The 65789-nt window shown below is 36.8% G+C and overlaps 2 protein-coding genes and 1 pseudogene across 2 annotated transcripts; 2 read left to right on the forward strand and 1 right to left on the reverse strand.

Moving 5' to 3' along the window:
• Positions 1 to 4376: 4376 nt before the first annotated feature.
• On the forward strand, positions 4377 to 7932 carry LOC119508713 (replication factor C subunit 1-like). The gene is given in 2 exon segments (XM_037802414.1): positions 4377 to 6105; positions 6108 to 7932. Coding segments are annotated over 2 exon segments (3333 nt in total). The 5' UTR covers positions 4377 to 4394; the 3' UTR covers positions 7730 to 7932.
• A 10946-nt stretch (positions 7933 to 18878) lies between these two features.
• Positions 18879 to 52669, reverse strand: VCPIP1 (valosin containing protein interacting protein 1). Its single transcript, XM_037802413.1, has 3 exons — positions 49700 to 52669; positions 39470 to 39556; positions 18879 to 21065 (listed from the first exon to the last, which is right to left on the reverse strand). Exons 1-3 carry the CDS (start codon positions 52401 to 52403, stop codon positions 20194 to 20196), a joined length of 3663 nt encoding a protein of 1220 aa, XP_037658341.1. The 5' UTR covers positions 52404 to 52669; the 3' UTR covers positions 18879 to 20193.
• Positions 21523 to 24420, forward strand: LOC119508714 (annotated as a pseudogene).
• Positions 52670 to 65789: the final 13120 nt, after the last annotated feature.

The following is a 65789-nucleotide window of genomic DNA, read 5'->3' on the forward strand; positions in this document are numbered from 1 at the left end:
CTGCGCACGCGGCCCGGAACCTCATTGGCTGTGGCTGCTGCACGCGGGGAGCGAGGGCGGGGCAGGGAGAGCGCGCGCGACTGAGGGCGGGGCTGGGGAGCTGGAAGCCGGGACTGGAACTCCAGAGCCAGGGAAGGAGCGGGGAGCCGGGGGGTGGGGCCGCGGGCGGGGCTCGCGGGCCTGGCTGTGACAGGACCGGGAGCGCGCCGAGCGCCGCTCCGCGAGGAGCGGGGTGCTGGAGGGGTCGCGCGGAGCCTGCTGGGAAAATGAGTTCCTGCCCTGCCCAAGGGGCGGGCCCGGAAGCGCCGGCGGGATGGTTCCCGCCGCCCCAAACTGCACGGCGAGTGGACGGCTTCCCCGGGAATTGGAAAGGGTGCGGACCGACCGAGACCTAGGGTAGGAACGCAGAACAGGCGGGCGGCGTCCCCAGGCGGTGTGAGGGCGGCTCTGCGGCCGGGCACGTCCTTGCTAACTTCTCTTAGCCACAGTTCTTCGCTACGGAATTTTAGATTTGAGACAAATCTTCTACTAAAACTTGCGGGGCCATTATTTTTGAAGCAAAAATTTGAGCTGTCTTTGCCTGTATATCATAGCTACGCGAGTGGCGAAGACTGTGGCAGGAAACAGAATAGCGCCTATTTTCTTCCAGAATAGACAGGAGTGGGACAGGTGGCAAACGTTTTTAGCAGGAGAGATGCTTGGGACGGGAAAGAGAAACAATCCGTGTCTGCGGGTGGTCCTCAAAGCGCTTAATCTCTTACTAGGTTCTATAGGTAATAACGGATGTGCATGGTGAAGGAGCCCTGGACCAGGAGGAAAATGCAGGAAGACGGGGAATTTCGATTAGTCAAAGTAGCTTTGCTTAATGAGAGTACGGTCAAGAGTAGAAAGTGACCTTCATTCCACAGGAGAGAAGGGGAGGGAGGGAAGAGAACTGCACTTGGAGGAGCTTCTAGCAGTTAACTACTAGAAGTTACTATAGACTGCTCAGTTCGAGTAGCATTAAAGTAGGTTAACTACAGTAACGATTAGAAATGATTACGGATTCAGATTTGCAAGGCAACATGCTCTGCTGCATAGAGCGCCGAGTTAATATGGTAACAAACTGACGTTTTGCTATTTTGAAATTTTATGCGTCACCTTTTTGCAAATCGGAGATGCAGGTGCACATGTGAATTAAAAGGAGTTTGCATGCACCATTTGTCAAAACTTAAAACACCTGCCTTTTTATATTTCCTTTTTCTCAAGTTGTAGCTTTTGGGAAAGTAAAGTTGCTTTTCTTTTAGCTGATTTCTTACTTTGTTGCTGGTCCAACTTAAAAATTCTAATTTAGAAAGTAATGTCATTTGTAGTCACTGTTTTCTTGTTTAAGCCTAGTCATACATTACAAGTATTTATATTTTAACAGGAAGCAGAGTTTCTGCTATATTTTAGGCTATAGTCAGTTTTATACAGAATACATTGTTAGAGCTTGAAGGCAGGTGTTTTAGATTTTGAAAATAAAATAAAGCCCCCGTATTTTAAAGGTGGCAAAATACATAAAAAGTCCTCAGAAAGATATAATAATGATGCAAAATCATTTAAATCAGTTACAAAACTGAAAGTGTGGAATTATAGTGGTATTAGTCATTTGAATACACATATTAAAAAATATCATAAACCAAGGGTTGATTTTGAATAGTCTGTTAATGCTTCTCACAGTTACCCACAAGTTCCAGAGGACTGAATACAAAGGGGAGGCAGGGATGGGGGCAAGTGTCTGGGAGCAAGTGTTGGAAATTTCTTTAAAACTTTTATTTTTAAAAACTTATGTAACACTTGTGTTCTATGACATGATAAATATATTTATGTTTTTATTATAAAAATAATAATAATTGCTTTACTAATTCACCTTCTTATTCCAATTCTTTATGTAAAATGCACCCCTAGGAAGCTCGTGCTCCATGTTTATCCTACACATGGCTGTATCTACTTCCTTCCACCCTCCCCCAATCAAAGGTCAAATACTTCCAAGGTTTGCTTATGCTAGTTTGAAAAGCCCTGGTTATCGTAATAACAAAGAACTTATAATTTTAACAGATCTATATCAACCATTCCCATTAGGGGATTTTTGTCTGTTTTATTTACTGCTAGATACCCAGTCCCTAGAATGGCAACACACCCAGATACCCAATAAATGGTATATCTGTAGAATGAATGAATGAAAGAGAAAAGGCAAATAATAAATAAGCACTTGAATATATATATATATATATATATATTTATGCTCACAAAGAAGCAAAGAAGTACAAATTAAAATAGATTTGAAATACCATTTTATAACTGCTAAACAAAATTCTTCTATACTCTGCCAACAAAGTTTGAATGAGTCCTTGATAGTGGTATTGAAAACTGATATAATCGTTTTGGAAAGCAAGAGTCAACAGAAGTCAGAAAGATGTACATAGACTTTGACAGACATTTTATCTTAAGAAAATAATTCAATAGAAGCGAAAAAAAAAAAAAAAAAAAGATGTGCTTGAAGGTGTATAGTATGTATAGTAGTGTATTCTGTTACAACTCCAATTTAGAAGCATTTCCATTTTGAGACCAGCTTATATGCTTCATCAGCACAAAGAATAATTATATAGCCAGTAAAAATAGTACAAAAATTGAGAAGATGCAATTAAATAGCTAATACACGGCTAGGCCCTTCTAGGTGCTTCACATGCATTTGACTTAAGTAATAGTACAATTTCTATGATCATGTTTTTGTTGAATTGTGTCCCTCCAAAAGATGAAGTCCTAACCTCCAGTACCTCATAATGTGGTGTTATTTAGAAATAGGGTTGTTGCAGATGTAATTAGTAGGTTAAGATGAGGTCATAATGGAGTAGGGTAGAACCTTAATCCAATATGACTAGTGTCTTATAAGAAGAGGAGAAAGGACACAGAGACAGAAACATACTGGGGAGAAGGCCACATGAAGACAGAGGCAGAGATGGTAGTTATGCCACTACAAGCTCTGAAACCCCAAGGATTGCTGGCCACCTCCAGAAACTAGAAGAGGCAAAGAAGGATTCTTTCCCTAAGGCCTTTCGAGAGAGCATGCTCTTCCTTGATTTTGGACTTCTAGCCTCCAGAACTGTGAGAGAATAAATTTCTGTTGTTTTTAGCCACCAGTTACAGCAACCTAGGAAACTAACACACCTAGCAAACTTATGAAGTAGGTATTCTTACTTTCCCCCACTTTATAAACAAGAAAAATTGCATATCAAAAGGTTAACTTGCCCAAGGGCAGGCAGTGGCAGAGCCAAGACTGGAATTAGAACCCAAGCTCTCAATCACTGTACTACATTAATATCTATGGGCACTCAACTATACAGTGTAGAGATAGTATAGAGATAATATAGTATATTACAAAGAGCTAGTAACAGAACTGATTAGTCTGATGCCATTTATGTAAATAGAAATGCAGGATGTGTGTGTGCATATGTGTGTGGTAGGGTGAATTATGTCCCCCCAAAAATATATGTTCTTAATATGCATTCCTGTGAGTGTGAACCCACTGTCAGTATGACCTCTTGAAGGTGCAATTTTTAGTTAAGGTGTGGCCCAACTGAATGAGGCTGGGTATTAATCCAGATTACTGGAGTCCTATTTAAGCAGAAGAAACTCTGACATAAGGGAAAAAGCTGTGGGGAGGAGCCATAGCTGGAAGTCAGCTAGAACCTGAAAGAGAAAGAAACAGACATTGCCATGTGTTGGGAAAACCAAGGAACCCTAAGGATTGCCAGATGGCCAGAATGCTACCAACCCCAGGAGAAAGAAAGCCTTCCAGACTCTGAAACCATGAGCCAATAAATTCCTTTTGTTAAGCCAACACATACTATGGCATTGTCATAGCAGCCAGGAAGCAAAGACAATGATGATGTGTCTAAATGGCAGATAGTGTTTTTACTAGGGAGAGAGGAATGAGATGGAGGCAGGGGAGGCTTTAGCTTTTTACCCTCTGTACTTATTATTTGACTTTTTTTTAGTATGAAATCCTTTGTTAATTTCATTTATATTTTCATTTAAAAAATGAGTCGGGTTGGCGCGAATGGCTCCCGAGCTCCGGTAATGGATTCGCAGTCGGCCGGTTCTTCTGCTGCCCGCCCCCGCCACAACCTTTGGGCTGCGATGGCTTGTTTTATGTCCCAGCTTATGGTCCCTTCTGGAGAAATATCCGTGATCCCTAGAGAGAAATGAGTGTCCTGGTGATTTGGGATGAAAGGATATTCGGAAATTCTTTGGAGTTATACCAAGTGGAAAGAAACCTGTAAGTGAAACAGTCAAGAAGAATGAGAAATTGCAGTCTGCTGAAGAAACTTTAAAAGCAAAGAAAGGAATAAAGGAAATCAAGCATTTTAAAGATGTTCCACTGTCATTGGACCTCAGATGTTTTGGTAAATAGTTCTTGTAAAGAAGGCAGCTCCAAGCAAAAGCAACCAAACAAGAAAAAGAGGATCATCTATGATTCAGATTCAGAATCAGAGGAGACAGCACAGGTAAAAAATGCGAAAAAGCAATCAGAAAAATTGATGTTGTCTTCTAAACCTGGTAAAATTCTACGGCAGGATCCTGTTACATACATTTCAGAAACAGATGAAGAAGATGACTTTATGTGTAAGAAGGCAGCCTTTAAATCAAAAGAGAACGGAGGATCGGCAAATAGTTATCTTGGAGGATCAAACATGAAAAAGAATGAAGAAAACACTAAGACCAAGAACAAGCCTTTATCACCAATAAAACTTACACCCACATCAGTGCTTGATTATTTTGGAACTGGAAGTGTTCAAAGATCAGATAAGAAGATGGTGGCAAGCAAAAGAAAAGAGCCTTCACAAAACACAGATGATTCCAGATTAAATGATGAAGCCATTGCCGAGCAGTTGCAGCTTGATGAAGATGCGGAGTTGGAGAGGCAACTGCATGAGGATGAGGAATTTGCCAGAACATTGGCCATGTTGGATGAAGAACCCAGGACTAAAAAGGCTCGAAAGAATCCAGAAGAGAGAGAAATGTTTTCATCTGTCCAAGCCAACTTAAGTAAAGCAGAAAAATGTAAATATCCTCATAAAGTAAAAACGGAACAATTTTCAGATGAAAGAAAGAACTGTAGTCCTAAGAAGCAAACTAAGTCTGAAAGTTCAAAAGAATCTCAGCAACATTCCAAGTCGTCACCTCACAAAATAGGAGAACACTGTTCTCTGAAAGCCGGTTCTAAGTTGGCACTTTTGAAAAAAAAAGACAGTTCTTTTAAGGAAACTGAGCCTATGGCCCCCAAAAGAAAAGAAAATTTTATTGAATTGAAAGGAGAGACAAAAATGCCTAAGAAAACCAAAAGTTCTCCTGTTAAAAAAGAGTCTGTAAGTCCTGAGGATTCTGAAAAGAAACGCACTAATTATCAAGCTTATTGAAGCTACCTAAATCGAGAGGGTCCCAAAGCTCTGGGCTCTAAGGAAATACCAAAGGGAGCTGAAAATTGCTTGGAAGGCCTTATATTTGTTATCACAGGAGTGCTGGAGTCTATTGAACGAGATGAGGCCAAGTCTCTAATTGAGCGTTATGGGGGAAAAGTAACTGGAAATGTCAGCAAGAGAACAAACTACCTTGTCATGGGTCGTGATAGTGGACAGTCCAAGAGTGCTAAGGCAGCAGCCTTGGGGACAAAAATTATTGATGAAGATGGCCTATTGAATATGATTCGAACTATGCCAGGCAAGAAGTCCAAGTATGAAATAGCAGTGGAAGCTGAGATGAAAGAAAAATCCAAATTGGAAAGAACACCTCAAAAAAATGACCAAAAAAAGAGGAAAACTAGACCGAATAAGAAGGAATCAGAATCTAAAAAGAGCAAGCTGACTCCCAAAAGGGATTGCTCTACAAAGGCAGTGAAAACAGAAAAGAGTGTGTTTCGGAAAGGTCTGGACTTTGAAGAGCAAGTGACCGAGGAGACAAATGGCGACAGCAGGGCGAGGAATTTAGCTGATGATAGCAGTGAAAACCATGTGGAAAGTTTGCTCTGGGTAGATAAATATAAGCCAGCCTCACTCAAGACCATAATTGGACAGCAAGGTGACCAAGCTGTGCCAACAAACTCCTACGCTGGCTCCAAAACTGGCACAAGAGTCCATCCGAAGATAAAAAACATGTAAAATTTGGTAAATTTGCTGGCAAGGATGACGGCTCTGGTTTTAAAGCAGCATTGCTGTCAGGCCCTCCAGGTGTTGGCAAAAAAAAAAAAACAGCCTCTCTGGTTTGTCAGGAATTGGGATACAGCTATGTGGAACTGAATGCAAGTGACACTCGGAGTAAGAACAGTTTGAAGGAGATTGTTGCTGAATCGCTGAATAATACCAGCATCAAAGGCTTTTGTTCAAGTGGAGCAGCTCACCCAGTGAGCATCAGACATGCTCTCATCATGGATGAAGTGGATGGCATGGCAGGCAGTGAAGACAGGGGAGGAATTCAGGAGTTAATTGGCCTGATAAAGCATACAAAAATTCCCATTATTTGTATGTGCAATGACAGAAATCATCCCAAGATCCGCTCTTTGGTTCATTATTGTTTTGATCTTCGTTTTCAAAGACCTCGAGTTGAACAGATAAAGGGTGCTATGATGTCTATTGCCTTTAAGGAGGGTTTGAAAACTCCCCCTCCAGCTATGAATGAAATAATTTTAGGAGCTAACCAAGATATCAGACAGGTTTTACATAATCTGAGTATGTGGTGCGCACAAAGTAAGGCATTAACCTATGACCAGGCCAAGGCTGACTCCAGTAGGGCCAAAAAACTGGGCCCATTTGATGTTGCCTGGAAAGTATTTGTAGCTGGGGAGGAGACTGCTCATATGTCCCTTGTGGACAAATCAGATCTCTTTTTTCATGATTATTCAATAGCACCCCTCTTTGTCCAGGAGAACTACATACACGTGAAGCCTGTAGCCGCAGGGGGTGACTTGAAGAAGCACTTGATGCTTTTAAGCAGAGCAGCAGATAGCATATGTGATGGTGACCTAGTGGACAGTCAGATTCGGAGTAAGCAAAACTGGAGTCTTCTCCCCACACAGGCCATTTATGCTAGTGTTCTTCCTGGAGAGTTAATGAGGGGGTACATGACCCAGTTTCCCACTTTCCCAAACTGGCTGGGGAAGCGTTCGTCTGCAGGCAAACACGATCGGACTGTTCATGACCTCGCATTGCATATGAGTCTCAGAACTTACTCCAGCAAAAGGACCATAAACATGGATTATCTGTCTCACATAAGAGATGTACTTGTACAACCTTTGACCTCACAAGGGGTCGAAGGAGTAAAGGATGTTGTTGCACTCATGGACACATATTATCTGATGAAAGAAGACTTTGAGAATATCATGGAAATTAGCAGCTGGGGAGGCAAACCTAGTCCTTTTGCCAAGCTGGATTCCAAGTTTAAAGCAGCCTTCACAAGAGTTTACAATAAGGAAGCCCACCTTACTCCATATTCACTTCAAGCAGTAAAGACATTTAGACGCAGCGCAGGCCCAGCACTGGATTCCGAATATAATGAAGAGCTAAATGAAGAGGAATCTCAATCTGATGAGAAAGACCAAGACTCTCTGGAAGCTGATGCTATGATCAAGAAAAAGACAAAATCTTCAAAGCCTTCAAAACCAGAAAAAGAAAAGGAGTCCAAAAAGGGAAAAGGAAAAAGTTCGAAGAAATGAAACCATTTTATTGACAGCCACTTTTTACATATCCCGCTGACCAGTCTGTCTGGTCTAGAGAAAGCCTTATTTTTTTCCCAGAGGAACCATGCTTTAGCAGTAATGGGATGACTTGGTGGTCCCATTATAAATAAACGGTGGTACAGCTAGAAGGATGTAACCAGTAGGCTAACATACACCTCTTATAGAGGTTGATAGGACTGCTTGGGTCTTCCAGTGTCCCTTGTCAATCTAATTAGATTGTTGTACTTCAAAATTACTGTGTGTAATTAAAACTAGAAACTAAAAAAAAAAAAAAAAAAAGAGTCGATGCTAAATTCCAAAAGTTGCTGAAAATCCTAGAAGGAAACCCAGCACAGAGTCTAGGCTTATATAAAGCTTGCTCCAATATTGATAATGCTAAAAATATATATGCTTTGGCAGAAATAATAAAAGCATGTATTATATATTCAATGTGAAAACAAAACTTAGATTTAGAACATTAGCCTCAATACAGAAATGTTTGCTCTCTTGTCAGCACCAATAAATTCTGCTAATCTGCAGTCTACATTTTGGGTACTATTTTAAATTTGATGGATATTGTAAATAGAAATCACACTATATAGCCTAAGCAGCTATAGAATTCTTAGTTTGGTGTTTAAAGTTAAAAATAGGAATGATAGAACTGTGGGAGAAAAAAAAAACTATAAGAGAAAAAATGGTTTGAAATGTCCCTGTTTCAACCCAATGCTTCTTGCTCTGTCCTTTTGTGGTAAGCAGACTAATGACCCCGCAAAGATGTCCATGTACTTACCCTAGAACCTGTGAATATGTTACCTTACATGGCAGAAGGGGCCTGGCAGATGTGATTAAGAATCTTGTCTTGGGGAGAGTATCCTAGATTATCCAGGTGGGCCCAATCACATGAGTAGTCACATGAGTCCTTAAAAGTGGAAGAGGGAAGCAGGAGAGTCAGAGAGAGATTTGAAGATGGAGGAAGGTGCCACAAGCCAAGGAATGTAGGTGGCCTCTAGAAGCTAGAAAAGGCAAGAAAATGGATACTCCCCTAGCGCCTCCAGGAGGAACACAGCCCTGTCAATACCTTGATTTTGGACTTCTGACCTCCAGAACCTGAAAATAATAAATTTGTGTTGTTTTAAGCCACCAAGTTTGTGGCAATTTATTTCAGCAGCAATAGGAAACTAGTACTTCTTTGAAATTTTCAACACTTTTGGCTTGTAATGACAAAAGTACCTTCTCTTCAAAAGTGATCTTTCAGTGTTCAAACTTTAGCCATTTACAGCAAATTAGTTTACTAACTGAAGATTCAAAATGAAGGATAGGAACCCAGTTAGGAGATAGGGTAATTAGGGTAATAAAAACGGAAATAATTTGCCAGCATACCACAAAAATCTTAAATAGGATTATCATGCATTTGTGGGAAACCTGACATCCACCAAGATGTGAAAGTGTTTTTCCTTTTAAATCTAAGCTTTCTACCTCTACTTTCAACATTTTATCACCTTCCATTTTACCAGGGACAATAATCTAATCTTGTCTTTCTTCAGCTTCTCCTTCTCTACTGGCTAGTGTGTCCAAGAATTGCCTATGGAAACAATGAACTTTGGAAATTTAAGGGGAATTTCTGGTTAATGAAAGTAGTTAACAACATATGCTGTGCTAGGGCTAGAAATGCTAGACTTTTGCAATGCTTGAAACAGTTCTGCACAAGAAGAATTGTCCTGAGTTTCATGCTACTTTCAACCAGTCATATAAGTGAAAAACCTGATTATAATATTTAAGCCTAGAGCCAAACTCCTTTTTACATATAAAGCAAAGGGTTTCTGTTTTTAAGACACTGAGTATTTCTGGAAATGCAAGTACCATGTAAACCAAGGAAAGATTATATTTTATTTTGTTCAAACTTAAGCAAGAGTCGTTCTCCATATTGGAAAATCACATTGACTTAAGGCAACACAGCCCAAGGTTTTAATAAACTAATACAGATCACTGATATTTGTCTGTATTTGTAGCTATTGCATTCATGGTAATTCTACATGTATATCAGTTGAATAAGTTGTGCCTCAGAGAAGTTTTATTATACATTTCTTGTTTTCCCTCTATATTATAACTAGAGCATTAAATTGATTTTTAAAAATTATGTGTAAGTTATTGATGGATTTCATTTTACTAAGTATAGGGAGTAGAAAATATTGGTATAAAAAGGGATGTTGGTTCCAATAGACTTCAAAAACATTGCTGTGAATATATTCAGCTCTCCTTTCCTCCCAACCTCCCTGTATCCAAACCATAACCCTGTACTATCTTACCTTCTTCCCTTTCAGTCAAAGTATTGTGATTTCACTACCCAATCAGTCTTCAGTCCTCTTTCAATCTGACTTTTACCTGCACTATGCCACTGGAAGTGTCGCAGAAGTCACCGAACTCTGTTAAATCCAAAGGACATTTGTAAAAAGAAATCAACCCTCATCTTACCTGACTTTTCTGCAGCATTTGACTTGAATATTTTCTTTAGTTTGAAACTTTCATTCCTTGATTTCTGGGACATCACCTCCATGATTTCCATTCCCAAAATTCCTTTGCAAGCCTCTGTTCTTCTGCCTGTGCTATAAATGTTGGCATACCCAAAATACAATGAACTCTTCTCTCTATACTCTCTTCTTAGGCAATCTCATCTAGCTTTATGATTTTGATCATAAAATATGATTCAAAAATCTTTACTTCTAGGCCCAACCTCTCTCCCAAACTCCTTCTCTTTTCACCTGGGAGCACTAAACACCAAAATTCAACCTGGCCCAAAATAGAACTTAACCTCCTCCCTACCAATCTGCAGTTGCTTGTGTATTCTAATCCAAGTTGGAGCACCATCATCCATCCAGCCTCTCAAGTAACAATCTACATTGAATTCTCATTGCCTATAGGATAAAGGCCCAAACTCTTAGTACAGCAATCAGGTAACTGGATTGGGCTCTATCATTCTAGCCTCATAATAGGCATAAACTGTGCACCCAGGTATGATTACTAGTAATAGCTAACAAAAAATGACTACTATGTGTTAGGCACTATGCTAAGTCTCAAACATGCATTATTTCATCTGTGTATTTGCTAGGAATTCCCATTATATGGATGAGGAAACTGAGGCTAACAGTGGCTTGGTATTACAACTGTCTAAAAGAGTTAGTAATAGGAGGTGAGATGCCTAATAGAAAGATCTGAATTCAAGATAAATAGGAGAACAGGCCTACCCTACCTCAGTGGTTGCTAACATCACCACAGACATAGGGGACTGGTGATTTGATGGGTTGAGCCCTCTACCACAGGATTTACCCTTGGGAAGACTGTTGCTGCTAAGGAGAGGCTAGGCCTCCCTATAATTGTGCCTAAGAGCCTCCTCCCGAATGCCTCTTTGTTGCTCAGATGTGGCCCTCTCTCTCTCTAGCTAAGTCAACTTGAAAGGTGAAATCACTGCCCTCCCCTCTACGTGGGATCAGACACCCAAGGGAGTGAATCTCCCTGGCAACGTGGAATATGACTCCCAGGGAGGAATGTAGACCCGGCATCGTGGGATGGAGAACATCTTCTTGACCAAAAGGGGGATGTGAAAGGAAATGAAATAAGCTCCAGTGGCAGAGAGATTCCAAAAGGAGCTGAGAGGTCACTCTGGTGGGCACTCTTATGCACAATTTAGACAACCCTTTTTAGGTTCTAAAGAATTGGGGTAGCTGGTGGTAGATACTTGAAACTATCAAACTACAACCCGGAACCCATGAATCTCAAAGACAATTGTATAAAAATATAGTTTATGAGGGGTGACAATGGGATTGGGAAAGCCATAAGGACCACACTCCCCTTTGTCTAGTTTATGGATGGATGAGTAGAAAAATAGGGGAAGGAAACAAACACACAAACAAACAGACCAAGGTACCCAGTGTTCTTTTTTACTTTAATTGCTCTTTTTCACTTTAATTATTATTATTGTTATTTTTGTGTGTGTGCTAATGAAGGTGTCAGGGATTGATTTAGGGGATGAATGTACAACTATGTAATGGTACTGTGAACAATCGAATGTACAATTTGTTTTGTATGACTGCGTGGTATGTGAATATATCTCAATAAAATGAAGATTTTACAAAAAAGATAAATGGGAGAACAGGAGAAATTTCTAGATTTATACAGTAGATGAAAGGATTTGCCATTTTAATATTGAGAATTAATTTACCTAGTTTTAGTTAATCTAAGATATAATACTTCATGGGCATTATTAAAATAATGACTATGTCACTTATTTTTATGTACACAATTTTTAAGTGCATTCATATATAAAATGCTTTTTTTAAAGTTGGTTCTGTCTCTCAATGTAGAGATCTTAAGTTGAAATCTGATTCTGCTGTTACTTTCTTAAGTTAACCTTCTCTTAGCTAGTCATACCCATAAAAATTAACTTATTTGAAAAATAGGATAGAAATTTAAAAGCTAAAATGCTTATTTTTACTGGTAACAGGTTGAGGTGCTACACTTGGGACTGCCTTTGAGAGTGACAAAAAGAATAAAAGGTGAAGTAACTTCAAATATTTATCAAAGAGTTTACAACTATATAATGCAGCAGAATAAACACTTAAGAATCAGGAGAACTGGAGTTTTCCATTTGCTCTCAGGCTATTCCTGTAATATACTTCAGTTTTCTGCTCTCTGCTTTTGCACATACTTATCCCTTCATCAAGTACGTTCTTATTTATGTGTGAAACTTTTATTCACCCATCAAAACCCAGCACAAATGTTATCCTTTCTAGAAAACCATCCTAAAACCTCCCTCTACCATTCCTTGAAGAGTTAATTATCTTCTAAGTCTCCTTGGAATTTATCTCTGCTAATGTACTGATCACATTTTAGTATAATCTGTTTATGTGTGTCTCTTTAGTCATAGAAATTACTATCAAGAGATTAAATAAGTTTACTCAAAAAGTTGTGTCCCTTCCTATTGATGTAAAATAGTTCTGTAATATGCTGAAATTAAAATTGTCCAGCTTGTAGCTCTCTTCTTTCTTTTTAAATAAGGGCTAATCATTTCTTGGCTATGGCCAAAAGGAAAAACATTTAGTACTTAAGAAAAATGTTACTCAATATTAATAGATAATATTGTCAATATTTATCCCTTGCTTTCTCTAAACTTAAGAAAGTATTAAGCATAAAGATATTATACAAGGGTGGCAAACTTACCGAAATAGCTCAGCCCAGGTTTTTCCAAGTTCATTGGTAATACTCACCCTAGAATAGCTTTGAGAGAATGTTTTAGATCAACATAAGGATAATCAATGAAAAGTTCCTAATATAGTGGATCTTAATCTTTAGTGTGCTTTTGGTATGGGGAAAATTAGCTTTTATAAAAGCAGGCTTGAATCCTCCCAATTCTGATTCCTTAGAAATAAGCTTTCTAGGTGATTAAGATGCATGCAGCTCAAGAACTATACTTTGAGAAACATCGCCTTTAAAGAACCTTCCCCCACAAAGCAACATACCCATTCAGTAAATAACAGTTATTCTAGGTTGTTAAAATGAGGGATGTGTACTTTTATCTAACCAACGATTCTCAAATTTACCCAGATTAGTCATCTAAGAAATTCTGAAACTCTTGCTTACAGCACTCCAAATTTGGAGGAGGCAGGAAAACAAACCCAAGGAAGAACTTGCGTAGACACGTTGGGTTCAGGAAGAGAATGAATAGAAAGTGAAATTAAAGCCAGGTGCTATATACTGAAGGCAGTTCAAAGCAGGTTAATGTACCTAGAAACAAGCTAGATTTAACAATAGATATTTGTAAAGACTTATGACCACCAAATTTTACTCCTTTGCTCTATTACACATGTACACTGAGATTAGGAGCACAGGCCATTGAGTCAGAAATATCTGGGTTTAAATCCCAGTTCTGCCATCTACTAAATCCAGATCCCTGGGCAAACTACCTAACCTATCTGAGCCTGTTTCCTGAAAGATGAAGACAATGATGATTCCCAACCACAAAGGGTTGTTTTGAGGGTTAAATTATTTATTGCATGTTAAGTGTTTAGCTCATTGCCTGGATATAGGGAACACAGCTGGTATGAATATATTTATTGCTTGTCTCCACCACTGGAATATAAGCTCTAAAAGCCCATGGACTTTGTCTCATTCACCCAATTCCTAGAACAATAGAAGCTTGGCCTTTGATTTGTGCTTAATAATTTTAAATGAATGAATTATTCAAGTATAATGTAATATGGTGATTCCAAAAATCAACTTTTAAGTCATTATTTTACAGTTAGACCTCATACTATGCACATTTTTCTTTATACAGAGAACTGACAAATAGGAATAACCCTCCCAAATTTTCACACAATTTATTATTTTGTAGATAAAGAATTATGTGAGGGAAAATATTTATAAGAAATATATTCATCATGATAAAAAATTGATAAAAAGAATTAGGTGGCATAACAAATGGGTCAAAGACAGGGTTAGTTCCAAAAATGAAAGAATACATGTTTGAAGAGCACTTAAGTTTTTTCATTTCAGTATACCAGATACAGTTTAGAAAATCAATTTTAGACTTACTTCAATTTTCCTATATACATTTTTAATGACTAGAAAAAATAATGCAGTCAGAATTGGGGTCTGAAAGAGCCAGTTAATAAAAATAAAATCCATACTGAACTGACATAGGCAGGAAGTTTTTGATTGCTCTATACTATCTTGATAGTATGTGACTAGTACTAGATAGCATGCATGTACAAGATCTCAAGTCCAAGTATGAGACAACTATAGCCAAAACTTAGAACAAAGCTAATTATGTTTAGTTTACTTGAGGGTTCAAGCCTATGGCACTTGTCTCATCTGCACTAAGTCCTCATCAGATGACATCACAATGACAGGGTCAGCAGAGTAAGTGAATAACAATAGTGGAACCACAATGTTATATTAAAAGGAACATCAGACATTACTGGATTCAAACCCACTATTTTCATGATTAAAAATGGAGGCCTTGAAAGGCTTCATGACTTACCTCAGGTCATGGGACAATTTAATCACACAGCACAGACTGTCAGTACTCCGATTTTCAGTGTTGCCTATGGTCATAAAGCCCTGGCATAAATCTTTGAACTTAATTATTGAGTTTTTAGTCCATTAATTATATACCATAATTAAAGCAAGTTTTAGATGTAATGAAATAAATTATTGAAATAAATGTATGCCCTGTGAGGAATTATCCCACTTCAAGGGTAACTGAATTCTATTGCTTTGATATGTAAGTAACAATAACAACAAACATTCAGTGTTTACTTTGTGTCAGGCATTCTGTTCTAATCACCTGATATGTATTAACTCATTTACTCCTCACAACCCTTTCAGTAAACGTCATTATCCTCCTCCCTAAGAGGAAACTGAAGCACAGGCCACACAGTAAGTGGTATGCAAGGATTTGAATTCAAGAAATCTGGTCTTTGAGGCTATGTTCTTACTACCAAGTTAAACCATCTACTCTAATAACAGGGATACAAGTTTACAAAAATTTAAAAGTAAAAGTCAAGTGTTGACTGCTAGGCTGTACAAATGCAATTTAGTATTGTTCTCTATATGTTGCTTTTCTCCTCACTGTCTCTAAACGGTATTTTTAAAAAGCATAAAAGCAAGTTCTATTAGAACATATCTTTGTTTCATTTGTTTTTAAATATTTACTAAGCATTATATGACCCAAATATGTATACATTTAAGAAATTTTGTTTACTCCTTTCTAATTGTGTCTATTAAATCTAATATTGAAATGTGCATTAGGGGAGATATTACTGTCCCTGTATGACACCCCAGTTAGGGAAATTTTTTAAATTCACTTTATTACACTAAGAATTCCTTTATAAACCTGGACTATACTTTCAAGCACTAAAATATTAAAATATAATTCCAGGGGAAGTAAAGAATAAAAAAAATTATAGTAAAAGTTAATGTGGAAAAGTTGGGAAGTAAATCAGTATGTATTAACTTACGGTTTTATTGTTGATATAAAAGAAAACTTCAAATACTGTACAGTTATGTGTGCTGTAGAACACTATACACTGTTATACACTATTACTGATTATTTATTATTATATATAATATATACAGCAATCACAAATCAGAAAATAATGGGTAACAGCCAGTGCTTCAGGGATATTACATCTATGCTGTTTTATTTTTATTGAGCAATTACAGCAATTGCTATTTAAATTTTTTCTAACTATTTCCACTATTACTGTTTATTTTTACATATTCTAAATAGCACTTCCCTCAGAAAGTACACTCTTCAGTTCTTGGCACTAATTCTTTAAGTCCAGTAAACCTGAAAATATTGATAACTTTTTTCATTCTTTTATTGCTCTACCACAGGCATAAAGGCTCAACAAGGGACTTCTGCATTCTAAAGAAAAGTAAGCAATACCTTAAAATGTAAAGTACTAATTGATACTCACAAGCAGATAACATCAACTAAAACTTTTTTTACTAGTTTTTCCTTTTCTTTTACAAGAGGATAATCATATTAATATACTACAAAAGCATGTAGACTCCATAATTTAAAAAAGTAAATGTCAGATATACAAGTAATGGCATTTTCTTCAATAATTCACAATTTTTACAATTTCTGCTATTTTGGAACAAACATTAAAATTCCCACGATTTAAGTATCATTAAATATGAAACACTTAGCATCTTGAAGAATTATCAAGAGTGGCAGAATTGCAATTAACTCTATAAATCGCACATTGGTAATATAGCTCCCCTTTGTTTATTTCCTTAGTGTACATTCTACTATGGCATGTTTTTAAATGAATAGTTCTGGTTTGAAAAAAATTGTGAACAATTAATTGTGAACAGCTTTGGGGTTGTACAATTTCGTTAACTTATGTAATAACCTTGACACGTAAGCTATATCTACCCATCTTAGGGTAAGTATCTCACTACTAATGTTATAAAAGGTCATTTTAAATTCATATTAAGATGAATGGAGTTTAATCCAATTTGCAAAGGTTTACACAAAAAGCTTAAAATTGAAACCTTGCTCTGAGAACAATGAAAATCTCGAAATCTTCTCTGTAGGATTTTAAGTGTAGGCCAATTAAAATTGTTGAAAAGTGAATAAACATTTTAAGATATTGTCAATATATTGACCAGTTGAAGCATAATTAATGCCAGAAGTTACTTTACACAAATTTATTCATACCTAAAAGTTAAGTTATTAGTGAGGTCTACATTTTTTAGAGAAATGTTCACTAGCAGCCAATATTAGTAGGTAACTATGTAAAATAATATCGTTATAAATTTTGCATCTATTAGCTAACATGTGATATGTCAGTACAATTCTCAGAAACCTGTCAATAATAGTATATGAGTTGCTAGTAGGTGATCTTCCCTGAGGTAAGAGACCATATGCAGAAATCACTGCTTATCTCCAATTAAACTGGGTACTCAAAATAATGACAATAAGGACCAGTGGCTGGGAATCACAGATGCATTTCACATTGATATCTTAATTGCAAGCAGTAGGCTTGATTGTAAAAACTAAACTAAAAATCATCAGGAGCTAGAAAGTGGTCAATACTATTTGCTAAATTTCACAGGTCTCTATTCTAACATTTTCTAATGAAATACCAGAAACATAGTGAAGGGGGAAGAAAATGGGCATTAGACCTGCTCTTTAACCAGTTCCGGAAAACGATTCCCTTGGAATTAATTATATTCTATCTCATAATATCTGACAGTGTCTTGCTTTCTTCAATTTCAACTAGTTTCTCAATACCAGTATTCTAGACATATGCTATCTTCAACTATACTTCAACTTTGGGTCACCAACTCAAACTTGGTCTGATCAACTATAAAATGGAGTACTGAAGAAAACAATTTACAATTTTATTTCAATTTTCAGAAATATAAGATAAGTAGAATTTAACTATAGGATTGGATTATAATTATTATGTTAACTGTGGTAAGATCAGCTGTATTCAAAGGTGTGGTGACATCACGAATGGTAGTACTAAAAAAGTCATTCTATAGCAATGTGTTTTATTGTGGTAACCATATGGTGGAACAAAGAATGATATTTAAAAATTTAAAGAAATTCTGTCCTAAAACTTCTTTGTAAAGGTGATACCTGATCTATTTCTCAACAACCATTAATTACCTCAACCAAATATAGAGCTGATTTAAAATAATTTCAAGAAATCTGAGCATTTCTCAGAATCAAGTCTTTTTGTTTCATTATTAAGGGAGAACCCAAACTGTCACTGTAATGTTCACACCTAAATGGCTTCTAAATAGCAATACCATGGCAAGAGAAATTAATAAAGCACTTAGAGATTGTCCATCTTCTAACTTTTGCCTGTGCATTCCAATTTACCCTAAATGCAAGTTTTAATATAATAGGGAGATAAGATTGGTTTCTGATATATTTACTTTAAGCTATGAAGGTATATTTGTCAGTTATTAACTAAATATACCAAGCCACAGGTGAAGAAATATTTGTTAAAGAAAAGGTGACTTGATCAATTACCTGGAAGCAGTGCATGAGCTTGTTAAAACATTTCTCTGTATTTACCCCCCCCCCCAAAAAAAAGAAAAGATATTTCAGTGGCTGGAAAAGCCAAAACTAGTTATAGTGGTTAGTGATATCTATAATTTTTAGTTTAATATGCAGAAGCCACCTTTACTAACTAAATGGGAAATATTATCCAGTAGCTGTATCTCTCACTAGTGCACAGTATAAAAGTTCTAAATTTTCTATAGAGAAAGATGCTTGAAAATAAATTTAGAAGAAGAATGGAGATCTAAGATGATAAAGAAAAATGTGATAAAATTAAATATATATTTTGCTCACATATCACTTGCACACTTGTCTAGATTCTCCATTATTTCCTTAATCAAAATGGAGTTTATTTAGTAAGTAGATTCAGTTAGAATAACTTTCATAGAAAGAAGACCAAAATCTCCCTTATTTGGAAACACAAGTTAAAGTATTGTCTATATTCCTTATGAATCAACAGGTAGAGATTTTGACCTCATAAAATCCTTTCTGTGTACATTTTCTCAGAATGCAAATACAGTTCTGCATCTGTTATATGTACAAACGGAGACAGCCAGGCTTTGAATGCTCTAAGTAAGAGTTTGTATTAACATACATTGTTTTTCATCCATTCAATTTCAACTTAATTTCAGTGAACAGAGGGAAAAGATGGATTGAAATGTACATTTCAGAATACAGATTTGCAGAACAGGATAAAATAGTGCAATACCAATCTCAGATAAACATTCTTTGTCTTTAAGGAATAAGCACGAGAGCTCCTTCTCAAGGAAGCTGGCACTAAAGATTTATGCAAAAGCTAAATTAATCAGAGTATGATGCAATAAAATTTGCATCCCTAATCCAAGTGAAGCCAACAAAAAAGAAAATCTTATGGATTCCAGGAAAGAAAGGAAACATTTTTGGTTCAAAGTGGCTCAAAGACACTTAGCATATATAAGCTTAAATACCATTGATCAAAATTGTAGAACAATTTAACTCATTCTTAAGGATAAATTCTTATTTATAAATTCTCCATGAATCTGACAAACTCTGAAAATTAGAGATCATTAACTATGGCTACCATTATTTTTGTATTTTCTACCACACTTTGCAATCAACTTTTCTGCAAGATTTAAAAAAAAAAAAAAATGAGGTGGTACTTATCCAGGTCAGGATTCAAAAAATAATGGCAACATATTATCAACAACAGAGCACACAACTCGCCATGTTGGCTCAGACAGCAACATAACTGAATCACAATGACTTTATCATTTTAGAATAGACTTTTTTCCCCTAACCTTGGTCAAACCATCAAAATGTTATATCATTACACTCTATTCTCAAGATATTTTCATCAAGAATATATATCTCTATCAATGTGTTTATGTTCATGGAACTGTCAGGATCCTAGTGTCTAATAAATCATTTCATGAATTTTAAGATACAATTTAGTTCAGTTATCCTTCAAATTTACATAAATCTTTGACACTTAGGAATATGTGGGATGGTTACCTTAATGACAACAATATGAGCAAAATCTCATTTCCTGCTCCGTTCTAGCCTTTTCAGAAATCAAACATATTTAGCAAGAGAATTTTCCTGTTTAAAACATTAAGACTTTCAGGGAATTAAAATTACAAAGAACTTCCAATGACTACATATATGGAAGAAACTCATTTCAGCAGATCTACTAACTAATTTATAGGTAAGTCAGAGCCAGCCTGGGCAGCAGTATATTAAAAGCAATTGCCAGTCACACACTTGCTATCATGCACTGAATAACAAGATATAATCTTTGAAATATACGTACAAGATTTTTAATGACTAATCAAGTTATGTGGCCCAGCCAACAAATATTACATATTCACAATAAACATTCTGCCCTTATTAGCCTCTAATTAAATCAAGAGTGATCCATTGGCTCAGTTGTGTTAGTCATCTCTGCATCTTGACTATCCATCTCTTCAGGCTCCTCCACAGAATTTCCCTTTTGTGCTTTTGACCTTGTGGCAAATGCTGCTCCCAGTGCATCTGCCACACTGCTATCAGTTGTTTCTATATTCAAATTTTCAGTGCCACCAGTAAAAGAAAAAGATTCAGACAAGCCAGTCTGAAGACTCCCAGACTTTGCAGAAGAACTCCCAACTTCTCCTTTCCTTTGAGGAAGATCCGATGGTGACTGCTCTGTACTTTGATCCCGGAAATGTTTGTCCATTGAAGCCTGAATAGAAGAAACCATTTCCTGCAATTTTTTTCGCTGGGCCTCAACCAAATCAGGATCAAGCTGCCTGCTGTCTCTCATTGTTACTACTCCAGGAGCTATTCGAATTAGCTCACTGTTACTAGGAGCAGCTGTGAATACAGAAGGCTCTGTTTTAGTGGAACTATTACTAAAGTCTGTGCCTGTATTATGCTTTCTTACAACTGGAGTTTCCTTAGCTCTTGGATCAAGATGTGTGTTACTGGATGCAGTTCCTAGGGAATGCCCCTTCCCCTGAAAGGCCGTTACATTATGAAGTTGCTCAGACTTCTTTTTCACTACTCCACCACTACCTAGTTTTAACAGCCCATGTGAAGGACTTGATTCCCTACTCCTTGTGGTAGCCTCTGCTCGAACCTGACTTACAGCCTCTTTAACTAACTCTTCAACATCAGGACCGATGGGGAAATGTCCTGCGGCATCCACACACAATTCCAGTCTATCTTCAGAAGCATTATAGACAAAGGTTTTGCCAGGTAGATGTGGAAAAGTACAATGCTTGCCATCAGCCATACCTAAAGAAGGGGAAAAGAAATTTAATATTTAATATTTTTAAATCTTACTTATGGTATTAGCAAAAATGTAATGGAGACAATTATAGTTGAAATAATAAAATAAAAGTTATTTTCACAGTGTGCCATAGATAATGTATTTTTCGAGAAATATAATAAATATGAGCTTTCAAAGTATTCCATAAAGTAATAGTTATGGGAACCTATTTTGGAATATGCTGTGACTTTGGTGTAACTCCAAGAAATCACATTTGGTCACAGACATTTAAAATACCTTATTCCGTTCAATTCCTTTGAAATAGCTGCATTTCATGTTAGTACTCATTCCTTTCTGCTAGACCAGAACCACCAAATAAGTCTGAGTTATGGATCCTTCTTAAATGGCCACTGCTATTTATTTCCCATGGCCAACTAATGCAGCAGTGAAGGATACGAACTTTTAAAACAGGCCTCAGTATAGAGTATTCCAAATTTAACACTTGTTCATTCTTGGGTATAAAAAAATTATTTGTGTTTTAAACTATCCAATAGCCTTTCAATTTAAATTTGTTACTTGAAACATACTCCAAGTATATGAAGTCATAGACACTCTATGTTAAAAAAAAAAAAGATGAAGTAGGGAACTTTTAATAATATATATGATATGGTGCATATGGATATGTTTACAGCAAGATATAAAGGCAAAAACAAACCAGATAAAAATGAGTAAAACTGTTACAGAAATTCAGAGATGGGGAGGCTGAATGAACTCTGGAATGATTTGGGGCACTTAGGCAGTTCTTAGTTTTGGGTTAAGAATAGTGTGCCCAGTTCTGGCATCTGCAACCTCCAACCCAGTTCATTTCTCTGCCGGTGGCACTGGCAGAGAAGAGGATAGTGGTTTGTAGATGCCAGCTCCTGCCTCAGAGAAGATACCTCATTGAATGAACAAAGATTGAACTTCTTATAGATGCCTTTGTAAAGTATGTGGAAAAGTGCAACAGTATGAAGCACAAAGGATTTCACATTATGAGGTGAATGGGAGTGGAGTATTGGACAAAAATAGATTCTGTGATCTATGCATCATGATTTTTGGGTCCCCAAGTTGTGGCACAGTCTCACTATATGGGGAAAGTTCAGGCTAAAACACGGAACCACTTAATGGGTGAATATGATCAGATTTCTCCACCAAATTCTCAGCCCAAAAAGGAAAATCCCTTGTTGTTAGCCTAATGAAGCATTCAAAGAAAACATCTGACTCTTTTCAAGATGAACTTGTAGATTATATCAAAGTGCAGAAAGCCAGAGGCTTAGAGCCAAAGACTTGTTTCAGAAAGATGAAACAGGACTATTTAGAAACCTGTGGGTACAAAGAGATTGACTCCAGACCCAGATAAAGAATGTTTGAGCAAATACTCCCATTTGAAACTGTCAAGACTTACCCAAGATCATACAGTGTTTCACAAACAGTGGAAAACCCATTACCTCTGTGGCTACCAACTCATGACAGCAGACTGAAACCAGATTCTCCAAGCTACTGTCAGCTCCCCAAGGACTAAGAAAAACCGGTACCCCTGAACATTGATCAGCAAGAATATAACTGTGACTCACACAGCGTAGATTCTGGAGTTTACAAGCATTTCTCCTTAGAAAACAGTGCCAGTCCATCAAGTCAATCATAAACAGACACATCAGGAGAGAAAAAAGCACCAGCAAGAAGACAGAAAAGTCAGAGAAGGAGCAGCCCAAGCGTAAGAAGAAAAAGTTATGAGGAAATAGATTTAGGCAAACACAAGAACATACAGAGAAAGAAAGCAGAGGTGGAACAGTCAGTGTCAGTATAGAAAAGCTTAAGAATTGAAAGGAGAAAAAAGGCCGAGATGCAGCCTCTACGAAAAAGGAACATAAGCCTAGAAAAGAGAATAAGGAAAAAGACCAGGAAAGGACAGAGAAAGAAATGCTTTGGACCAGTCTATCCTTGGATTTTGAAGCTATTTATTTGGTTCTCCCAAAGCTGAACTGAAAAAAGTAGTTGAGGGAGTTGGTTTCATGAAGTTCATTTTCATTATCACTTTTCTTATTTGAACAGGTAATTCAAACTCTTAACATAGGCTGACTGAACAGACAGTATTTAGTATGCTTGCTCCCCAACACAGAAATCACTTTTCCTCATTTTCTAGAAGCACTGTTACATTTTTTAACATATAATGTAATTTCCCTTAATGGGAGTGGCTCGGCTTTTATTGATCAAATTACTGTGATAGTGGAATTGTTTTCCCTTGAGAGGTAATTTATTATAAGTTGGAGGATAAATTAATAATAGGCTTCACAAAATCTATTTCTTGATTGGATTTGTTTTCATTTGGGTGGGGCATTTTTATGTTTCTTGGTTTTCTCTATGAAGCAATTTAGACTGATTTTTTTTCTTCTTTGTTAGCTCTAATCTGCAGTTATTCTCTAGGTGGGAAAGTGGAAAATTAGATATAGATTACATATAGTTTTAAAAGTTATCAAAGAGACCTGATACAAAGTTTATATTCTAGAAACACTTATAATAAAGTTCTAATTTCTACAAAAAAAAAAGAATATTCCCCTCCCACCCCAAAGCTACAGAGTAGTTCACGTGTACCTCATTGAGAATATTCCAAATAAACAGAGAAGATAATTGAACTGAAAATGAATAAATAGCATACAGTAATTTCAAACAATATTAATTTCAATGGTAGGTAAATTATCAATGAATAAAAATCTAACTAGAATTTCCTCTTGGCACATCAGTTTCAGCTGAGATAACCAACAAAAATAGACAAAAAAAAAAAAAAAGTCAGAGATGTGGTCTAAACAGTACCTTTCAGTGTTCATCTTGGAATCAATGTACTTCCTACTAATCCCCTACCTCAGAGATCTGTAAACCATGTTTCAAGAATCAACAGTAGCAATGGGGATAGTTTTCAAGTGTAAGGCAGGGTTGCCCCTAGGCAAAGCTTTTAAACATTCATTTCAAAAGATAATACCTGCTGAGCCTTGCTATGTGCCTGAAGCTAAAACAGACTCTGAGGATAAATAAAATATCATAATTCCTCACCTCACAGGACTATCTGAGGATTAACTGAGAAAGCATATTGCAAAGCACATACCACAGTGCTTAATACAAAGCAGGCAGTAAATAAATTTTAATTTTTCTATTAGGTCAAAAAGGTTATTCAATTGTTTCTAGGCTGCTACTGTAATGCTTTCCCTTGGCTATTTGTGGAATGAGTCATATTTCCACACATGTTCATCACACTACTATTTATAATGAAACTCTGAAAACAAAATAAACTTCCAAAAAGAAGAGAATGTTAAGTATTTGGCCTATCTATTTGAAATGGAACTACTACACAGCTACTAAAATTGATATTAATAAGAAACTTATGAAGCTTCATGTATTCACATACGCAGTAAAATGTGCATGCTAAAATAGCAGGAACAAATCTAGTAAGTATTATAATTACAAGCATGCCTATAACATACATGTATAAGACAAATGAAATATTTACAAATTTTAGTTGGTATTTCCCATTTCTATACTTTCTAGAGTTTTTACATTGTCCTTAAAATATACATAAAAATATGAATACAAATACTTTAAGTGTTGTAATCCTTTTAAGCAGTCATTTAGGTTCTATGTAGTAACATATAATTCTTTGAATTTTAAGAATCAAGCTGCATTTAAATTTCTGTCACATATAAACAATTCCATTACTAAGTAGATATATGCTCAAGAAATTCTTATACATATGCACTAAAAGACATGTATTTGTAGCTATATTTTTCCTTATATGAATAAATGAGAAAACTACTCAAAAGTCCATCAGCAGAACAATGGATGAATTGGTATAAAAATAATACAATAGAATGCTATGCTGCAATGGAAATGAATGAACTATAGTTATAGTTATACTCACCAACACGGATGAATCTAAAAGTGTTACATAAAAGACCCAAGTCACAGAAGAATGTATACAGCATAATTTCATTTTTATAAAGTTCAAATGCAAGAAAAACTGAGAGTATAAGGGATTAAGGGATAGATACGTGTTAAAAACTAACTTTGCTATTCATCTCTGGCATTTACACCCTGTACAAAGACCTGTAAGGAAACTGACTACATTTTAAGCCAATTATTAAAAAATAACTTTCCAAAGATAAAGAATAAGGATAGTAATAACGCAGTTTAGTTCTATTGCATCATATTTCTGTTCAAATGTAGATGTAACCATCTACCTGTTAGGGTGGAACTGAACAAAGTAAGAGAGATGGGATTCTTTTCCTATTTTTGGAGGGGTGTGGGTATGTGTGGTGGGGGTGAGGAGGGATTGATATGCTTTGATTCTCTGACCAAAGAATAATAATAATAATTTGCCACATGAATTTGTCCTAAAATAGAGATAAAATTTTACTACTACAAATATTAGAAGAAATTCCATCTTGGAAGATAATAAGACAATTTTATGGGGACAACCCATTTCAAAAGGCTGTGTAAGAGTCAACAGAATTGTAATAATTCTGCAAATAACAGCTGGAATTCTAATAATAAATAACCAATATTTCTAAATATTTATTTGGTACCACGCCCTTTAATTAAATGTTTTAGGTGCATTATCTCATCTGCTATTATCTCATTTGTTCCTCACAACAATCTTGAGATTATATCATACCCACTATACTAATAAAGATACTAAGACTTAGAAGTCATACAGGAGTAAGTGGTAGAATGAGAATGTGATCTCAGATGGTCAGACTCCAGAGCTCTACCTACATAAGACTGCCTCCCAATATGAACAAATACCACAGCTAACTTTTTTTTTTTAATATAATAGTGTTTTGGAGACACAATCCATATACAATTCACCCATTTAAAGTGTGCAATTCATGGCTTTCAGTATATATTCAACAAGTTATGCAAACATTACCACACTTTTAGAATATTTTCATCACCCCAAAAAGAAACCTGAACCCATTAGAGATCACTACCAATTTACCCCCCCCTCAACACCAACCCCAGCCCTGGGCAAACACTGATGTACTCTCTCTCTCTCTGTTTGCTCTTTCTGGATATTTCATATAAATAGAATCATATAGTATGTGGTCTTTGGTGACTGGCTTCTTTTACTTAGCATAAGGTTTTCAAGCTTTATCCATGTTGTTTTTATTGCCAAATAATATTCAATTGTATGGATACCACTTGTTATTTATGCATTCAACCACTGATGGACATTTGGGTTGTTTCCACTTTTTGGCTATTATGAATAATGCTACTATAAACATTTGTGTACAAGTTTTGTGTGGACAAACGTTTTCATTTCTCTTGGGTATATACTTAAGAGTGGAACTGCTGGGTCAAATAGGGTGACCCTATGTTTAATCCTTTGAGGAACTGCCAGATTTTTTTCCAAAGCGGCTGTACCATTTTAAATTCCCACCAGGAGTGTATAAGGGTTCTAATGTCTCTATGCCAACATGTTTTTGTATTTTTTATTAAAACCATCATAAAAGGTATGAAGTAGTATCTCATTGTAGTTTTGATTTGTATTTCCCTGATGGCTAATGATGTTTAGCTTCTTTGCATGTTCTTATTGGCCATTTGAAAATTTCTCTGGAGAAATGTCTATTTAGATCCTTTGTCCATTTTTAAATTGGGTGTATTTTTATTTTATTTTATTTCAAAAAATTTTTTATTATTGAGATTGTTCACATACTATACATTATTGAAAGACCCAAAGTGTACAATCAACTGCTCCAGTACCATCATACAGCTGTGCATCCATCACCACAAATTGTTTTTCAATTTTTAGAACACTTTCATTACTCCAGAAAAAAAAATAAAGACAAAAAAAGGAAGAAACTCAAATCCTCCCATTGCCCTAACCACCACACCCTCCATTACTGACTCACAGTATTGTATAGTACATTTTGTTACTGTTGATGAAAAGAACATTAAAATACTACTAACTGTAGTATACAGTTTGTAATAGGTATATCTTTTTCCCTATATGCTCCTCTATTATTAACTTCTAGTTATAGTGTCATACATTTGTTCTGGTTCATGAAAGAGATTTCTAATATTTGTACAGTTAATCACGGACATTGCCCACCACAAGGTTCACTGTTTTATATATTCCCATCTTTTACATCTCCAACTTTCCTTCTGATGACATAACTGACTCTGAGCTTCCCCTTTCCATCACATTCATGCACCATTCAGCACTGTTAGTTATCTCACAACATGCTACTATCATCTCTGTCCATCCTCCAAATATTAATTCAACCTAGTTGAACATTCTGCTCATAATCAGCAACTGCTCCCCATTCTTAGCCTCATTCTATATCCTGGTACTTATATTTCATGTCTATGAGTTTACATATTATAATTAGTTCATTCAGTGAGACCCTGCAATATTTGTCCTTATGTGCCTATTTATCAATATAGTGTCCTCAAGGTTTCTTCGTCATCCATTTTTTTAAGACGGTTTTGTTCACACACCATACATTCTGTCCTAAGTAAACACTTGATGGTTCCCTGTATAGTCACATATTTATGTATTCACCACCATCACCACTATCTATATAAGGACATCTTCCATTTCTTCCACAAAGCAGGAGAAGAGTGAAAGAAGGCAGAGAGACAAAAAGAAAAAGAAAAAAGAAAGAGAAAAACAAACAAACTTGACAGCTAGGAAGCAACAAAGGAACGATAGCATTAAACTAAAGTAGAATAAAGAGTCAGACGACATCACCAATGCCAAGAGTCCCATACCACTCCCTTATGTCCCACTTTATATGCATTTAGTCTTTGTCTATTGCCTTTGCTACATTAAAGGAAGCATAATACAATGTTCTGTTAATTATAGTCTCTAGTTTGCATTGATTGTAATTTTTCACTCCAGTACCTCCCTATTTTTAATACCTGGCAAGGTTGACATTCATTTGTTCTCCCTCATGAGAAGACATATTTTTACATTTTATGACAATTGTTGAGCACTCTAGGTTTCACTGAGTTATACAGTCCCAGTCTTTATCTTTCCTCTTTCCTTCTGGTGTCTCACATGCTCCTAACCTTCCTCTTTCAACCATACTCACAGTCATCTTTGTTTAGTCTATTACACTGCTGTGCACCATCACCCAAATTGTGTTCCAAACCTCTCATTCCTGTCTCTTCCTGTCCGTCTGTGGTGCTCCCTTTAGTACTTCCTGTAGAGCAGGTATCTTGTTCAACAAACTCCTGACATTGTCTGTCAGAGAATAATTTTAAACTCTCCCTCATATTTGAAGGACAGGTTTTGGCCAGATACAGGATTCTTGGTTGGTGTTTTTCTCTTTCAGTATCTTCAATATATCCACCATTCCTTCTTGTCTCCATGGCTTATGCTGAGAAATCCGCACATGGTCTTATCAAGCTTCCTTTGTATGTGATGGATCACTTTCTCTTGCTGCTTTCAGGATTCTCTCTTTGTCCTTGATGTTTGATAATCTGATTAAGTGTCTTGGCATACGGCCTATTCAGATCTATTCTGTTTGGGGTATGCTGTGCTTCTTGGATCTGTAATTTTATGTCTTTCATAAGAAATGGGAAATTTTCATTGATTATTTCCTCTGTTACTGCTTCTGCCCCTTTTCCCTTCTCCTCTCCTTCTGGGACACCCATGACACATTCATGTATTTCATGTTGTCATTCAGTTCCCTGAGATGTTGCTCATATTTTCCCTATCTGTTCTTTTGTGTGTAGGATGTCTTTCATCTCTTGTGTTGTGCCTTTCATTTCCATAGATTCTACCAGGTTGTTTTTTCGAACTTTCGATTTCTACCTTATGTACGCCCAGTGTTTTCATTATACGCATCATCTCTTTTGCCATATCTTCCCTGACCTTTTTGAATTGATTTAGCATTAGTTGTTTCAATTCCTGTATCTCAGTTGAAGTGTAAATTTGTTCCTTTGACTGGGCCATAACTTCGTTTTTCTTAGTGTAGGTTGTAGTTTCTGTTGTCTAGGCGTCTGGTTTCCTTGGTTACCCTAATTAGGTTTTCCCAGACCAGAATGGGCTCAGGTCCCAGAAGGGGGTAATATTCAGTATCAGGTTTCCCTGAGGGTGTGTCTTAGAAGATTTACACACCCTGTGATGCCTCAAGCTGCTGTGCTTTTCCTAACCTGCCCAGCAGGTGGCGCCTCAGCCTGTAGTTCCTGACTGGTGTAAGAAGGTGTGGACTCCTTAGTTTCTGTTTTGGCTGTTTTCCCCCAGGCTCTGGGGGTCTGGTTCTGAATGGAAGGCAGGTAGTAGAGCTGGGCACCACCTCCTTCCTCTTAGGGAAGATACACCCCCTAGGAAGTTTTCATCTGCATTTAAATAGGTTCTTTGTCTCTCTGACTCTGCTGTCTCCACCCTTGTCTGGGCCAGAGCACTGCGAACTGAAAATGGCTGAGACTTTCTCCACTGAACCACTCAGGTTGAGAGAAAAAGGGACAGAGAGCCCCCTTTCAGGGCCTGTCCACGGCCCCGAGTTTCACCCATCAGCCAGAGATAGCACCTGGTCCTCTGGGCTCCCCCTCCTGGGACAGAGAAGTTCCCTGGGTCTTCAAGGTCAGTAGTCACTAAAAGCCTCTGTCTACTTTGTTGGGGATTTGCAGCTGCTTGAGCAGTCCACGTTTGCGCCTGTTAAACCCCAGTTGGAGCTGGACTGAGGTATATTGCTTGGTTCAGAGAAGTGCCTGCGATCTGTCATAGCGAGGCTTTACAGTTCAGGCTGCATGGGGGGGAGGGGGCTCCCAGGTTGGTGCAACGATGTGTGGACTGTTTGCTTGTCCCCCAGCAGTTATTCCAGATCATTTCTAGTGTTCCTGGTTGTTTATTATTTGCTCCAGGGGGGACTAACTAACTTCCACTCATCTCTATGCCATCTCTTGTCTTTATTTTTGAGTTGTAAGAGTTCCTTATATTCTAGACACAAGTCTGTTATCAGATATATATTTGCAAAAATTTTCTCCCAATCTGTGGGCTGCCTTTTCACTTTGATGGTGTTTCTTGTAGCACAAAACTTTGCTTTTTATTTATTTAGTTTTTTTTTATTTTTTTTTTTGCTTGGGCTTTTGGTGTTATATCTAAAAAGCCATTACCTGATCCGAAGTCAAGAAGTTTTATGCTTATATTTTCTACTAAGAGTTTTCTAGTCTTAGTTCTTACATTTAGGTCTTTGATCCACTTTGAGTTAATTCTGTAGATGGTGTGAGGTAGAAATAAAACTTCAGTCTTTTTGTGTGGATAGCCACCATTTGTTGAAAATATTATTCTTTCCCCATTAAATTGTCTTGGCACCACAGCTAACATTTAAAAATAATTTTAAACCAGAAACATAAAACTATTTAGAAAACAAGATAGTCTACCCACCCCTCAAAAATTAAAGGAAATTATTTTCAGTTGCATGGAATACAGTGTACACTTACCCAAATTATCAGGGTCCCTAAAATCAATCCTAACTAAATACTAACTTTTAAAAGCCCTTAATTGGTATTGATTTAATTTGGAAGTTAGAACGGGGTGAAAGACAGAAAGTTAAAAAAGAAAGAAAAGCTTAGAAGACAGTTTATAAGATTAAATGTTTGTATTAGAAAGCAAAAATTTAGAACCAATAATCTAAGCTTCTACTTAAAGAAAATAGAAAGAGAAGAGCAAGTTAAACCCAAGAAATCATAAGGAAGCAAAAAGTAAAGATAAGAGCAGAAACCAATGAAATGGACATCAGAAAAGCAACAGAGAAAACCTATGAAACCAAAAGCTGTTTTTGGTTTGAAAAGATCAATAAAATTGATAACCATTAGCTAGAATGGTCAGCAAAAAAAGAGAGGCACAAATTGCAGTACCAGAAATGAAAGAGCTACAGATTCTACAGACATCAAAAGGATAATATGGGATTATTATAAACTTTATGTTAATAAATTTGATAGATGAAACGGACAAATTTCTCAAAAAACAAAACACCAAAATTTACACAAGGAAAGATAACCCAAAGAGAACTCTATTTATTAAAGAAATTGAACTCGAACTCCAAGCAGAAATAGCATCGATAGTGAATCCTACCTAACATTTAAGGAAGAAATAATGTGAAGGCTATCACAATATCATCCAAAAAACAAAAGGGGGTAGAGGGCAACACTTCACAACTCCATCTTATGAGACCAACATTACTTTGATTAAACAAAGTTGTCACAAGAAAAGAAAACTACAGCCCATTATCCCTCATAAACAGTTGGAAAAACCCTCAACAAATTATTTGCAAATTGAATCCAACACACAAAGTTGTTTCAACATTAAAAAATCAATCAAGCTAATTCACCATATCAACAAACTGAAAACAAAGAAACCATATGATCATCTCAATAGATGCCAGAAAAAAGCACTGGACAAAATTTGACATCTATTCACAACATAAACTCTCAGCAACTAGAATAGAAGGGAATATCCTAAACCTGATAAAGGACATCTCTAAAAAAGCTACAGAATGAATGCCTTCCCTCTAAGATCAGAAACAAGGCAACGATGTCAGCTCTCACCACTCCTATTCAACACCAAACTAAAGGTCCTATCCAGTGCAGTAATGCAAATAAATAAAGAAAGAAAGAAAACACATACAGATTGTAAAGGAAGAAATAGTACTTGTTCTTTAATTGCAGAAGACATGATGACCTATATAAACAATCCTAAAGAATGTGCTAAAAAGTCACAGGAACTAATACATGAGTTTAGCAAGGTCACAGAATCCAAGGTCAATATATTAAAAAAAAAGTCTTATTTCTACATACTAGCAATGAACAATAGGAAATGGGAATTTTTAAAAAGAATCCTTCCTTATGGCTCACACTCCCTTTACCCTGTATATAGACAAATGAATAGAAAAATAGAGACAAAAAGTAAATGAATAACATTGGGGAGGAGGCATATGGGATGTTTTGGGTGTTCTTTTTACTTTTATTTTTATTCTTATTTTATGAGTAATGAAAATGTTCAAAAATTGATTTTGGTGATAATGCACAACTATATGATGATGCTGTGAACAAGTGTTACACTTTGGATGATTGTATGGTATGTGAATATATTTCAATAAAAAAAATTTCTAAAAATTAAACCTAAAAACAAAAAGTTCAAGTTTCTAAATAATACGTAGCACATTATCCCATTTATATTATACAAAGTAAAAAATACATATTTGTACACAGAGTGGTCATAAAACATATATAGCAATGGATTACCTTGAGTTACATCTATGAGAAGGTATGAGATTTGTGGGTGCGGGGAAGGGTGAAAGAAGATGGACTTTCAAGCTTTTGAATCTGTAATTTGAACTCCTGTTTGCATTTTTAATCAGAATTTGTTCTGTATTATGTATATAAATAAAAACAAGATTACATATAGCAAAAAAAAAAAAGAATCCTTTACAATAGCATCAAAATAACATGAAATATTTCGGTACAAATCTAATAAAGTATGTACAAAATTTGTAGGTGGAAAATTATAGAACTGTGACGGGAGAAATCAAAGAAGAGCTAAACATATGGAGAACTATAAAATTTTTATGAATCAGAAGGCTCAATGTTGTTAAGATAACAGTTGTCCCCCATTTGATCTATATATTCACTGGAATCATAATCAAGATCCTAATAGACTATTTGGAAAAATCCATAAGCTGACTCCAAAATTTATGTGGATAAGCAAAGGACCTAGAATATCCAAAATAATTTTGAAAAAGAACAAAGTTGAAGGTTTCACACTAACTGATTTCAAGAATTACTACAAAGCTACAGTAATCAAGATTGTGGTATTGGTGAATGGAGAGATGTATAGATCAACAAAATAGAAGAGATTCCATAAATAGACCCACACATATTTTGGTCAACTGGTTTTTTGAAAATAACTTCTTGACATGAATTTTGTATTTCATATAATTCACTCTTTTCAAGTATACAATTCAGTCATCTGATTTTTGACAAAGGTGCCAAGACAATTCAGTGATAAAGTACAATCTTTTCAACAAGTTGTGCTGGAAGAACTGGGCATCCATATGCAAAAAAGAGAAACCTCGGAGAACCTAAGATGGTGGCTGGGTGAGACAGGGCAAAACACCTCCATGAAAAATGCTAGATTAAAACCAGAAAGTTAACCAGAACACCTGTTCCAGTGATGCACCAGCTGGACAATTTCTGCTAAAACCACACGGATCGTGCACTTGGTGAAACCGGGAGTCTGCATTCTGAAACGAGTGAGTAAGCCAGCTGAAAGCCCCACGGCTGTGCTGCGGTGTGGGAAAACCAGGGGTTGGCGTTTGGAGACGGACTAGTTCTTTTTTTTGAAAAAAAAAAAAAAAAAACAAGGAGAGGCTGCAGTTACGACAGTGAGAACCGCGCAGTGATGTATGGCAGGAGCAGGCTGTGCCAACCTCTTGGGGTCTGGCCTGGAGGATACACCGCTGCTGATTCCCTCAGGGCCAGGGGGCAGAGGGGAGAGCCAAAAGGAGAAAGAAACCACATTGCTTGCAGCTGGCTCCACGGCAGGCTGGAGACACTCCTGCCTGGGCCATACCCACAGCCCAGAGCTGCGCCAGGAAACCCAGTCTGACAGGGAGTGTATCCCACAGCACCGCACACACGCCACAATATTGGCCATGGACAGTGGCCTTGGGTGCATACACAGCTAGTTGTCCTGGAGCTGGGAAGGCGGAGCTGTGCAAAAAGGGGGGGGGGGGTTGAGAAGCCCCATTCAGCCATCTCTGCATCAGACTGGGAGCGCCCCTGCACGGCCTGGTGGCCTGGGGCTTCCCTTGAGGGACAGCGCGCACTTGTGACGTAGCACAGCCGTCCCTCGGTAGGGTCCTAGAAGATCACAGCTGAGAGGGGGGCCCGCTCGGAAAACCCAGGGACGCTACGTCAATGCCGGGAAATTGTGGGTCAGCGGCACAGAAAATCTGGGGCAAAACTGAAATGAAGGCTTAGACTCTTGCAACAGCCTTGAATCTCAGGGAACACCTGGGAGGTTTGATAATTAAAGCTGCCCTGCTTCCCTAACCACCCAGACACATGCCCCACATTCAGGGTGGACAGCACCAACAACATACCCAAACTGAGTTCACCAATTGAACCCTACAAGAATCATTTCCCCACACACCACAAAGACAAAGTTGAGGAGAACTGACTTGAGGAGAATAGGTGACTCGCAGATGCCATCTGCTGGTTAGTTGGAGAAAGTGTACACTACCAAGTTGTAGATCTGAAAAATCAGGTTGGTTTTTTTTAAAACTTGAAGGAACCCTATCAAGCAAAGCAAATGCCAAGAGGCCAAAAACAACAGAAAATATTAAAGCATACGATAAAACCAGACAATATGGAGAACCCAATCCCAAACACCCAAATCAAAATATCAGAAGAGACACAGTATTTGGCACAATTAATCAAAGGACTACAATCAAAGAACGAGAGCATGGCACAGGATATAAAGGACATGAAGAAGAACATGGCACAGGATATAAAGGACATAAAGAAGATCCTAGAAGATCATAAAGAAGAAATTGCAAGAGTAAATAAAAAAAATAGAAGATCTTATGGAAATAAAAGAAACTGCTGGCCAAATTAAAAAGACTCTGGATACTCACAATACAAGATTAGAGGAAGTTGAACGATGACTCAGTGTCCTAGAGGACCACAGAACAGAAAATGAAAGAACAAAAGAAAGAATGGAGAAAAAAATCGAAAAAATCAAAATGGATCTCAGCGATACGATAGATAAAATAAAATGTCCAAATTTAAGACTCATTAGTGTCCCAGAAGGGGAAGAGAAGGGTAAAGGTCTAGAAAGAGTATTCAAAGAAATTGTTGGGGAAAACTTCCCAAACCGTCTACACAATATAAATACACAAAGCATAAATGCCCAGCAAACTCCAAATAGAATAAATCCAAATAAACCCACTCCAAGACATATTCTGATCAGACTGTCAAATACTGAAGAGAAGGAGCAAGTTCTGAAAGCAGCAAGAGACAAGCAATTCACCACATACAAAGGAAACAACATAAGACTAAGTAGTGACTACTCAGTGGCCACCATGGAGGTGAGAAGGCAGTGGTATGACATATTTAAAATTCTGAGAGAGAAAAATTTCCAACCAAGAATACTATATCCAGCAAAGCTCTCCTTCAAATTTGAGGGAGAGCTTAAATTTTTCACAGACAAACAAATGCTGAGAGAGTTTGCTAATAAAAGACCTGCCCTACTTCAGATACTAAAGGGAGCCCTACCGACAGAGAAACAAAGAAAGGAAATAGAGATATAAAGAATTTTAACAGACATATATAGAACCTTACATCCCAAATCATCAGGACACACATTTTTCTCTAGTGATCATGGATCTTTCTCCAGAATAGACCATATGCTGGGACATAAAACAAGCCTCAATAAATTAAAAAAAAAAAAAAAATTGAATATATTCAAAGCACATTCTCTGACCACAATGGAATACAAATAGAAGTCAATAATTTTTGATTTGTAACTCCACTATTTACTTCCTACATGATATAAAATACACAAACTCTAATGACAAATCAGTGGTTTTGGACTCAATGTAAAATATGTAATTTTTGACAAGAACTATATAAAGGTGGGGGAATGGAGGAGTATAGGAACACAGTTTATGTGTCCTATTGAAGTTAAGTTGGTATCAAAGAAAAACAAGATTGTTATGGATTTAAGAGGTTAATTTTAAGCCCCACAGTAAACACAAAGAAATTATCAGAGAATATGACCATAGAGATTAAAAGTAGAGTATGGGTTACGAGAAGTGGGGGAAGGCGCAACGGGGAGTTAAGAAATGAGAGTAGGGTTGCTGTTTGAGGTGAAGGGAAATTTCTAGTAATGGATGGTGGGAAGGTGATAGCATTACAACATTCTAAATATGATTAATCCCACTAATGGAATGCTAGGGAGGGGGTGGAATGGGAAGCTTTAGGCTGTATATATGTTTGCACAATTGGAGAAAAAAAAAAAAAAAGACAGTCTAAATAGATGAAAGTTGAATGCCAAGGATGATCCTGGATGGGATCTGAGAACGGAGGACAGGAGGCTCAAAGGGACACAGTTGAGACATAAGGAAAAAAAAAAAAAAAAAAGAAATATAGAATGTAAGCTTTGTATCAATGCTGAATTTCTTGAACTTCGTAGCTGTGCTTAATGGGATTGCATAAAAGAATGTTCTTGTTCATGGGAATAGTATATGTGAATATGGTATTTGTTCAAGGATGTGTGCAGCTTGCTCTCGTATGTTCAGAAGACAGAGCAATAGATGATGGATGATAGATAGGGAGGGAGGGAAAGAGAAATGGCGGTGTGACAGCATGTTAAAGTTGGTGGATTGGGGGGTCGGGGGAGGGGGGTTAGGGTATCCTGGAGTTCTGTGTATGGGGTTTGTATTGTTTTTGCAACTGTTCCTATAACTTTGAATTTATTTAAAAATAAAAAAAAAAAAAAAAAAAAAAGATGAACCTCAACCCATACCTTACAACACATAAAAAATTAACCTGAAATGGATCATAAACTTAAATGTAAGACCTGTATTATAAAGCTCCTAGACAAAAACACAGAAGAAAATCTTTATGACCTTGGATTAGTCAAAGATTTCTTAGGTAAGATATGAAAAGCATGAAGGATCAAAGAAAAAAAATTGTTAAATTGGACTTTAATAAAATTAAAAACATCTAGTCTTCAAAAGATACTGTTAAGAGAATGAAAAGACAAGTTATAAACAGGGAGAAAATATTTGCATATACCTATGTGATAAAGGATAGTATCCAAAATATATAAAGAACTCTCAAAACTCAATAATAAAAAATAATCAACCCAATTCAAAAAAGGACCAAAAACAAGATAGAAAATAAGCACATGAAACGATGTTCAACATTTTGAGTCGGTAGAGAAATGCAAATTAAAACTACTTTGAGACACTACTAAACATCTATTAGAATGGTTTTAAAAACAATAACTGACACTACCAAGTGCTGAACAAATGGAACTCTCATACAGTGCTAGTGGGAATGCAAAAAAGTTCAGCCACTTTAGAAAAGAGCTTAGAAGTTTCTCACAAAGATAAACATCTTCTTTAACCCAGCAATTCCACTCCCAGGTATTTATCAAAAAGAAGTGAAAATATATGTCCACACAAAGACCTATACACAAATGTTTTTTAGTGACTTTATTCATAGTAGCCCAAAACTGCAAACAACCCAAATGTCTTTTAACTGGCTATACAGATTAAAAAAAAAAATCTGTCCCACATCAGGGGGAGGGTAACCCATAGCGTCCTTTGAAATCTGTTCTATAGCTACTTGTTAAATTGTAATTTGAAAGTTATCACCTTTTTGCATATATGTTATATTTCACAATAAGGAAATAACTAAAACTATGGTGCTGTAATTCTTAATGTTTTTGGAAATTTCCTATATAACTACTCTTAAATCATACTTTGAAAAATATTACCTTTTTGCATATATGTTATATTTCATAATAAGGAAATCACTGAAACTGTGGAACTGTAACCCATAACATTCTTTGAAATTTGCTCTCTACCTACTTGTTAAATTGCACTTGGAAAGTTATCACTTCTATGTATATATGTTATATTCCACAACAAAAAAATGATTAAAAAATGTGATGCAGCCATATAATGGAATAGTATTCAGCAATAGAAAGGAATGAACTATTAATAAATGCAACAAGATAGATGAATCTCAAAAGCAGTATTTATGCTAAATCAAAAAATCGGCAAATTTTTTCTATAAAAGGGCAACATGGTAAAAATACTTCAGGTTCTGTATGCCATACAGTCTCTGTCACAGTTATTCAGCTCTGCATTAGCTGCAAAAGCATCCAAATACAATACATTAAAAAAATGAGTGTGGCTGTGTTCCTATAGTACTTGATTAACAATAACAGGCAGCAGGTCAGGTTTGGCCCATGGGTTTGGCCTACAGGCCATCGTTTGTGAACCCCTGTGAGAAATCAAAACCACCATACACAAAAGGCTACACTCTATGATCAATTTATACGATAAATCTGACAAAGTTTATATATAAATATAATATAATATAGGGACAGAAACAAAATCAGTGGTTGCCAGGGCCTGAAGGCAGTGGGAAGGGATCGATTGCAAAAGGGCACAAGGGAACTTTCTGGAGCAATGGAAATAATCTTTATCTTGATTGTGGTGGCAGTGTTTACATAACTCCATATTTTGTCAAAATTCATATGCTTCTATATCTAAAAAGGGTGAATACTACTGTATGTAAATTATGTCTCAATAATCTTGTCTTTAGAAAAAAGAAAAGGCATTCTTTTATCCTTGGTTCAAATAAATAACAGGAAAAAAACATTTCGGAGACAATGAAAAGTCAAGGAAATGTAAACACGGCCTAGATATTTGGTGAGATTAAGGAATTACTGTTCATTTTTTTAGGTATGATAATGGTATTGTGGTTATTTTTGTAAAAGAAAAGAGAGGGTTCTTACGTTTAAAGACACATTCTGAAGTATCTATAGATTAAATTATGTTATGTCTGGGATTTACATTAAAATAGTCCAGTTAGGGTAGAGATGTACAGATAATTGCTGAAGCTGAGTTGTGAGTAAAAAGGGGTTCATTATACTATTCTCGCTACTTGTGTATATGTTTGACATTTCTATAATAGACAATTTTTTTTTTGTTTTTTTTTAAGAAGGGAAAAAATGTCTGAGGAAGAGATAAAAGCCATAAAACAGAGGTCAGGTAGGTGAAGAAGTGAGATAAACCAGAGTAATAAGTCTAAGGCCAAAGGCACTCACACATTCACATCAAATCTTTGAAAAAGAATGAGGTCCAAACACACAGACACTGGCAATCTCTCTTTAAAGACCTTAAAACTCTGAAGATAGTTTTACACTTACATATATTTTTACAAACAATGAACACACAATGTAAAAAGAAGTTAAGTGTAAAGTTAGCTGAACACGAAACCCAGAAAGCAGTAAGATACATAATAATCATAGCCTAAACACAACAACAGTAGTCTGGAGACAGTCACTGCAATTATAATCAAATCTGCTTCTAATTTCACAACTTTTCTTTAGTTGTCAGAAATCATATATATAATTTAGATACGAAAATAGGAACAAGAAGGTGAGAGGAGATTTTTAGTTAATAGTAGCAGCAGAAAACATGCTGACCATGTCAGGATAATAATCTTTAGGCAGACAGCAAAAGAATATGTATCTGAAATTAGCTTTGGAAATATTTTTAGAAGAATACTATCAGATGTGAATTTTCTTAATCTTATAATAGCTTGAGTGGAGACATTATCAAAGAATAAGATAGGGAATTAACCATACCCATGGTTTTCTTCATAATATTGTAGAACACACCACCCTGTTGGAACATGTGAGGAAGTCCCTTTGCATAAGACCATACATCTTCTCCTGTAAGATAAAAACAGATATAGTATTAGCAACAAATGAAAGAGTTCAACCCAGGGTTGTTTTAACATGATTAGCCTAGAACAGAGATTGCAGATCTCCTAAATGGGTTGAAGCAGCCTGGCAGAGGATCTAGGGTTGGTATGACATGAAGGCACTGTGGCACACTAGAAAATGCTTGGTCCATCTAAAGGTGGCAACCACTACCAACTGCTGTTCTGGGTATAGGCCCAATGTTTCCAGATCATATGGCTTTTCAAGAGAAACCAGAAAATCAGGTTGTTAATGTGAATTCTCCCAATTTTTAAATGTATCAACTAATTAAAAAATTTCCTTTAAAACTGCATGAGTCAATACTAGGCAAATTATATTCAAAATGTATGTGAAGGGGTGATACAGCTGAGAGGAAACTGGTTTGCAATCTCTGGACTAGAACAAACAACAAAAAAGGTTAAATAAAGATAACTATTTTTAAAAATATAACAAAAAATGGTGTACATTCTACATTTATACTTACGTTAAAACCCAGGAAAAACAGATGAAGGGGATGAATTATTTAATATAGTGTTTTGTTTTGTTGTTGTTCCAAAATTGATTTTTTTTTAAACAGTACTATGAGGGGAAAATGACTTGAACAGATTCAAAACAACCTTGAGAGGACCACATCAGATCTATAAGCAAACCATCATTCTACAAAAACATTTTTTCAAAAACATCCTTTGACAGTGCCTATTTTAATAAGGAGTTTCAAACAAAAAAGTTAAGAATGTGAATCACTGTTTCAGAAGTTAATAAAGAACGGAAGAAACAAAAATGTTTTTTGGTTTGTACAATATGGTTATTTGCTTATTCATACTTTCATTTATTTTTTAATATGATTATATATATATATGTATTTCTTTTATAATCAGGAAATTTTTTAATTAATTTTAACAAAGGAAGATTAATTTTTTTATTTCTTACTAGAAGATTACACTGTTGGACCTGAGCACTGAATGGTAGTGATTGATGATGCTAATTAATCACCATGGTATTACAATCCCTCAGAGCTCTGACCCCTTCCCAAATTCATAAACAGGAATATGAATTTGTATAGCAATTGGTGAAAGTTACGCTCAACATACTAGAGTATACAAATTTAAAAAGCCTTAGCACTTCAAGTTGCTGTTCATCAGAACATTTATTTACAGATAAGGCTCCATCACTAGTGATGCACTGCTACTGGAATATGGTTATATTTAAGGATGGACACACAGATATTTAAAATATTCTGGATATTAATAAGAAATATTATTAACTTCAGAAATATTAGTAATTTCTGATAGAAGATCTGATTCCCAAGTATCATTAAACTTCATTTGTATAAATTATTTCAATGGTGATGACCTATCATTTAGTTACTGTCAATGTTATCTAAAATGTACTTACTGTTTTATAAAATAATCTAGGATATATCATTTATTTGGAAACCATATCAAAAAATTATATGATAGCACTTAATTTTTTTGGTTTGAATCTAATGAGTGCTAAAAGAATGCTGACATCCTCAGAACTTACATAAGAAAAATCACATTTCTTTGTACTTGACATACCTGATGATTCCTTATTTGAGTGGATCACTTACTCTATCTGCAGTATTTCTCAATCTTGTTTTTATTACTGTCCCCTAAAGAGCCTTTTTAGATATTATTTTCCTAATCTGCGTGTTCCCCCATGAAGTCTAAATACTACAGATATGCTGTATATCTCTTTATATACAGCATGTGTCTCTGAACTTTACACATAAATAGGGTAAGAGATATTTGTCCTCTCACCCTCAAGAACTAATTTTCATCCCCTCAGAGCGCTATGGCCTCACTGAGTAAGCATGCTCGATTGCTTTAAGAAAAGGATAAATACCACCTAAACCACTATTATCTACCCAGTTCTGAGCAGACATTTTACATACATTTCATCTCATCATCACAAGGACACCTTATCTTACAGACAAGGAAACAAGCTCAAAGAGCTTAAGTGATTCTCCCAAGATCACGCTGCTTCTAAGTGGCAGAGCCAGGATTTGAATCCTGTGTATCATTCTAAGCTTACATATACCCTTTCCATATTGTTAAACCTCTACTGGAGAGCAAATGGTGTTACCACAAATTTGAAATTCATGGCATCAATAACTAGCTGGAGAAAAACATAGGCAAATGATTTCTTTTGGTATACATATACTTCCACAGAAGTGATGTGTATTGGTTAACAGAAACAAGGAAAATCATTACAGATTAGGAAGCAGGGATTGTTGCACTTTGCTCATTCGGCTTTCCACTGCATTTTTCCCCATCCAGGGCCCTAGTCCAAGCCTTGTCTCCTGCCTGAATTTACTGCCTCAGCCTCATAACAGGTTTTCCCTCTAGTCTTTGTCCTCCTCAAATTCCCTCCTCCACACAGCCTTCAGAGTTAAACATTTAATGGCTTCCCAAAATCATACTGTAAAGTCCAAGCTCCTTTTCACGGCATATAAGGCACTCTATGAGTGAGTTGGTCCTTGCCTATGCTCCTATTTCAAATCACATACTGCCTTGATTTTTACAAAGCAACACTAACAAACAATTCTAGTTCCCCAAAGGTCAATCAGTGCTACATATTTTTTAAAATTCAACTTTGGGGTCACCACTTCTGCTGCTGAGGTAGATATTCTTCCTTGATGCCCTTATGCATATGGATACCACAGCCCTATCACTCTGCAAGTTAATTTAGTTTATTTTCCTTCCCTCCATTCTAGACTAGAAGCTTTTCAGTTTCAGGGTAACGTCAGTGGCCTAATTTGACTTTGTATTCCCAGAGCTTGCCACAGAACTGGGCAGACAGTAGCATTCTTGGCATTGGTTGAATGAATACATACAAATATTATAAATGAGGTTTATCCTATTAAACTGACTGAAAGCAGTCCAGAAAAAAATTAATTAAAACTACACAGTAACTGTTCTTCACTATTATCTATAAAACACAACTAATGATACCTAACATCTGCTATCTCTTCAAGAATCTAATAAAACAAAACCATAACAAAAACAAAAAAAAAAAATTTTTATCATTTCACTAGAGAGGAAACTCTTACAGTATAGGAATAGTTTGGTAAAGTATCTAGTAAATATTATGTTAATTCATATTTTTCTGTTAGCCTCCAATTAATTGAACTTTATAATTCAACCGTTTATTCATAGTACATCAGTAAAATACTTACATTCAATGTATTGTGTGTGTACATAAATATAGAAAAAAATCTGTACCACTGCCATAGATAATCTCTGTTCACATCTTGTCTTCCTCAAATCCCTCCTTCCTCACAGCCTTCAGTTGTCTTACCTGAGCAATGGTTATCTCTGGCAGTGGTATATGGTCGATTTTTCTTTTTGTTTATCTAATTTTTTTCCTATTTAAAAAATTCATTATTTTTAATAAGAAGTTTTAATCTTTAAAAAGTATGTCAAAATGAATCAATTCTTTAAAATCATAATTTTCTAACTTTTTCTAAAATAATAAAATCATGGGGTTAAAGGTGAGTTTAAAAGATCATTCCAATTTCCTAACTTTAGGTATTTAAAAAGGTAATTTGAAAGTTGCTATTTTGCAATTTACTAATCAAGTGAATAAATTTAAAGATTTAACACCTATATGAAATATATATTCGAAGTCCCAAAAGAAATACCTAAAACTAGATCTAAAATGCAGGTATCTGTCACATAAACAAAACAAGATGTAAACGTAAAATAGGAACACATGACTATTTCTACTAGTGAGAAACACAAAGTATTCACTGAAAGAACTGATGCCCTCTATCCACTCTTCCTGTAGATTCTCCCATCTAAAAATTCATCTACCCAATCTATAGTCAAAACCATTACTTGAAAGGCATGTCTCTCTCCTTAGGCTCAGTCTCTTTAATGTACCCAGCCCATGAAGTTTTCAGTACTGCTACTGGCATTAAAGGATATATTTACCATATACATGCATGCACATAAACACACATGGGTGTAAATGGGTGCGTGCACACACATATGTACACTCTGAAAGGGTACACCCCAATCTATTAATGATCTTCTCTGGACAGTGCAAACAGGAAGGAGAACTGTCACATTTTACTTTAAACATACTTCATTTCTTTGTATTTTTTTTTAAATGTGCAATTTTTTTTTTTTAAATGGGCAAAGTAATAAGGGTTGCAAGGATGTAGAGATAGAACGCTTGTACATTGTTGATGGGGATGTAAAATTGTACAGCTGCTGTGGAAGAGAGTTTGGCAGATACTCAGAAAGTTAAGTATAGAATTACCATATGACGCAGGAATCCCACTTCTAAGTATATACCTAAAAGAATTAAAAGCAGGGACTCGAACAGATATTTTGCATATCGATATTCAAAGAAGCATTATTCATAATTGTCAAAAGATGGAAGCAACTCAAGTGTCCATCAACCAATGAATGGGATAAACAAAATATGGTATATACACACAATGGAGTTATTACTCAGCTGTATAAAGGAATGAAGTTTTGATAAATGCAACAACATGGATGAACCTTGAAGACACCATGTTGCATGAAATAAGCCAGACATGGAAAGACAGATATTGTATGATTTGACTTATATGAAATATCTAGAATAAGCAAATACACAGAGACAGAATTATAGGTTGCCAGGGTCTGGGGGGGAGGGGAGGGGGGCTCAAGGGAGGAATGGGAAGTTACTGCTTAATGGGCACAGAGTTTGTTTGGAATGATGAAAAAGTTTTGGTAATGGATGGTGCTGATGGTAGCACAATAATATGAATGTAATTAATATCAGTGAACTATACACATGAAAGTAGTTAAAATGAGAACTTCTGTTGTACATATGTTACTACCATAAAATTTTTTTTATAAAAAAGGAAAAGGACTTGAAAAGACATTCCTCCAAAGAAAATATATCAATGGCCAATAAACACATGAAAAGATGCTCAACATCATTGGCCATCAGAGAAATGCCAAACAAAACCACAATGAACTACTACTTTCACACTCATTATGATGGGTATTATTTTAAAAATGGAAAATGACAAGTGTTGGAGAGGTTGTAGAGAAACTGTAACCCTTGTGCACTGCTGGTGGAAATGTAAAATGGTACAGGTACTGTGGAAAAGTTTAGCAGCTCCTCAAAAAGTAAAACATAGAACTACCACATGGCACAGTAATCCCACTTAGGTATATACCCAAAAGAATTGAAAGCAGGACTTGGACAGATAGCTATACACCAATGTTCATAGTAGTACTATTCATAATAGCCAAAGGTGGAAGCAACCCACATGTCTATTAGCAGATGAATCGATAATCAAAATGTGATGTATACATACAATGCAATACTATTCAGCCTTAAAAAGGAATGAAGTTCTGATACATGCCGCAACATGGATAAACTTTGAAAATATCACATTAAGTGAAATAAGTCAGACACAGAGAGACAGGTATTGTATTATCCCACTTATATGAAATAGCCAGAATACACAAACTCATAGAAACAGAAAGTAGAGTACAGGTTACCAAGGGAAGGGGGGATTGGGGAGTTAACGTGTATTGTGTGTGTATTTGTGTTTTGAGATGATGGGAAAGTTATAATGGATGATGGTGAGGGTAGCACAACACTGTGATACTTTCTACAATGTGGACGAACCTTGAAAACATTATGCTAAGTGAAAGAAGCCAGACACAAAAGGACAGTGTATGGTTTCACTGATATGAAATATCTAAAATAAGCAAATTCACAGAAACAGGAAGATTAGAAGTTATCGGGCTCAGAGGTGGAGGAATGGGGAGTCATGGCTTAAATAAAGAGTTTCTGTTTGGGGTAATAGTTTTAACAATGGAATGTAGTGATGGTAGCACATTATAAAAGTAATGCCACTAAATTATATACACTTAGCAGTGATTAAAATGTCAAAGTTTGTGTTGCATATGTGTTACCACAAAAATTTTTATTAATATTTGGCAATTGAAAAAAGATTAAGAAAAAAAGATATCAAAGTAGTTGAGCACAAAGAGGAAAACAGTCAATGTTTAGCTTAATTTTCCAAGTACAACTGTCATCTTTCACTAAATATACATTTATCTTAAGATACATCTATATGAATTATTTTTTATTCAACTTTAAAACTGCTCCACCATAAGGAATATGCTGTATATAAATCAATGGAAGGGCTATCAGCATGTAAAATATAAAAATATATATGTAAGTACCCTCCAGATTTGAAACTCTCCCTCACCCAACATTTGAAGAAAAATATCAAGATGCAACAGTCATATTCAGGCCTCATGTCACCTAAAAAAAATTAGTGTTTTGAGTCCCACCTGTGATTTTGGAAAACCTTAAAGCATTTAAAATATCAAGAGGTATTATAAAATTACAAAATATTGTGCACTTCAAAAATTTATTTTGAAAAGTCACAACCTTTTCAGGAAAAGAGAAAGTATATCAAAATCAAAAAATGTTTCTCAACTTCTGAAAGGCTGGTAAAGTTTGTGGTAAAGCAAGGTATACATCAGAAGTAGCCTAATTTCATGTAAGTAACTCCAAAACTTACAAATTCTGTTTTTCATCTAAATCTGTTTTTATCTCTTGGAAAAAAAAAAAACTAGAAAATTAATGGAATACAATAATAAGAAAAAGAAATTAGTTAGCCTACTACTTATGATGATGTATTATATCTAACAAAAGAAAACCAACAAAAACTGGTCTATGATAAACTTTAAAATGCCATCATAGACAGAGTCACTCAAGTACAATATAAATAACGAGAATGACAATCTGCAAAAAATCAAGTTCAATAGCTTCCAGTGGACTGGATAAAGCAGATTAAGATGATGTGAAATATTATAGGTAGAACAATGTTATTTCTTTTTAAACTACCATACACAATTCAGTGACTAGTTCACGAATGGCTCACACTGAACAAAAGCCTGATGCTCTTATTGTTTTGTTGATAAAAATAAGATATAAATTCTATTTAATAAGTATTCTACTTAAAAACAAAAGAAAAGATAAACACATGTCCCTGGCCATCTCACAGTCAGCCTATTTAATGAAGATACACAATTTTCATATTAAAATGTTCATAATGAACGAGAAATTTTCCAAACTGCTATGTTGGTGATATTTTGGGGTTCTGCACCTTTTATATATGTAGAAAAGAAAGCTGGATATCTGTTGATGAAAACTATGAAAGTATGGGACTTGCTCAGTTGAGATCCTGCGGGGATCCAACACGGTTTGCTTCATAGCATTTTGCTGAAATGAACTGCATTCATTCATTCAAAAAGCCTTTACTTAGTATGTACAATGTACAAGGCCTTGTACTAGGTAATAAAGTATACATAGTGAATAAAATAGGCATGGATGGTCTCTGCTAGTGGAGCTTGTAATATAGTATAGAAAGCAAATGAGTAAGTAAATCAACAAATAAGACAATTAAAACTGTGATAGGTGCTCAGAGGAAAATTAACAGGGTGCACTGATAGAGAGAACATTTAAGAGCGGTCAGTGAAGGTCTCTCAAACCATCAAATAGGATGGCCAGGAGAAAGCCTCTCTAAATAAGCCTTGTCATCTTCCAGCCCTCTCCAATCTAAACATCAGTAGTTTCCCAGCACACTTTACATATGGTTGTGTAAATATCCCCGAACTGACATTTTTACAAACACAATACTTTTTACTAAGAATATCTTCTAGAGAGAGAAAACTAGTATTAACACAGAATAATAACGTCAGGCACTGTACTTTAAAGCACAAAGTCTCTCAAGTGCTGCTACTTTAAAATCAGCAAGATGTCTTTTACATTCAAATTTTGTATTGGCAGTGGAAGTAGAAGATTTAAAGAAATTTAAGGGTTTGTAGGGGCAACAACATAAATGCTGGGGGTGAAGAGAGAAGGGACCATACCAGGAAGACATTATCTTGGTAAATTCATTGCAGGCCTAGGTCCAGGAACCCCAAACCAAACTCAAAAAAGTGACTAGTTTATAAACCAGAATTATAGTTTACTAATTTTCATTACAAAATATATTTTAAAAGCTGATCAGATAATTTTAAGACTGCTGATCTTAATCTCACCCATGCTAATTTATTAATCTACAATGGAGAACACAGCCTTCCCAGTGAATATAATCCCCACATGCACTCTCAACTGTATATCAATCTCCTTATCAGTGGGCTAAATGAGTGTTCAGAATAGATGCTTGATGAATATGGAATCGGGTAAAGGGACAGAGATCTTTCAGTCTGGCCGTGAAGAGAGCTGATCAAATATCCCTGGCCCTCAACAGAGATTACCTTTCTAGTTACCAGAATTTTCATGAACCCCAAATGAATTCTCTCTTTCCTTTGTACAGCAGTGCATAAACACTGCCAAATTCTGTTTTTCAGACTCTTTCTATGTTCAATGCTGACCACCCATTCCATTTCTCCTGACATAGCCTTTCTTTAGATAATGTTAATATTATCTAGTTAATGCAGTCAAAAAGAAAACAAAACAAAACAAAAAACATTTCAAAGTGCCTACTACTTGCTGGCCACTCTACTAGGTGCTAAGCACATAAAATAGATGAGATATGAACCACATCCTCCAGAGTACATCTTCTACTGAAGAAGGCATTACCTTTACTGTTTTTGACCTGGGAGATTGCCAATGCCTTCTGCATATATCTAATTTCATCCATCTGTACTGATGTTACTGAATTTTCAGAATTCTAGGAGTACTTTGCCTATTGCCCTTTATCTACCAACCACAATGGATATTTTGTGTAGAAGGGGCAAACTGAAGTACTGGGAAGTTAAGTAGCTTGCCTAAAATCACCAAGTTATTAAGTAGTGGAGCCAAGATTCAAATTCCAGGTCTAACTGCAAAGATCACACAATCTTTCCTCTATTCCATGCAATCTCTAAGAAACATTTTCCCCCAAACAAGTTTCCAAAAATTCTGAGAGATAGAAATATGTAAAGTGCCTATTACAGTTCCTGACATATCCTCCAATTCAATTACTATGCTTGCCAAACTAAAATCAGCAATATCAAATTATAAATTTGTACAGGGATTCTAGATTTCCTAATTAACAATTAAGCCCCCAAACTTAATAAGCCAGGAATAAATAAACTTCACTTTGGTAGGCCAAAGTCTAGTTTACTAATATTTAGTATCCTTAGGAACCAATCAAAACTCAGATCACTTTTCTAGCTGAAAGCTTTAATCTAAGCAAAAATAAGGCTGTACTAATATCTAATACATTTAAGTTTCACTTTATACTTTAAGCCTTAGAAAAACATATTAACAGTGATTAAACAACAAAGAGTAAGCCAATAAAAACAGTGTAAAAAGTGTACTGTTGGACAGTATCTTAAATCATCTGAAGCCTTAAATATTTGGTTGCTAATATATTTTCTTGTAAGTAATGCTGAATTATTAAAAAGAAACATTTCTTAAACAACCCCATTTCCATCTACCTCTATTTCTTATATTTCTTATGAGCAACAGTAGTTCATTACAATCAATAGCAAAGATCCACTCAGATTTAAATTACTTAAACACAAACCCTAGTATACAAATAAGAAAAATGTGATGAACTGGGAAAGAAAGAACAGGAAATGGACAAGAGAGACTATTAGGTGGGGGTGCAGTGAGAATATAAACACCAGAAACTGCAATTCATCAAACAGGAAGTCCTGAAATCACCTGACATTCAGGAAAATAAAATTTAAAAATAAATAAAAAGGGGCAAGGAGGGCAGGCTTAATACTTACCGAGACTAGAAAAAAAAAAAGAAAAGGCTTTAAATGAATACATTACAAGACTGTTAAGGCTTTAAATGAATACATTACAAGACTGTTTTAAAAAAATTAAAGAATAAGTTACATTTAAATAATCTGGTGACAATTATTACATTCACATTCTAGTTATGATTTCCTAATACTCAATAGAGAATAACATTAACATCTACCCATTAATGTCAAAAAACTAATTTTCTTCTAAAATTTATAATCAAATATTTTTTACAATAACCAGATTTTTTCCAGACAATAAAAAAAAAGTATATTATAGTCACTCTTATGTTATGTAACATTAGAGTTAAATTGATCTTACCCATTAATGTTGCTATAAGACACAAGGAGTACATTTCTTTGTCAGCTTGCTCCTTAAGTTCCTTAGATGACAGTTTACTAGTAACAGCAATGTCTTCTTGTTTCACAGTGTGGGCTGAATGTGCTGCAGCAGACTGACCACCTTCTGCTTTACTTTTTAGAATCTCTATTGTAATTCTGTCACCATGCTGTAAAGGAACTGGCTCTTTTTCCATTCCTGCCTGGGGTGGCATTAACTCTTTAGGAGGAAAGCCATATCGAATACACTGTAAATATGGAGGAATATTGAATTCTCTGGCTATACTTTCCTGAAGTTCAATAAAGGTTGTTGAAGGCTTAAGGGTAACCATGGACTGTCGTCCATCATTAGTTGTTATTCGGATCTTCTTCTCCTTAGAAGCTGTTGGTGAATAGGGAGCCTTGGTAGGTGTAGGAGGGGCAGAGGACGGCCCATCACGAATAGTACTGGGAGAAACAGTCCTGGGATGGCCTTTTTGTTCTTGTTTCAACTTCTCTGTTTTCCGTTTCTGCATTACAGAAGCCTGTTCCGTAATGTTCTGTTGAATAGTTCTTTCAGTTTTACTCATATTTAACTCTTCCTTGTGCAAAGTTTTTGTTTTCTGTCCAGTAAGAATAATTTTAGTTGGTAGCTGAGACTCTGACTCTTGTCCTTGTACATCTCCAACTCTTTGGGCATGAGCACCATCTATATTTACAGGAGTATAATCATCAGGATTCTTTTTGGCAGTCTGACGCAAAATAGTGTGGACAACTTTCTGAACTAGGATTTCACTCCCAAATTCACCTGGAAAGTGCTTGGTAACAAGTTTCATTGCAACATCATAAACATTACTATTCAAAGATGCATCACTTTCATACTGGAACCAATATACTGTTTCTCTGACCACTCTTCCACCCCATTCTAAAGTAATAGGAAAAGCTTCTGGCAGATTGTCATACTCTTTACCATCCCAAAAGTGTTTGAATCCACAACCACATTTGCCACCAATGGACCTAGAGTTAGTTCTGTCCCCATCCAAATACACAATAGAACCATCTCCTCTGACCCTTCGCACAGATGTGCCATGGCACCAATTACAAGCCGTTAGGTTACTCAATCCATAGTCTGGTACCAAAACATCTTTCACTGAATCATATGAGCAAACCAAATTGTTCAAGGGAAAGCTATAATTTTTGTCAGGCCTCAGCTGTCCATGAGTACTTTTTGCCAGGTTATACAATTTCCCTCCTGGAGCCAACCAGTCTGGAGGAACATGAAGTTCAGAAAGGGCACCACAGAGCAAACATTTGTGAAGACGATTATCCATTACTGCTTTTTTAGCAGCTGCAGTGACTTCTTCAGGCTGAACTCCTATCACCCCAGTCCTTCTGTAGAAATACTGATGAACATCAGCAACCAAACTAGGATGGATACCATGTTTGTCCATAAAGACTTCTTCCATAGCAGCAACAAGCCTAAGCAAGTACTTATCCTGCAAACTTCTGTCTCCTCCAATAACACAACCACCATCTTCCTCAAGTTTGATGTACTTTTTAATAAGGTCCTGAGGCACACCCCATGCTTTAGGAAGCAAATTCATAGGCAGTTTGGGCAAAGCGGCTCCTTTTATGCCTACCAAGGGAATATAATGGTTTCTACCAGAGCTACTCCATGCAATGCAAATTGGTTTGTTCAAATGACCATCTCTTCCAGTGCACTTCTCTGCAGGGATAAGCCCGGGCAAAAAGGTGGCTGAATAATCACCAGAGCTTCTCATGCCACTGAGAGAATCTAACAGAATAATAGGACGATGTAACACATTGGCAAGACCAAAGATGTGGATGTTCCTCAGGCCCAAGGGAACGCCCTCAGGTGGTACAAACAGAGGGTCACACTCATTGATAATGTCCTCCCACTCAGCTGCATCAATGAAGTCATGGAAGAGGGCTTGGTATCGGGCCAGGTGTTGCTGAAAGTGCTGTTTAAGATTCTCTCTCAAGGCATGCCAGAAGAGCTCTCGCCCTACGAGAGCCCGGGACACAGCATGCACCAGGCAGTGTCCATCCCCGTCCACATGCACTGGAATGAGACACTCCTGACTTTTATTGGCCCGCTTGATGTCCTCAAGAGTGTCATGCAAATATAAGAGGCTTCCAGAGCGGTCCTTGCCATAGCCCACAGTGTTAACATGCTCTGGCTCTATGAGGAAGGCCCGGTCACCCAGTAAAGCACAATCAAACAGTTCGCCCTGGTTCATGTCCCGAAGAAGCTTAGCCCGGCCTGTCTGTTTGTCCATTCCATAGCGAGCTAATATGGGCGACAGTAATTTGCAGTGGTAGTTGGAAAGGCCCATCACCTTTACCAATTCCGTGTTTTTCTTGGGTGCTCCCGTCACCCCGAGCAGCGCGTTCCGGAGCAGGTTGTGCAGCACTACGTCCGGGTCGGTCACCTCCTCCACCCCCAGCAGCTGTTGCTGCTCGTGCCGCTGTCCGCACTCGGTACACTCGATGCTGACTGAACCGGAGGCCGGGAAGAACAGACGCGCCTGGCACTTCGGATCCGGGCAGCTCCCGGAGAGGATTCTCCGGTCTCTCCGCTTCGAAAGGCCCCCCGGAGCAGCAGCCGCCCCCAGGGGCGGCGGAGTCTGAGGAGCCTCAGGGGGAGGAGGTGGCGGAGGCAACGGAGGCGGCGGCGGCTGAGACATAGCTCTCGGCTCTCGCGTCTGGCTCCGCGACCCAAGCGACCCTCAAAGGCTCATAACCAAGACTTCACCGGCCCAACTCGGTCTAGTCGAGGCCCAGGACGAATCACTTTCTTTTCCCTACCAGCTCCTCCTCCTCCTAAGCGAAGGCGGAAGCGCGGACGTTGTTTCTCTTCTTACTTCTTCACTGCCGTAGCCGTTGCCCGGAACGTAACGGCCACCACCCCACCCCACACTCACACTCACTCACTCTCGCTCTCTCCCTCAGACACACAGACATACACGCCCTCACTGCGATTGCGCACGCGCAGCTTTCGCTCTGCCTTCTGGGAATTAGAGTCTTCCAGCCCTTTTCTCGGCCTTCAAGTGCTGCGAGCGTGGGTCCGGAAAGAACTACAAATACCGTGAGGTCAAGCGGCTCGGCGCCCGTTGAGAAAAGGAAGAGGAAGGCAAAAGGAAGCAGGGGCAAAAAGGAAGATGGTGACTCGCGTTGCCTGCGGGAAGTTGTAGTTTTAACTGGGTCCCCTTTGTCGTCTTCCCCGCTCTGAGGCCCAAGCAAAAGAGCCTGAGAGACCACATTTCCTAGGATGCCCTGCGCTGCCTCCAGCCGCACTTCTCCTTGGGCGGAGGGGAAGATACTGGAAGCATATTAAAAAACAGCCAAAGGGAAGCTGAGGGTCTGAAGTTCACAACCTCTAGAAGGGGAGGGGAGTCGAAAGACTCTCAGTGAAGCAGGTACAGTAAACAGATGTTCACCGATATGACGGGCTGGGAAATTGAATGAAATGCTTTAGTCTAAGATGGAGGTCAAAAGAGAAGAAGGGAGAAAATAGTGAATTGATTCTCATGATGTTTGTAGGAGTCTTCTTTTGTGTCTCACCTCACTGCTGTCATTCCTCCTGCTTTTCCAAGCCACTAAGGCGCCTGAGCGCCTTTTTATCTTTTTTTGTTTGTTTGTTGTTTCTGATTTGGCGGGGGTTACTGAGGCACTATTTGGTTTCCGGTCTTTGCAACTTAAAGTACAAAGTTTTATATACACGTACAAAGCTTTTTAACTAGATATGGTTTCGTTTGCTGCTTACAGTCCTCTCCCCAGAGAGTAATAATAACAGCTATCATTTGTTAAGTTCTTCATATATGTCTGGCCCAGTGCTAAGCATTTACATGCACGATATCATTTGATCATAATAACCCTATTAGGAAACAGGCATGGAAAGGAAATGACGTGCTTAAGTTCATGCAGCCAGTAGGTGGCTGGGTAGGCATTCAGACCTACATCTGTACCCATTTTACAGACCGGAACATAGGCCCCTATTACATAAAATAATAACTAACAATTTGGTCACTGTTGCTTCACCTATATAATCTCATCTTCACCCCAGTTCTGTAATCCTTTACCAGGTATTGTTTCTCCAATTACCGTTATGGAAACTGAGGCTAGGAAGGATTATATCCAAGGTCGAGTCACAAGTGTACAGTGGAAACCAATCTCAAACCCAGAGAATGCTTTTTACACCACTTCCTACAAAATGAGCGGGTGTGGAGGGGTGCAGTTAGGTTCAGACTTTTTGCTGTGCCTCACGGACTCCTCCACTGAAAAGGGTTGTAAGGATGTTTACCCTTAGGGAGACAATAAACTTTATTCTTTTATTACTTGTATGCTAGAAAACTGCCTTTCCATGCAAAATACCTTCATGTGTTAACTGAAAGCTAGAATTATTTTAGTTATTATTATGCAGTCAGTCCCTTTCACTTATCATTCTGGAAATTCTTGCTTTCTGGAATCTTAGATAAGTGAACTACCTCAAAATTTCTGAAACTTCTGGCTCAAAATAGAGATGTTGGTGCAATCCGTGAGGTCACTTGAGTCTTTGATATGTGCCAAGGAAACTGTATACCTTATTAGGTTTTTTGAATAAGTAGAATTTGATGCTTTGAAATGAGTGGTTTGTAAGACAGACACTCATAAGGGTATTAATACTGCTTTGCACCTAATTGTCTACAGTTTCCATCAAAAGAAATGATATATGTGAAAGAAAAACCCTTCAAGTGTTAATTCTTTTCCCATCCAATTTTACCTGGTCCATGCAAAGTAATGTTATATAATCTATCTTGAAGGGGATATTTTTCAATAAAGTTTTTTCTCAAAGAATTAATTCACTCGGGACAAGTTGTTTATTTCTATTCTGCCAGTGGTTTGGTAGTAACTACATAAGTGGTCTTGGAATTGATTTTTACTTGAATACTTGTAAGTTGAGAAATTGGATATTCCCTTTAAGTGGAAATTATTTTCTGCTGTGACTGAGAAGTTACACCTCCAGTGTACAGAATCCCAAGAATTGAATTATTAAAGCCTCAGAAAACATGAAAGATGGTAGCAGTCTGCAATTCTAACACTAACGTGAACTTTCATATCTTAACATCACCAAGTCAAAGCTTCCTTAGTGATGATACATATGAATAGTGAAGTAGGTTTTTAAAATTGTGTCTGAATATGTCATTCTGAATCATATCTTGACAAAATAACCACTTCCCATCCCCACAGAAGAAACGGGAAGCCTTTTACTGCCTTGTCAAACACAATCCCACTTGATTGATCTAGTATTCATTTCCCCATTGTGGAACCTTGATTAGTTAGAAACATTCTTCCCAAACTAAATTTGTTATATAAAGACATTTGATTCCATATTTCTGATAGTTTTAAGGATTATATTTTTCAGGAAAAAATAGAAATGCTCTGGTATAAAGCTTAATTAGTGGGGAAAGAAGAGGATATAAATTTCCAAGCAGTTGTGGAATTGAATTAGATCATGTAACACGAAAGTCACTTACTTAGTGAGTATGTAGATGCAGTCATAGTTCAAAATGTAAGAAAGCTGACATTAGTCAGAGGGCAATGTTATTAACATTAAATATGTGAATTAATTCTTTAAAGGCACTTTAGAAGGCATGGGTGCCTAGAAAGTAAGAAAAAGAAAATTTCTGTCAGACAAAAATATGGCATATTAATTCTTACAAGGCCATAGCAATGCAGAAAGCCTGTAACCTGCTTATCTAAGATATACATGCTTCCTCCCACTTCTCCCCAAATGCCATAATCTTAATTGCCTAATAACTTTCACAGGGTCTTTATGGGGTAGATAATAGTACTTGTTTTTGCCTCAGAATTCCAGATGGGAAAAGTGAGCTGTCTTGATATATACCTCTTCTGCTACCATTATTCCAGCATCTCTAGTGGATGAATTTCCAGCATTCATTTAAAACTGAACCAATTTTTTTTTTCATAATTTCTAGTAGGCCACTTCTAAACTTCCTATATGGCTTTTAAAAACCTTGATAAATGTAAAAGCAAATGGCATCCACTTAGCAATAGAACAACCCTCACTGTTCTTGCTCTTAAACTGTGAGTTTGCTATAAGACAGCCATATTCTTTCTCATTCAAAGTATACTTCTGAACCAAGAGTTGACCATGTTGCCCCAGATCCCTGCCCCATACAGCCAGACTTCCTGTCACAAGCTTTTGTTGAAACATAGGGTGTGCATGAGAGGGGCTAATTACTGAAGTATGTCATCCCTGTCCCAAAGTAGCTTGTAGTCTAATAGAGGAGATAGGCTAAACTAAACTGTTCACAAATACAAGTGTAATAAAGCATATAACCAAAGTAGTACAGGGAAATATATGTCACAAATGCTATGAAAAATTTATTGAGGGTTTACTATAGGGCAAATATTTTCAAGTATATTACCTTTATCTTAAAAACCATCCTGCAAGAGGCTAGGCCTCCCTATAATTGTGCCTAAGAGCCTCCTCCCGAATGCCTCTTTGTTGCTCAGATGTGGCCCTCTCTCTCTCTAGCTAAGCCAACTTGGCAGGTGAAATCACTGCCCTCCCCCCTATGCGGGATCTGACACCCAGGGGAGTGAATCTCCCTGGCAACATGGAATATGACACCCGGCGAGGAATCTAGACCTTGCATTGTGGGATGGAGAACATCTTCTTGACCAAAAAGGGGATGTGAAAGGAAATGAAATAAGCTTCAGTGGCTGAGAGATTCCAAAAGGAGCCAAGAGGTCCGTCTGGTGGGCACTCTTACGCACAATATAGACAACCCTTTTTAGGTTCTAATGAATTGTAATGGCTAGCAGTGGATACCTGAAACTATCAAACTACAACCCAGAACCCATGAATCTTGAAGACGATTGTATAAAAATGTAGCTTGTGAGGGGTGACAATGTGATTGGGAAAGCCATATGGACCATGCTCCCCTTTGTCTAGTTTATGGATGAGTAGAAAAATGGGGGCAAAAAAAAAAAAAAAAAGAAGGCACCATGTTTGTTTTTACTTTAATTGTTCTTTTTCACTTTAATTTTTATTCTTATTATTTTTGTGTGTGTGGTAAGGAAAATGTCAAAAATTAATTTTGGTGATGAATGCACAACTATATAATGGTACTGTAAACAGTTGAATGTATGCTTTGTTTTGCATGGTATGTGAATATATCTCAACAAAATGAATTAAAAAAAAAAGGAAATCTTTAAAAAAAAACCATCCTGCAAGATAGGTTTTATTTTCTTTGTTTCACAGGTGAGAAGACTTAACTCAGAAAGGTTAACTTTGTTATCTTTGGTGTTATTAGCCCCCAGTGTTAAGTAATAGAGTGGGACTTCAAATCTAGGTGTACCTCTTCTGTGTTCAGCATGCATGCTTTCTACCATATCACAGCCGCTTAGTGATTTGAGAGAGAATTAGCAAGAAGTGAGTACAGACCAGTGGCCAGTGGCCAAATTTGGCCTAGGTGCATTTTGCTGGGCCATCAGCAGTTTAAAAAGTTAATTTTTTTTTTAGGTGAATGCCTTTAGGTAGTGGCCAGCACTGTTCTAGTTTGCTGATGCTACTGGGATGCAAAACACCAGAGATGGATTGGCTTTTATAAAAGGGGTTTATTTGGTTACACAGTTACAGTCTTAAGGCCATAAAGTGTCCAAGGTAACACATCGACAGTCGGGTACCTTCACTGGAGGATGGCCAATGGTGTCCAGAAAACCTCTGTTAGCTGGGAAGGCACGTGGCTGGCGTCTGCTCCAAGTTCTCGTTTCAAAATGGCTTTCTCCCAGGACATTCCTGTCTAGGCTGCAGTTCCTCAAAAATGTCACTCTTAGTTGCACTTGGGGTATTTGTCCTCTCTCAGCTTCTCCAGAGCAAGAGTGCTTTCAACGGCCGTCTTCAAACTTTCTCTCATCTGCAGCTCCTGTGCTTTCTTCAAAGTGTCCCTCTTGTCTGTATCTCGTCTTCAAAACATCACTCACAGCTGCACTGAGTTCCTTCTCTTTGAGTCAGCTCATTTATATGGCTCCACTGATCAAGGCCCACCCTGAATGGGGGGGGCCATGCCTCCATGGGAATATCTCATCAGAGTCATCACCCACAGCTGGGTGGGGCACATTCCAAGCAAATCTAATCAGCACCAAAATGTCTGCCCCACAAGACTGCATCAAAGATAATGGCGTTTGGGGGACACAATACATTCAAACTGGCACAAGCACCTTACTCTGGCCCCTATAAGACAAATTACTTGCCTGGCCCCAGAAAGCATTTGAGTTTTCTGTGTATGACAGCAGCAACTGGAAATAGAGAGGAGCTGTTCTGAAAAGACTAATGGGGCAGGTATGTGCAAGGGTAGAAGGAGGACTTAGTGGATACAAGTTATAAAGGGTATTGGGAGAAGAAAGATTGGTGATATTTTTGTCATTATCTAAAGGTGAGAGAGGTCAGGTATAGAGCCACAGCTATGCCTTGCCACAGTAGATTTCAAACTTGACCGAGCATCAGAATCAAGAAGAAAGTTTTCTAAAACAGATTGCTGGGGTGGAACCTGAGAATTTGCATTTCTAGCAAGTTCTTTGGTCCTGTTGATACTGCTGGTTCAGAGACGATGCTTTGAGAATTACCGCTTAACAGACTATTGGGCACTTTTGGGGAAGGGCCCAAAGCTAAGATTTTGTTATTGTGTTCCTGTTTTTTGTTTTGTTTTTGTATTGTTTGGTTTTTGTATAGACAAATGTTGTGTGTACAGAAGAATCATGCATAAAATACAGGATTCCCATATGCCACCCTCTTATTAACAACTTGAATTGGTGTGGAATATTTGTTACAGTTGAGGAAAGCACATTTTTTATAATTATGCTATTACCTATACTCCATGGTTCAGCTTAGGGTTCACTATTTGTGTTGTACAATTCCTTGGATTTTTTTTTTTAATTTATTCTAGTAACATATATACAATCTGAAATGTCCTCTTTTGACCACATTCAAATATATATTGAGTGTTATTTATTACATTTACAATGTTGGTCTACAGTCATCACCATCAATTACCAAAACTTTTCCGTCATCCCAAATAGAAACTCTGTACATTTTAAGCCTTAACTCCTTGTTCCCTATCCACATGCTGTCCCCTGGTAACCACATATTCTAGATTATGAGTTTGCTTATTCTTATTGTTTCATATCTGTGAGCTCATACAATATTTGTCCTTTTGTGTCTGGCTTATTTCATTCAACATATATGTCCTCAAGTTTCATCCATATTGCCCCATTTATCAGAACTTCATTCCTTTATACAGTTGAATACTATTCCATTATGTGTATATACCACATTTTGTTTATCCATTCATCAGTGGATGGATACTAGAGTTACTTCTAACTTTTGGCAATTTTGAATAACACTGCTTTGAAAGTATGCAAATATCTGTTCGAGTCCCTGCTTTCAGTTCTTTTGTGTATATACCTACCAGTAGGATTGCTGGGTCATATGGTACTTCTATACTTAACTTTCTGAGGAACTGCCAAACTGTCCTCCATAGAGACTGTACAATTTAAATTCCTGCCAGCAATGAATGAGTATTCCTGTTACTCCACATTCTCACCACACTTGTTATTTTCTCTTTTTCTAATAGTAGCTATTCTAGTGAGTGTGAAATGGTATCTCATTGTGGTTTTGATTTGCATTTCCCTGATGGTCAATAATGTTGAGCATCTTTTCATGTACTGTTTGGCCATTTGTGTATCCTCTTTGGCGAGGTGTCTGTTCAAGTCTTTAACCCATTTTTACATTGGGTTGTTTGTCTTTTTGGTGTTAAGTTGAAGGATTTATTTATATATTCTGGATATTAAACCCTTATTGGATATTGGATATGGTTTCCAAATATTTTCTCCCATTGCGTAGGTTGTCATTTTACTTTCATGATAAAGTCCTTTGAGGACCAAAAGTTTTTAAATTTTATGAGGTCCCATTTATCTATTTCTTTTTTTTGTCCCTTGTACTTTGGGTGTAAAGTCTAAGAAACCACCTGAAGATGCTTCCCTATGCTTTGTTCTAGGAGTTTGTATAATTCTGGCTCTTATATTTAGGTCTTTGATCCATTTCGAGTTGATTTTTGTATATAGTGTGAGGTAGGAGCCCACCTTCATTCTTTTGCAAATGGAGATCCAGTTTTCCCCTGCACCATTTGTTGAAGAGACTATTTTTTCCCAATTGAGTGGTCTTTGCCCTCCTGTCAAAATTCATTTGGCCATTCTCTCTCTAGCTAAGCCAACTCGGCAGGTGAACTCACTGCCCTCCCTCCTACATAGGACCTGACTCCCAGGGGTGTAAATCTCCCTGGCAATGCAGGATATGACTCCCGGGGATGAATCTGGACCTGGCATCGTGGAATTGGGAACATCTTCTTGACCAAAAGGGGGATGCGAAATGAAACGAAATAAACTTTCACTGGCTGAGGGATTTCAAATGGAGTCGAGAGGTCACTCTGGTGGACATTCTTACGTGCTGTATAGATAACCCTTCTTAGGTTTTAATGTATTGGAATAGCTATAAGTAAATACCTGAAACTATCAAACTCCAACCCTTGGACTCTTGAAGACGATTGTATAACAGTGTAGCTTGCAATGGGTGATTATGATTGTGAAACTGCACTCCCTGTGGACTGCACTCCCTTTATCCAGTGTATGGATCGATGAGTAGAAAAATGGGGACAAAAACCAAATGGGTGAGATAGGGTGAGATGGGCAGGAATGATTCAGTTGTTCTTTTTTACGTTTATTTTTTTATTCTCATTCTTTCTGGTGTAAGGAAAATGTTCAAAAATAAATCGGGGTGATGAATGCACAACTATATGATAGTACTGTGAACAGTTGATTGTACACCATGGATAATTTTATGGTAGGTGAATATATCTCAATAAAATTGAATTTAAAATTCACTTGGCCATAAATGCAAGGATTAATTTGTGAACTCTCAATTCCATTAGTCTATGTGTACCAGTACTGTGCTGTTTTGTTTGCTCTGGCTTTGTAATAAGTTTTAAAATGAGAAATTGTCAGTCCTCCAACTTCATTCTTCTTTTTCAAGATGCCTTTGGCTATTTAGGGCCCTTTACCATTCCCATATAAATTTGATGATTAGCTTTTACATTTCTGTAAAGAAAGCTGCTGGAATTTTGATTGGAATTGTGTTGAATCTGTGAATCATTTTGGTAGAATTGACATCTTAACAATATTTAGTCTTCTAATCCATGAACATGGAATGTCCTTCCATTTATTTAGGTCTTTGATTTCTTTTAGCAATGCTTTGTAGTTATCTGTGTGTAAGTCCTTTACATCTTTGGTTAGATTTATTCCTAGATATTTGATTCTTTTAGTTGCTATTGTCAATGGAATTTTTTTCTTGATTGTTCTTCTGATCATTGCTGGTGTATAGAGACATTATTGATTTGGGGGTGTTGATATTGTACCCTGACACTTTGCTGAATTCATTTATTAGCTCTACGAGTTTTGTTGTGGATATTTCAGGGTTTTCTGTATATAGGATCATATAATCTGCAAATAGGGAAAGTTTTACTTCTTCCTCTCCAATTTGGATGCCTTTTATTTGTTTTTCTTGCCTATTGCTCTGACTAGAACTTTCACTGCTGTGATTAGTAATAGCCATAACAGTAGTCATCCTTGTCTTGGTCTTGATCTTAGAGGGAAAGCTTTCAGTCTTTCACCATTAAGTAGGATGTTAGGTGTGGGTTTTTCATAGATGCCCTTTATGATACTGAGGAAGTTTCCTTCTATTCTTAGTTTTTCAAGTGCTTTTATTAGGAAGAGGTGCTGGATTTTGTCAGATGCCTTTTCTGCATCAATCAAGATCATCTTGTGTTTGTTTGTTTTTTTTCCTTCATTTTTAAAATGTTGTAATAGATTTTCTTATGTTGAACCACCCTTGTATTCCTGGGATGAATCCCATTTGATCGTTGTGTATAAATCTTTTAATGTGCTGTTGGATTCAGTTTGCTAGTACTTTGTTGAGGATTTTTGCATCCAAATTCATAAGAGATATTGGTCTATAGTTTTCTTGTGGTATCTTTATCTGGCTTTTGTTTAATAGTGATGTTGGCCTTGTAGAATTAATTAGGGAGTCTTCCCTTCTCGTCAATTTTTTTGAAGCGTTTGAGCAGGATTGGTGTTTATTCTTCTTGGAATGTTTGGTAAAATTCCCCTATGAAGTAATCTGGCCCTGGGCTTTTCTTTGCTGAGAGGTTTTTGATGATTGATTCAATCTCTTTACTAGTTATTGTTTTGTTGAGCGCTATTTTTTTCTTGAGTCAGGGTAGGTAATTTATGTGTTTCTAGGAATTTGTCCATTTCATCTAGGTTATCTAATTTGTTGGTATATAGTTTTTCATAGTATCCTCTTACAGTCCCTTTTATTTCAGTGGGGTCAGTATTAATGTACCCGTTTTCAATTTCTGTTTTTAATCATTTGTGTCCTTGCTTATTTTTTCTTTGTCAATCTAGCCAAATTTGTGCCAATTTGAGTGACCTTTTCAAAGATCCAACTTCTGGTTTTTGTTGATTTTCTCTACTGTTTTTTTAATTCTCTATTTCATTTATCTCTGTTCTAATCTTTTGTTATTTTCTTCCTTCTGCTTGCTTTGGGTTTAGTCTACTCTTCTTTTTTAGCACTTCCAGTTTAGAGGTTAGGTATCTGATGTGAAATCTTCTCTTTCAATGTAGGCATTAGAAGCTATAAATTTCCCTCTCAGCACTGACTTGCTGCATCCCATAAATTTTGGTGTATTGTGATTTTGTTTTATTGTGATTTCCTAATTAACCCATTGGTTGTTTAAAAGTATGTTGTTTAATTTCATATTTGTGAACTTTCCCTTTCTTCCTCTGTTACTGATTTTTAGCTTCATTCCATTGTGGTTGGAGAAGTTACATTGTATAATTTCAGTAATTTTTTTTTATTTATTTAGGCTTGTTTTGTGACTTAAGATATAGTCTATACCACAGAATGATCCATGTGTACTCGAGAAGAATGGGTGTTCTGTTGTTGCATGAGGTGTTCTATGTATGTATGTTAGGTCTAGTTGGTTTGGAGTATTGTTCAAGTCTTATATTTCCTTATTGATCTTCTGTTTATATGTTCTATCAATTTTTGAAAGTGGTGTCATAAAGTCTTCTGTTATTAAAGTTAAGCTGTTATAAATGTTCTCCCTTCAGATCTGTCAGTATTTGCTTCACATATTTTGGGACTCTGCTATTAGGTGCATATATATTTATATATATTTGGGATTACGATTATTGTTTTTGGTTCAGGCTCTTCTTTCCTATGCACTTATAGTATGTACTTTTAAAAAATGCGAAGTTGAATCATCATTATAATAATAATAGCTGTTAACACTTATTGAGTGTCTATTGTGCACCAAGGTCTTTACGTGTGTTTACTTAGTCCTTATAATATCCTTATGAGGCAGGTACTATGATTATCTTTCCTATTTTACAAATGAAGAAACTGAAGTACAGAGAAGTTAAGTAATTGGTCAGTGTCTCATAGCTAGTAAGTGGCAGAATTAGAATTAAGATGAAAGAAATCTGGAGTCAGAGCCTGTGCACTTAACCATTATGTTATACTGACTCTTCTGTATATACAGTTTTTAACCTGTATTATTTAATCACATCATGAACAGTCTTGATATCCTTAAATATTCTTGTCCAACATTTTGAGTGAAAGCCTACTTTTTTCTTGCAGAATATGTCATACATTCAAAGGTGTACAGAAAATAATATAAAAAATACTTATGTACCCACCAGATATTTTTTTCACCACTAAATGTAAGAAATAATATTTCAGCATATCTACTTCCAATTTCCACACAACAACCCCCCCTCCATCCAAAAAAAACACACACACTACACATTCAGTAAAGACAAGAATTCTGTGGTTTAATTTTACATTTTAAAAAAAAACAACAACTGTACTTTGTGAGCTATAAGAGAAAACAGCATTTCTCTTAATAAAAGTAGGAGACCCTTTAAACTCAGTAGTGGAGGAAGAATTTCTATGTAATGAACATTTTCATAATTACTGTTGTCATTATCATGCCATCCTAGGGGACACCCCTCTGCTTCAATGCCCTGGCCCAAGCATGGAACAGAACTCCTTCCTTTCAGGGCTTTATTAATTACTTGTTGGTAAAGGTAATTAACACAGAAAGTAACGTAAAACTTGGTAATGTGGCTTGCATGGCTTACTCAGTTTTCAGGCTGCTTGGCCTATTTCCATGTGGTGAAATTCGTCTTCCACCAGGGTAAAATCTCTGCAGTGCCCAGTAGAACCATGAGCAGTTTTGGAAATTTTCTTTGCCTGTGCTGTCCAATACGGCAGCCACTAGCCACAGGAGGCTATTAAGCACTTGAAATGTAGTTAGTCCAACTGAGGAACTGACTTGTTAATATTATTTAATTTTAATTAAATTTAAGTAGCCACATGTAGCTAGTGGCTATCAAATTGGGCAGCACAGATCTAGGTCCTCAAAGGCAACATCAAAAATAACAAGTCCCACAACCCCAGTGAGTCCCAGTGGTTCCCTGACTTGAGTGGGGGTCATGGGGTGGGGACTGACTGCAAAAGGGCACAAGGGAACTTTTTGGGATGATGAAAATATTTTTTATCTTTATTACAGTGTACCGAGATGGCTATATATATTTGTCAAAACTCATCAAACTGTACTCTAAAAATGGGTGCATTTTGTTGTATGCGAATTATACCTCAATAAAGCCTATCTTGAAAAAGAAAAAGAAAAAGAAAAAGAAAAAAACGTTTGAGTTCTAGAGATAGGAGTTCTACCTCCATCATGTCTAAAGCATACCTTCCATGATCGTTTCTTTTTTAGGGACTACCACACACACACACACACACACACACACACACACACACACACACACACACAGGGCATTATTACAGCATGTAGGACCCTGTGTGGTCTGGCCCCTAGATACTTCTCCAACATTAATTGCCTGGCGCATGGGCTTTAGTCATGCTGGCTTCCGTTTTGGTCCTCAGACACTCCAAGTTCATTCTTGCGCCAGGGCCTTTGCACCCACTATTCTGTCTGGGAATCTCTTCCCATGTAATTTTCATTAAGGTGTCTGCTCAAATGTCAGCTGCAGAGAGATGCCTTTCCTGACCACTGTCTAAAGCAGCCATCTATCTCTTTTTCATTCTCCATTCCCTTATCTTGGTCATTTTCTTTACACCACGAATCACTATCAAGTTATATAGTTATTTGTTTATTGTCCTCCTTCTCCTCTAGACTATAAGGCTGTTCATAAGGGAAGGCAGTGTGCTGATTGTTGGATCCCCTGTACCAGGTTACCATGCAGTAGCCTCAATAAATATTGTTGAATGAATGGCTGGCTATAATCTATGACTGTGTTTCTCAGCCTGAGATCCAAACATAAATCACACAGGCTCCACAAATTCTCTACAAGATTTTTAAATTTTTTGTGTTATTGTTTTGATGCTAATCTTTAAAAAGTAGTATTATTTATAATTATTCAGTTGCGCATCTTAAAATGTGAAGTTTTAGTGCCTGAATTCCCACTGAGTTTAGGATTTTGTTTGCATAAGATGAAAGCCAAAGGACATCATGACAAACTTATAGATAAAGGTTCCATGATATCTTAGTTTGCCATGGTGGCTGTAACAAAGTACCACAGACTAGTTGGCGTAAACAACAGGAATTTATTGTCTCACACTTTTGGAGGCTAGAAGTCTAAAATCAAGGTGCTGGCAGCATCGTGCTTTCTCCAAGGTCTGTAGTGTTCTGCTGGTGGCTTGTTGGCAGTCCTTAACACAATTTCTACTTCTGTCACATGGCTGACTGTCATCTTCTCTCCCATTACTCTGTCCCAAATTTCCTCTGCTTAAAAGGACTCCAGTTATATTGGATCAAGGCCCACTCTGATTTGGTTTAGCCTCATCTTAAGTGGGATCATCGAAGATCTTATTTGCAAATGAGTTCACATCCACAGGACTAGGGGTTAGGACTTGAGCATGT

The sequence above is a fragment of the Choloepus didactylus genome, chromosome 14, assembly GCF_015220235.1.
Source record: "Choloepus didactylus isolate mChoDid1 chromosome 14, mChoDid1.pri, whole genome shotgun sequence".
Lineage (NCBI taxonomy): Eukaryota > Metazoa > Chordata > Mammalia > Pilosa > Megalonychidae > Choloepus > Choloepus didactylus.

Excerpts from the sequence above, each read along its gene's own strand:
- VCPIP1 (XM_037802413.1), bottom strand. The coding sequence starts at position 52,403 with ATGTCTCAGCCGCCGCCGCCTCCGTTGCCTCCGCCACCTCCTCCCCCT. Across the intron at positions 39,557-49,699 it reads TCTTATAGCAACATTAATGG|GAGAAGATGTATGGTCTTAT; the intron begins GTAAGATCAATT and ends TTTATCTTACAG. Across the intron at positions 21,066-39,469 it reads TATTATGAAGAAAACCATGG|GTATGGCTGATGGCAAGCAT; the intron begins GTATGGTTAATT and ends CCCCTTCTTTAG.